Source organism: Misgurnus anguillicaudatus, chromosome 16, assembly GCF_027580225.2.
Source record: "Misgurnus anguillicaudatus chromosome 16, ASM2758022v2, whole genome shotgun sequence".
Classification (NCBI taxonomy): domain Eukaryota; kingdom Metazoa; phylum Chordata; class Actinopteri; order Cypriniformes; family Cobitidae; genus Misgurnus; species Misgurnus anguillicaudatus.
The window spans coordinates 9,442,124-9,514,212 of NC_073352.2; the positions used below are offsets into that span (position 1 = coordinate 9,442,124).

Genomic DNA, 72,089 nt, shown 5'->3' on the forward strand with positions numbered 1-72,089 from the left:
CGGGGTCAAGCCAAAAAGGGCACAGAAGAAAGCAAAGTTGAGTTTGGATGAACAGTTTAAAGAACCTAGGAGAACCTCTTGATTTCAGATGAAAGAATGTAAAATGTATCAGCAAAAAAGCTGTGTTCTTATTCAGTGAAATCTCTCCCTCTCTTCTACATTAAAAATGCAAAAATTTTAATATATATTTTTAATATAAAAGCAGTCGTCTTAGCACTAGGTGGCGCTGCGATGAAACCTCAGTTCCTGACTGGCTTCACAACTACCAAGTTTAGCATTTCCCGGGTCTCGTCACTTTTTCCCCGATCCCTTACTTGTGATTATTTCCAGGTGTATGTAATTTATTTTGTCCCTATTTATTGTCCCTGTGTTTGCTGTTCTGTGCACGTTCGTCTTGTCGCATCCTGTTGGTTCCTGTGAGTATTTGGTGTAGTCTTAGTTATTACATGTTTTATGTTTTGAAAAGTTTATTGTTAGTTTTGTAGTTTTAGTGTCAGTTTAGTGTCGAGTTTCCCTTGTCTTGTTTTGCCCCCTCGTGGGTTTTGTTTTCCCTGTTTACCCTGTTGTTTAATAAATTCCTTTGTTATTTACGTCTGCATTTGGGTTTGTGTTTTGAGTGTTCAAAAACCCTGACAGTATTGCCCTATGGCAAGCAGCTGCATGTCCGTGTCTGTTTTAAAGATCGCTCTGAAAGGGATCTCTATGAAAAGTCTGTCACAAAAATTGAATTATCTCTGCTTTTTGCTCAAAATGTGGTGTTTTTGCAGAAACCTACCCATATTCAAAAGCTGATTACAAAAGAACTGCTGAAGGTAGAATGAAACGTTTTTTTTTTTTTTTTTTTTTGAAAGCAGAGGGTCTGTTCTTTCATTTGATATATGATGTATGTTAATATATTTAAAGAAGAACATTATCTGGAAGCCCTTAAACTTTTGTGAAAATCATGAAAAACACTGGCGCTGGCTGGCAACTTTTTTTAAAAACGCTGGCAGTGAAAGAGTTAAGAAGTGGAGGTTTTTGCCAAAACAGCTTAGATGCACTTAGAGGGTTTTGCAGCTAAAGACAGTCATTACCATAATACCAATTAAATTACTAAAGTGTCATTTGTGAAATTAAGCCATTTAATTTACCGACTAATAACCTTTTCATTGCAATTAAAGTGAAATTACTTAACCTACACATAAGAGCCTGAAAAAAATGTTCATTTACAAGAAAACATGTCAGATAGTGTTGGGCGATATGCCCCATTTTGAGATCGTCCTATCGTCAGCCTGTGAGATCGGCGATTCGCGATAGTATCGGGGGGCGGGGCAGTAGTTTACTCATTTTTTGTTAATTTTTTACTCATTATAACAAGTCCCTTGATTGGTGGACAAAAAAAGAACAAGAGCAACGCCGTAATGACCGCAACCTTCTTAAAACTGATGCCATTAATGTGAGCGCGTCATTAAAACCCTAACCATGATTACTTAACTGTAAAAACATGCATCTTACACACACACACACACACACACACACACACACGTGCGCGCACATACAAACAATTCAATGCAGTTGTTTAGTGCTGATGCAGAACGCTACACGTGTCAAGCAGTGGTGCCTTTTTAAACACATCGGTCCAGCGGAACGCAATCATATTTTAAACACAATCATATATTAAACACGAGGGACGTGTTGCTACAACTCATTGAAATGCATATCATAAACAGGATTAATACCTAGTGATCTGACTTCGGACAGAGCGCAACTCTCTGCACGTACGCGAGAGTGAGAGGCGCCAATATGCAGCGGGTTATATTTTAAACATAAAGTAAAGTTTGCCTCAGCTCGCATGAAACGCATTAAACTGAACAAATACATAAGGATTACAACTTTAGTTTATGTTTAGACTTTGGACAGATGCGAGAGCGTGTGCACGTGAGACAGAGAGAAGCGCAGCTGGATTTAGTGCTAGAAGGAGTCCAATAAGCGCACATTTTGTGCAGGTATGTGCAAGAAGGAATTCTCTCTTTACAAGCTCTCCGCGTAAAGTGAAGCCCACAAACCCTCATGTGAGGAAAAGCACGCAATGTGGATGTTAATGTAAAACTATGATGATGATAATAACCATTCACCAACTATCGTCATGACTATCGCCATGAAAGCCTGCCATTGGCGATATGTCTGAAGATCGTCGATACACGATACTATCGTCTATCGGCACAACCCTAATGTCAGACTCACTAAGAACTCCTCAAATACAATCTTATTTTAAAGTCTTATGGGTTTAGTCATAAAAAAGAAAAAGCAATCAATTTAATGAGCAACTCATTTAACACTAAAACTCACTTTCTGTTGAACACTAAAATCAGGGGTGCCAAATTCGGCTCATTCCACCCTCCCGAAGAGTTTGGTTCTAACACTGTAAAAAAATCTGTAGAAATACAGTAGTACTGGCAGCTGGTTGCCAGTAACTTACTGTATATTTTACATTTATGCTATTTACTGGCAACCGTTTGTTCAAAGATAAATGAACATGAAACATTTATATTTTAATGTAGGTTACTGGCAACCAGCTGCATAATTACAGCAATTATTTTACAGGGAAGCACTAAATTTAAAACCTGCCTGTACTTTAAAGTGAACTCTTACTGTGTGGTTAGCAGGTTTCGCTGTGTTGAATCTGAGCTCTGCATGAAGGTAGATCTCCAAGAGCCGGAGTTTGCAACCTGGCGCCAAGTTCCTAGTAACATTTCATGAAACACACTTATGTGAAAATAGCTCCCTGTATGTTTCGTGCATTAAAGTGAAAGCTCTTGCATACTGGCATTTCTCCTGAATGAGGCACCCAGATTGCACCGTTCCATTATCGCACAGCTCCAATTATGGCGCGTTTCGGTCTCCTCAATTACCCATAAGTCCACTCCCTAGTGCAGGGTGAGCAAGCAGAGAGCGGGAGGATGAAATCTCATGCATTTGCACTGAAAGAGAGGGATGAACGGCAGGAGATGTTCCTGGCCTAAGTATTGAGCGATGTCTGTCGGGAGGCGCTCTTTTAGCACCGAACATTTCAGACCATTAGCGCCGCTGGGAGAGGAGGAAATTAGAGGGTTGACGTCTAATATGCCCCTCTGTCTTCCTCCCATTGTCGCTGCTGTCATAGGGATAAGGAGCGTGGACTATATCAGCTTCTGTGTAATAACATTAAATAGGTGAATTAGATATTCAAGTTGTGTAAATTACTATTATTATTAACAACAACAATAACTATTAATAAATATGTACAAATATAGGTGGGTGTTACGAGAAAAACATCTCTGTCAAAAACAAACAACAACTCTTTGGTCACAGCAAAGGCTGAAAACTATGTGGAAAATTGGCTTACTATATATAGATGAAACTGCTTTTCGTCCTATTGTTTGAGGCTTGACCTTGCTATTGTTAAAGATCTGCCATTACAGCATGGGGCTCTTGTTCCAAGCAGACTGTATTTGGGTCAGACTGAATTATTATGGATAACTAAAAAAAAAACTATAAATATACCATATAGCTGCATTGTGGTATGATTCTGAGGTGACAAAGGGGACGAAAGCTGGAGCTTATATATTTAAATACTGTCAGTGATTCTTCTTGTTACCATGACGGAATGAAGTTTGCTAAAAAGCTTGCCTTGTCATGAACTCTCAAAATTCACATAATAAATAAAGTGCTGGCTAGTGGAGGGATTTGTTTAACCCTTGTGGGTTGTTCAGGTTCACTACCCTTTCGGGTTGTTTGTGGATGTTAAGAGCCACTAAATTAAATGGCTGTAAAAATGTATCAAATTAATTTCTTTTAGTGGATGTTAACATCCAAAAACAACCTAAATGGGTAGTAAATCTGCCCTCTGTATATTGTTGAGTTTTTGAAAATTTAAAAGCATTTTCTCAAAATATGTGTTAATATAAGTTTTGTCACCAAAAAATATGGTAGGGCCGACCCAGCCTACCTGAGAAAAGTTTTGGAAAAGATGACTATGGACTGAACCAAATCTATCGGAGGACAGGGAGTAACTTACTCACATGGTACAACCCATGCAGAGGCTACATGATGCAGTGTCAAAATGCTTAATGTGTGTACTGTTATTTAAGAGAAGATAGACTTACTAATGTGACAAATGTAAAAAACAAAAACCTCGACCAGCCCAAAAATTAAGCGGCCCACCGGGAATTCTCCTGGTTTTCCCAATTACCCACCCCAGCCCTGACTGACACAGAGAGGACATGCAAACTCCAAACAGAAAGGCCACCTGACTCAGCCAGGACCTTCTTGCTGTAAGGCAACTACTGTGCCACCCCAAGTTAATTTCAGCTTACAAAGTTTGGTAACGCTTTAGATTACAGCCCGGAAAGTACTGCGTAAGTACAGCGAATTTACAGCGTATGTTTCTGTAATTATAGTATACTTATGAAGTAGGTATGTGTAATTATAAGGGAACAATTTATAATATTTGGGGAATAAAGGGGTAACAACCAGGATATATGCAGTGAAGTACTGCGTAAGTACAGCAAATTTACAGCGTATGTTTCTGTAATTATAGTATACTTATGAAGTGCATACGTGTAATTATAAGGGAACAATTTATAATATTTGGGGAATAAAGGGGTAACAACCAGGATATATGCAGTAAAGTACTGCGTAAGTACAGCGAATTTACAGCGTAAGTTTCTGTAATTATAGTGTACTTATGAAGTACGTATGTGTAATTATAAGGGAACAATTTATAATATTTGGGGAACAAAGGGGTAACAACCAGGAAAAAATACAAATAATATATGCAGTAAGTATGTTATAACTAAGGGCTAATTATTTTAATACTACATGGCATTATGTAATATTACATATTATGCTAAAGACGTGGGAAATTGCAAATTATTTATACAGTAAGTAACCTCTGGCTAACGATTCAAATATTAGGCCTACGTGATATGGCGTAAGCTACTTGCAAAACAATTTTATGTTTGAGAGTAATTTAGCGAGAAAACACATTCACTGAATTGGCTCGATCACACTCCTCTCCACATATAGCTGGTGCGTGGTGATCACACTGGCGTCATCTGCTTTCACATGGATTCCACAAACTGCGCTGATTCAGAAGAGACCTCTGAGATGGTTGTAACGTACGCTGGGTCTTCATTCAATCATAGTCATACACCACATATATTTTTGACCACGGGGTACCATATTTTATCATTTCATGATGCATGATGATGGAGATTACTGAACAAGAAAACTTGAAATTCAGTTAAAGTGTAATGCTATTTATTAGTACGATACAATTTATTATTTTCAATAAAGGTGTAAGGGTGGATTCACTACAGTGTTTCAGTCTGTAGGAACGCCGAAATGACTGAGAAATGTTAAAACAGCAAGATATTATAAAACTGTTTATTTCTGGTCAATTATCACCCTTCTGCAACCTACTAATGACGGAAATAAGTGCAGTTATAATAGCAAGATATGTGGGAGAGCATTGCTAGAATATAAATATATTGAATTGCAATATGTAGCATTTAAGTATTAACACTAAATCAAAACTAAACAACAGATTTGTAAATGAAAAGGTTTAGTAACAGTACTGACTTAAAGTAACAATTGAAATGATTACACTATAAATGCATGAAATGGTACTTAATACAAACAATTAACTGTTTCCAATGTATGTGAGATATTACCTGATAAGATAGAGAACAGAGAAAGAAAGTTTAGAAGAAAGAGAATCACCATTAAGAACCGAAATCTTGGCCTAATGGCCTAAACCCAAGAACTCAGGTAAAGAAGAAAAGCAGAGGGCAGCAAGCAAAAGCCCAGAGCTCATGAAAACCAAGACCTTTATTCTCTATCCCTTGACCATGTGACTAAACCTAACATGATACATTTAAACTGACCAATCAGAAGACCAAACCTTTAACCCCCACTGTATTGAATAAACAGCTGTGACAATAGTCTGTGATCACTATCAGTAATGCAGATGGTAGAGTATGGAAATGGGGATTGTGACGAAGTTATAAATTCCTATATTTTTAATATTACAAAGGTTACTTACCTTAAGAAAAAGAGTACAGAAATTTTTTGGGTCATCAAGCAAACTTAAAAATAGGCAAGGCAACTATAGTGAAAGCAAAGCAAGCAAAAATATAACTATTTTCTGTAGTTACTGTGTAAATATACAATATTTTGTGTTGTTACAGTCTAAGTCAAACTTGTTACCCCCTTGTTTCATGTAGTTACATAGTAAATACGGCATCTGCGGGCTGTAAATTAAAGTGGCACTTGTTACCCCTTTGTTTCACGTAGTTACAGAGTAAGTACAGCATCTGCGGGCTGTAAATTAAAGTGGCACTTGTTAGGCCTTTGTTTCTTGTAGTTACAGAGTAAGTACAGCATCTGCGGGCTGTAAATTAAAGTGGCACTTGTTACCCCTTTGTTTCAGGTAGTTACAGAGTAAATACGACATCTGCGGGCTGTAAATTAAAGTGGCACTTGTTAGGCCTTTGTTTCAGGTAGTTACAGAGTAAATACGACATCTGCGGGCTGTAAATTAAAGTGGCACTTGTTACGCTTTTGTTTCAGGTAGTTACAGAGTAAGTAAGACATCTGCGGGCTGTAAATTAAAGTGGCACTTGTTACCCCTTTGTTTCAGGTAGTTACAGAGTAAATACGACATCTGCGGGCTGTAAATTAAAGTGGCACTTGTTACGCCTTGGTTTCAGGTAGTTACAGAGTAAGTACGGCAACTGCGGGCTGTAAATTAAAGTGGCACTTGTTACGCCTTTGTTTCAGGTAGTTACAGAGTAAGTACAACAACTGCGGGCTGTAAATTAAAGTGGCACTTGTTACGCCTTTGTTTCACGTAGTTACAGAGTAAGTAAGACAACTGCGGGCTGTAAATTAAAGTGGCACTTGTTACGCCTTTGTTTCACATAGTTACAGAGTAAGTACGACATCTGCGGGGCTGTAAATTAAAGTGGCACTTGTTACCCCCTTGTTCTGTGTAGTTATAGGGTAAATTAAATATTAGAGTACTGGTGTAGATAAACCTAATTTCAGCCAAAGTTATCAACAAAGAACTAAATTACAAATTTAAAAGCATAGTAGAAACACCTTAATTGAACCCAAAACAAGTTTATTTAAAACAAAAATATTTATCCAAACTGTAACATATTAAATACTAACAATTTTAAAAGAATAACAAGAAACTGTAAAAACAACTAACGATGAATGAACAATTTAACAAAAGAACATCAATTTAATTATTTGAAAATAATTAACCCCTAAATTTGTTTTTTATAGGCAACAGCTTGTTTGCTGCCTTCATTTTTTCAATTTTTGACTTCAGCTGGGGGCAGGATGAAAGAAATTTCAGCAAATCTTTTGCATATGACTGCAAGGTTGTCCCTGCAGTATAGGGAGGCACTGTGAAGTCCTCTCCATCTGATGCAATTGCCACCTGTAATCACACAAATAGAGAAATATTTAGATATTTAGCAGAATGTCAAAAAAGAAAAAACTTGTTACACTAGTACAATAATAGGAAATGAATGGCAAAATATGGAAAAAAATGTTTTTGTGAGTGTACAATTCACAAATCAGCCACGATAAGTACACAGCATGAATGAATGGGTGAAACTCTAAAGCATCAAGAGTGCAAGACAGACAGACAGACAGACAGACAGACAGACAGACAGACAGACAGGCAGGCAGACAGGCAGGCAGACACACACACACACACACAGGTACGGATGTTACCATAATGCAGAAATGAGTCAAAAGACTGAAATAAAATGTTTAATACAGATGGATTAAGCTGTGATAAAGCTTTGCTTTTTATTTTTATTACATTTTTATTTAACTTTAATAGGGCTGGGTAAAAATATCGATTCATCAATGCATTGCAATTATTTGTTTCTCAATTCAATATCGATTCATCAAATCCTATGAATCGATTCAGCCCCCCCGGCAAGTGGCAACACTCTAGTGAGAGCATTCAGGGTTGTACAAGACGCGCTTTATCAAAACAGAAAGATCAAAGATGGCAAACAGCAGCACTTCTTTCAAGCCTTCACCATCAACGTGATCAAACATTAGTAATACTACACACATTATTTAAAAATATACTCAGGTACTTAATTGCTTGTGTATTTACTTATTATTGAATCAATATCGAAGCAAGCAAATCAATATTGAATTGAATCGAAGCCTCAAGAATCGAAATGGAATCGAATTGTGAAATTCCTAACAATACCCAGCCCTAAACTTTAATATGTTAAGTGTTACAAAATGCTTTCTCTGTATTCAGGTTAGGAATGTAAACTTCAAATAAACAAAAATAAATAATTAGATAGATAGATAGATATATACCTCAGGGGTGGGCAACTCAATCCCTTGAGGTCCACTGTCCTGCACGGTTTAGCTCCATTACTAAGCAATCATTTAATCTGATTTATGATAAAACACATAATTTTCAAAGTAATCCTGAAGACTTTCAGTTGTGTGTTACTAGGGTTGGAGCAAAACTCTGCAGGACTGTAGCCCTCCAGGAGCAGGATTGGACACCCATGTTCTATCATAAAATGAACTATGTGAAACGCTGCAAGAAAACATCTTGTTAAAAATGCAAAAATGTAATTAACTTAAAGGAATAGTCTACTCATTTTCAACACTAAAACATGTCACCACCTCAACCAAGAACTGCTGAATCATCCCTCCACCATCCGTGCGCGCGCACGCAAGCGCTGGAGCGCGCCGCGACACCTCGACAGCACCCAGCCCAGCCCCATCCACTCAACGGCACCACCCAGAGACAAAGCCAGAAGTGACCAAACACATCAACGTTTTCCTATTTAAGACGAGTAGTTATACGAGCAAGTTTGGTGGTACAAAATAAAACGTAGCACTTTTCTAAGCGGATTTAAAAGAGGAACTACATTTTATGGCGTAATAGCACTTTTGGGAGTACTTCGACTTGGCGCAGTAACACCCTCCCTCTCCCATTATGAGAGTGAGAAGTGGAGCGGACTTTTCAGGCGAGTCAAAGTACTCCCAAAAGTGCTATTACGCCATAAAATATAGTTCCTCTTTTAAATCCGCTTTGAAAAGCGCTACGTTTTATTTTGTACCACCAAACTTGCTCGTCTTAAATAGGAAAACCGTTGATGTGTTTGGTCACTTCTAACATTATCTCTAAATGGTACCATTGAATGAATGGGGCTAAGCTAAATGTTATCGAAGTGTAGCAGCGCGCTCCAGCGCTTACGTGCACGCACACAGATGATAGAGGGATTGATCAACTCTTCTTAATTAAGGTAATAACATATTTTAATATTGAAAATGAGTAGACTATTCCTTTAACTTAATATATTTTTACATTTAAATATTGGAACAGCTTTTTAAACTCAAAATACTTAGATTGAGAAGGGGAAGTGTGTACAGGGGGCCCTGAGACCAGGAGGGCCTATTTGGCGCTTTTCCATTGCATAGTACCCCACGGTTTGGGTTGGTCAGCTTACTTTTGGGAGCTTTTCCACTGGTTGCAGTACGTAGTACCCAATACTTTTTTTAGTACCACCTCGGTTGGGGTTCCAAGAGAGCTGTGCTGATACCAAAACATGACGCGAAAACACTGTAGATCACTGATTTGTCTGAGAGAATCGTCACTGCCAGCGTCATCGCTATAATGTAAAAGATTAGCTTTACCTATGTGTTAGCTAGCTTACGCGGTCCTGAGCAAGCATGTTGTCATCTGTGCGTTGCTGTAAGTTTCCAAACTCCCTTTTAGCGATGAAAAACATCCACAGATTGAGAATCAGGAACCCCATACCAGTTTTTTTCCAGACTTGCAGTTCGTGGCGGCACATTCGAGTTGTACGTTCGCAAATGCAACTTAAATGAGGCTCAGTGGAGTGCCTCAACTGTCATGTGAGACAGAGGTAGTGATAAATGCAATGTGCAAACATGTATTTGTGGTGGCCAATTTTTATTTTGTGGCGAACTGAGAAATAAATTAATGTATGGGAATGTACAACGACACTCTCACTTGTATGATGTCACAGCAGTAGGCAGCGCAAATAAAACGACACACCTATAATCCCTCCCACTCTGAAATGTTACTAAACTCAATGGAAAAGCTAACCAAGCCAGAGTGAGGTGAGCTGACCCAAACCGTGGGGTACTATGCAATAGAAAAGCACCATAAAGGGCCCCAGGACCTGAAACGAGATTTCTACTGCCCCTAAAAACAATAGGGAAGCCTTTAACATAACACTGTAATTCAACACCAATACTATGTAGGCCTACAATTTACGAATATGATTATGCAGTTTAAATCAAGATATATCAAAAATGATCTGAAAAAAAAAACTAAAAATTAACACCTTCATTAAGGAGGATTTATTACAGGACTACAATAGTTAAAATTATTAAAAATAATTTAGTTTAGACCGCATTAGTTTTTACTAAGTGTAACTAATATTAACATTGTAATAGTAGTAAGTGGTCGCAGTTATACATGACAGCAAGCTGTGTAACAGTAACAGTACAATTACGATTACATATTTACTGATACATACCTCTGCAATGATATTTGTTAAGGCCAAGGTAGTTTTGTCAACCTTGTGCTTTTTTAAGGATTCAGGGATGCTCTTTGTTTTTCTGAATGTTGTCAGAATTTGCAGGTACCGGTGTGTAACCTGCTCCGGGGTTGTCACTAGACAGAGAGACATTTTCAGTCATTATTACAACTGTTATCAGCTCTTCGGCACAGTGTTGTTGTTTGATAACTGTATAACATTATGGAGTCCATACACATTGATATCACAGTGTTATCAATTAGTGTTTTATTTCCTACTAGGCATTTTTGCACTGACTCAGTGGATCCATACATGGACCTTTATAATCCTTTAGTAATTGGGTTAAGACCACAATTTGATTGAAAACCATGTAAATGCCATTAATAATCCCAATGACATCAATATGAACGCAATTTTATTCGGATTGTAAGTGGTGGTATAAACCTTGTGGGTCCCACTTTATATTGAGTGGCTTTGAGTTATATGTACTTACATTGAAATTAATAATTTTAAACAATGGACTTAGTGTACATACATGTTTTTACATTGTACATATATTAAAAATACCAGCATGTTTAATTAAATTATGTAATTACATTTGCAATTACACAGTTGACCCTTACATGCCTAGGGAATCCGTGACATGAGCCTGTTAGGTAATTGGAAAAGTATGCGGGTTTGTGTCAGCTGCGCACACCGGCCTTCCAAAATGTGTCCTGCCCAAGGGGCCGCCTCTGGGCAGACCTTCGGGTCCGGTGGGGCCTTATTGAGGCGTCCCCAGGCTCCCCCCCCCCCCAACGACACAAAGCCGTTATTTGTAAATTTGCCCATTATTGCATGGGGGGCCTTAACAACCCCCAAATGACACGGAGCCGTTATTCGTACATTTGCCCATTATTTGCATGGGGGGCCTTAACAACCCCCAAATGACACGGAGCCGTTATTCGTACATTTGCCCATTATTTGCATGGGGGGCCTTACCGACCCCCCCCCAAACGTACACAACCCTGTTTTTTCCTACATTTGCCCGTTATTTTCAAACTTTGTCGCACAATCTCGAAAGTTACCTCGTTGCGATCGAGGCAATGACCCCGACGCGGCAAAGCATCTGAAATCACAGAGAGTCCAGAGAAAAAAGTACACTTGAGTAGAGACTCGGGGCTGGTGTCTTTCGAAAGCTCTCTCTGGCCCGTTCAAAAAACGCCCCCACCCCCAAGTCTCTAGGACCTACCCTTATAACTTTCCACCACACCTGTCCCTAACCTTACCCGTATCACATCTCACTAGCAGCAAAAGTGTTTTACAATACATCAACAACACAATAAGTACATTGTACTTATTTTTCGATGTAGTACATAGTACTTAAAGCCACTTTTAATATAAAGTGGGACCACCTTTTGCTATCCATTTGTTAAAGGCGGAGTCCACAATGTTTGAAAAACGCTTTGGAAAAGGAGACGGGCCGACTACCAAAACACACTTATAGCCAATCAGCAGTAAGGAGCGTGTCTACTAACTGACATCCTTGCCGGGTTGCGTATGTGTGGGGCGGGTCTATCAACAGAAGGTCCAGATTCTATTGGGGTAGGGGCGTGTTTGTTTAGGTGATTTCAAATATCAACATTGGCTTTCAAATATCGTGGACTCCGCCTTTAAGAAAACATTAGCCATGTATACACTTGATCGTATTGCTTCCAAAAACGAGGATGTTCTGTGCATGTTCATTAATGACACAGTCATTAAGAGTCATGACAAGCAGGAAGCAGAAATGGCCTGTCTGAGATGTAACGGTGTTGCTAAACATGTTTAAAGATAAATAAAATAGTTTAAAGACTACTTTGTACCATCAGTGCAAGCTTCACACTCTAATTCAGAGACCTACTGCTGGATAAATTTAAGCAGTACGGCACAAAGAATTTGTTTTCACTTTCACCTATTTAGAGCCTGAAGTTATATTAATTTGAAGTTGATATTTCAAATTGAGAAAAAGTAGTAAAGTTAAGAGGATGTTTGTGCAGTGTATGCAAGTGCAAATATATATACAGATTTGATGCTTTTAAAGAATTAGTTCGATTAAAAAAAATAAATTGCTGATTATTTACTCATCCCGATGTCAAAAGATATCCATGTATTACTTTCTTAATTCAAAAAGAAATTAAGGTTTTTGAGGAAAACACTCTAAGGCTGCAGTCACACCAAAAGCGTTTATGGCAGTTGCAGGCGCCTTTTTTGAATGATATTCTATGGGCAGGGCGCGTTTGCGCGCTGTTTATGCACGCCGAGCGCCTTGCGTTTTTTTGCCGCCTGCCGCACACGCGTTTTTGAAGGAGCGCTGAAAGCGGAGAAGCGCCTGTCGTCATTCGCGTCTTCCATTGTCCAATCGAATCAGGGGAGAGGCGGGCCTTACGTTGTGGTGAGGGAAGTTTACAGTTGCTTTGAAGAACCGGAGTCCACTCGCTGACTCTCTCCTGCGTGTTTGTGCACCTCTCACCCTCAAACAAGGTCAGAGCAAGCGCCCTCTTTTTAAAGTTTCTGCTAATATGACAGTTAACAGCAAAAGAGCGTTCACGCTTCAATATTTGATTGACAAGACAGCTGACTCGGTGGTTGCTTAGCAATACGAAAAGCCGCGTCGCACTGCTCTTTTTAAAAAAAGGCAGTGCGTTGGGCCTTGCGTTTGCAAGCGTTTAAAGCGCTTTTGGTGTGACTGGCCCCTAACTCTCTACACGATCACAGTCGAGAAATAAGGGTCATATCCAGCGAAGCGATGTGTCATTTTCTAAAAAAAAAAAAAAAACAAAGGACCCAAGCAATCCAACTGGTTCAAAGCACGTTTAAAGGGTAATCGCTTTAGTGCCCGTTTACAAATCAGACAAATCACATAATCAAATATGTCATTTGACCTACTTTATAACGAGTCATTAATGTATTTTAACTTATATGTTTCATATAATAGTATATAACTGAAGTTATATATTGTGAATTTAAAAGTATAACAGTATAAGTAGCTTAAAAGGTAAATGATTCAGTACCAGCGGCAAACATCAGGAGGACTACCCTAGGTAAGGTGGTATCTTTATAAATAAACCACAGATTTGCGCTTCAGACAACTACATTCTCGACTGAAAAACTCCTTAAACTACATTTCATGACACAATATCAGTAGTATTTTTAAATTTTGCGGACTTTCTCATCTGCTATTGATGCAGGCAAACCTACTATGAAAAGCACTATAAAATAATGTATTACTTGATGGCAACAAACTGATTTTTCTTTTAGTTTTACATAATCTTGCACACAGCATCAGGATTTAACTGTAGGCCTTCATAGCAGCGGGATATAGCATTATAATATACATAAAGCTACCATGTAACCCTAAAACAGCTCACGTTAGCTACACGTTATCATGATAACAGATTTAGATCAGACATACTACTAGGGTCCTTATGTGGGACGCAATAACTGGGGGGGGGGGGGGGGCTCAATACTTCACCACACCACAGTACACAATAACTTAGATAGACAAATAACTTAAGACAGATGACGTGACGCGTGACCTTTCCAACATGATGACGCGTGCATGGCGCATCTCAGAGATGGTACACCATGGGCATTTGTGGTTAAAAAGTATATAATTGAATTTTTGGGTGAAAATAACCTATTGTTTCACTGGATAAGACCCTTATTTCTCGACTGGGATCATGTAGAGACTTTGAAGCTGCATTGAGACAGGCATTTGAACCTTCTTTGAACATTGGAATATTTGGTTGCCATTGAAGGATTGTGTTCCTCAAAAATGTCCTTAATTTCTTACTGAGAAAGAAAGACATGTACATCTTGGATGACATCGGGATGAGTAAATTATCAGCAAAGTGAACTAACCCTTTAAAACATTGTGGTACCCCGAGTATAGCATAAATGTGGAAACCCTAACACAATAAATCTATTTTTCCAAACCGCTTATTAGGGTGTTGCTGAAAAATACAAAGTGAGAAATTATGTCCAAAATTTGCAGAGTGCAGGTGAAGAAGTTGACAGGGTGTTAGCTAAGTAGCATTTTATAATTTCAACTTACTCCTTCTCCCAAATGTTCTTTCGTTGGGTTTTTTTTGTCTTCTTCTTCTTCTTCTTCTTCTTCTTCTTCTTCTTCTTCTTTTCTGCCTCAGAAGAAGATGTTGAAGAAGATGTGGAAGAGGAGGAAGTGGACAACGAAGATGATGAGGAGCTAATCCTTTTCTTTGTTGGTTTCTCTAAAAGAAAATAAATGTACTCTGCTTTAACCTCTTTTAAACTAATTCTTTACATGTATTTTTAAAAAAAATCAACTACCAATACAAAAGCATGTATGGGGAAACTTGAAATATAAATATTTTTAAAGCACATCATGTTTAAAAACAACAATCTAACTTACTGTAGCTGTGAGTAGGGGCAGGTGCAGTTGATGGAGCAGGGGCAGATGCAGCAGCAGCAGAATCCATCAACTGATTCAGCTCTGTTCTCAACTTATCTCTCTGGTCCATCAACACACTCTTCTCTTCCATCAGTTTTTTTAAGAGAACAGAGCCAGTAGGAGCAAGAGTACTTCCCTCATCAGATGCAACTGCTGGGGGGAGGAGGAATCAACTGGTTATAACAGCTCCTGTTAATGACCAGCTTTGACTAGCCTCCATCTTAATCTGTTTTTTTGTCACTTGGAAAATGTTTTTTTTTAAACTTTTGACCACAATTAGATATTGGCAGCAAATGTTTACCAAAGCTGACTTACATAGTGTACACGCACGCACGCACGCGCTCACACACACACACACACACACACACACGAAAAACAACAGCTGTGTCTGAAACCGTTCCCTTGTTCAATCATTCACTATTCCCTATATGGGGAATAACAATTGAGTCCACTATATGGGGAAGAAGCAAATGAAAATGAGTGAGCAATTTCGGACACTGACGTAAATATCATGTGTCAGAGAACTGTCACAGAGATTCATGTGGCTTTATTGATTGCGCCGTGAAATGGTAAAGTTTACTTTCTTACTGTTTTTCACATTTGTCATGTTTATTCTATTAGTTTATAATAAAGAGAGCAAAACAACTGCTTATAATATTTATTTACTGCTGTTTATTTAAAATATTTGTTTAATAAAAATGTGTATCAGATTTTAAATAAAAGATAACGCAATTATTTTACATCTGTTTATTTTCAATTTAGAAAATAACTGACAAAAAGAAGTAACAAGTGTATAGACCATTTCAAATGATGTAAACAACACTGGTCCAGAAACACTTCATGTTACAGTTTGTGACAGTTATTTTTTATTTCACATACCTTTAAGATGTTTGTTTAACTTCAGTTAATTCAGGTTTATATGTTCCGTTGGTTTATTTTATCCAATGTTTATCTAGTGTTAAAAAACTGAAACAGGAAGTGCTTGTTTACATCTTTTGAAATGGTCCATAAACCTAAATGTTTGGTGTTTACTGTCAGTATCCTTCAGCTGATTCAAGTTAGGCGTTCGTCTCCCGTTGCATCATGGGAAATATGAGTGAACGAAAGTACATCGAATGAGAGTACATTGTGGGTAAAAAGTAGTGAATGAATGTGGGGAATAAAGTTGTTCACTGGGGTTTCGGACACCACTACAAAATGGCCGACACCCGATATAGTGCATTATATAGTGGATAGGGAGCCGTTTCAGACACAGCTAACAACAATAATAATAATAATAACAATAAGTAGTGGCATTGCGTACTGTTCTTGGAAATACATGTAAATTAGCATCTTGTTTACCTTCTGTGGAGTATTCTGGATTGTCTTGTGCACTGTCCCCCATCGTAAATCTACTGAAAAGACTGAAACTGTTAAGTTAATCACTAACCAGTTGGCCTTATCTTACTGGAGTAAGCAACTTTACAGTTGCTGTCATGATAACTCAACCTAATTTAGGTAACGTTAATTGCATGTAACGTAGACAACATACAACGGCTAATTAGTAATTAAAATAATGTGGTACAACAAAAAATATAATATCATAAACACTACTGTATTATCTGCTGTTGCTAATGTAACCTCTTAACAACATTCGATATAGAAATGCTAAGGCTAACAAAATTTTACTCACCGATTGTCGTCAACCGGAATGGCCTCACGAACTGTTTCTGCTGCAATGACATGCCACAACTTGTCTATCTCACTTTTAAAAATGTATTATTTCAAAGTAAATTTTATAAAAAAAATTTTTTGCATCCAGCTAAATTAGAGCACATAAAAAATGAAAAGCGCAAGCAACGCACGTGTTACTCCGTGTAGAAAACGTCTTACCTGCTTTCAAAGCTTCGATGTCTGTGGGCCGGAGTACGGGGATCACGGACTCACCACGGTCTCCTGGAATCCTCACTTTGAGAAAATGCGTAATATCGCTTCCCTCATCATTGTTTTCCCAGACTGTTTCGCGCAAAATATGCAGACCTACCCCTCGAATCTGTGACTCACGCAGCAACGCAATTATATTTTTTGGCGTTTCCATGATCTCGTTCCAACTACTAATCATGTAATCAAATAATGTCCAGCAGGGGGCAACGATTTTACCTAAATGTTTAAATACCTTTAAACTATGTTTAAAAAGTTTTAAACTAGGTTGAAAAAGTTAAAAAAAAGTTTAAACCAAAAAATTAAATAATTGTAATGTATTGGAATAATACAGTTTCAATTGAAAAAAACTGTCTCTAGGTTAAAGCAGAAAGTGTTAACATCCAGTTAAATCTGAGTTTATTATTTGACCTTAAGTATTCAAAAGTAACTGCACTTTGACTAAAATCTATAAAACAGACCAAAGCAAATTATATTAACATGCCTTGTGCCTGTTTATTATTTCTATAAATTTACTAGTGTAACACTGTACTTTACTCATTTTGTATATGAATGCAATATTCACATACTTATAAACAACAAGTGTAGACATCACAATTCAAATGCCAGGATTCAAATGTCATGTTAAAGGTTTGTATGGTGTATGAAATTACACTCATAATTTCTGGTTTTTACACAACTTTACTGTAATTTGGCATTTTAAGTAAAAAACAACGTTATAAAAAATTAGTACAAGAAATAACACTAACCAAACATTTTAACTGGGGTGAGTACAGTTTTGTACAGTACATGTATAATGATTACAACCGAGAACACAGGGTGGCCATTACCATAACACCAAAAAGGAGGACACTTTGCGGTACTTACTGAGGCAAGAATAATTGCATAATACTCAGGTGTACTCGCAACTACAATACAATTTTTTCCATTCCTAGAAATATCTCACTTTGCAGGTAATGAGTCTATATATAAGTTTCACCTTTTAAATTGAATTACTGAAATAAATGAACAATATTCAAGTTTTGCAAAAATGTGTTTGCTCACAATATTTGTATTTATTCAAGACATTGTGATGTATGTTTAAAAAACTGACAACTGAGATGAACCTTGCAAAGTACACAGTGCCCTAAAACATAACATTTCTGGACTTCTATAATAAAAGAAATACATAAATAAACAAATAATGAATGCGAAAAGTAAATAAAATCAAATTTTTAATTCTTAACGCAGAAGTTCACCTTCTGCAGCAGCACAAGCGACAACAGCACTTTATATAAAATCCTGTTCTTTTGTCCATGCAGAATTAAATGATTCAAGATTAAATTAAGTGGCTTAAAGTCCAAACGAAAGGCCACCCTACAAAAACATCACACAAGGACGAACAACTGTCTTCTGGTTATGACCAGTCTTGTTTTGTCTCATTTCAATTTATAAACCTTTTTAATGTCATGAAGTAAGCGGCCAATGGGTCCATGTCTGTGATTCTTCCCAAGCCAATAGTTCCACTCAATCAGACAAAGATTTTTTTGTAATGAATGTTCAGTGAGGTTTCCCCTGTAGCGATATATATTTTCTTTATATGAGCGCCATGCACGCTCCATGTGCTGTGTGTGTGCGCCCGATTGTGGATGGACGAAGAAGCGTCTGTGATTCACCTGATAGTGAATGTAACCCTGCTGTTGCAAGGTATTGTATGCTCTCCAGCTATCACTGAGAATTTGACTCCCAGTTCTTACATACTTTTGTATAATGGGTAGCAGATGCCTTCTGGAACGGCTTTTGACCAACTTCAAAACTGGTCTTCGACGTGCAGCCCTCACCTCCAGCAATCCAAAGACCCATGTACGTTGTCGTCTCCAGGCTCTCCCAAATCGTCCACGGTTGTACTACAAATAGTCAAATAAAAATGAAACAGCCATGTTATTATTAATTAATGGAAGAAAATTATTTTTTAAATATTTTTATCCCGCTTGTCAACATCATCTGACATTCAGTGTTGTACCTTTCTTTTGTGGCAGAATTTACTTTCATCAATGACAACAAAAGAGTGTCTACCACCAATTCTCATCTTTTTTCTCTTCTTAAGTCGTTGAATGGCAGTAACGCAGCAGTGGCGAAGTGTATCATACACTTTAGTGATTGATGCACTGCTTCCAATAACCCCTTCCTCAATCATGTCCACATGTCTTTTTCTGAGACCTTGAGCAAAACTGACAATTCAAAATGAATACTGTTAATACATACGCATATAATGTATCTAGTGATTGTTGAATTAAAAATAATATTTAATGAATGTGCTGTGTCAGAGGGTTGTGAGACAAATTGAGCTAAAGTATACAATTCTCTAAAGGTAAAAATATAACTATTGTTTCACATAAAAATGCTAAAAATGCATTGAAGTCCATTCATAAAAATAAAATAAAAAAACGCTTACTTGTGCATAATCTTGAGCCAGGTTGACAGATCCATGTGTGAACCTTCAAAAACTGAACCCTTCTTTATGGTTCTTGAAATGTCCCCGTGGCAGCTTCTTCGACACCTCCTGTGGAAATCATTAAACAAAAATGTGAAAATAATATTAATAATAAAAACATACCATTTGATATTGCATACAACTTAGATAAACCTTAACAAGGATTCAAAGAGTTTATATTGTTTTATGTTTATATCATATTACACAAATAAGCTATCCTTGTATGAGCTGCATCTCTTTCGACAATAAGGTATGTATTCATGAAAAATCAACTCTATGGTGGTGAAAATCCACAATTTAAATTAAAAAGAATATTTAAATAAGTCCAAAATCATGATCTATACAGACAGTGCCACACAATGTTAAGACACATATGACAAATCTGAGCAATATTTGCCTGTGCACTAAGGAACTAAGTTTCCACTGACAGATACAAAATTTCCAACTCTCTGTTCCTAACACTGTTCTGTCTGACACGCGTGCATAAATAATATTTCTGTAAGCAATAAGGTACAAGAGGCTGTGCTGTATCGTGAAATAAGTAACGGCCGAAGGGGTTGCCGGCACAACGCGAAACACCCTTCAGCCGTTACGTATTCACGATACAGCACTTGGCTCAAGTACCTTATTGCTTTTATTAAACGGTTACCACACAATCTTAAAGTTAAAAAAATATTAGTGCAACTTTCATGAAGTTAAATCAATAAAAAACATTCCTTCCACTAGAAAAAATAGTCCCTGACTGTTAACAACAAAGTTCCAATGTGTAATATGCATGAAAGCTCAAATAAAAACAACAAACCGATACGTGTGGTTGCTAAGGGTGTTGCTAAGGGCGCAGTGATAAACAGAACTGTTGGGTGAAGCGTGTTTTATCGCGAATAAAGCACACCTATTGACCAATCAGAATCAAGGATTGGAACTAACCGTTTTATTATTATTTTTATAAAACGGCTAGTTCCAATCCTTGATTCTGATTGGTCAACAGGTGTGCTTTATTCACAATAAAACACTGCTATGACCGCTTTACCCAACGGTTCTATTTAATATCACTGCGCCCTTAGCAACACCCTTAGCAACAGATAAACATATAATGAGACAAAGTCTGAGAACAGTTTGTTGTTTTTATTTGAGCTTTCATGTTGTTGTTCGCGACAGGCACTATTTTTTCTAGCGGAAGGAATGCTTTTATTGATATAACTTCATGAAAGTTGCACTAATATTTTTTTTACTTTAATATTGTGTGGTAACCGTTTTATAAAAGCAATAAGGTACTCGAGGCAAGTGCTGTATCGTGAATAAGTAACGGCTGAAGGGGTTGCAGGCACTCCGCTTCGCGTTGTGCCTAACAACGCCCTTCAGCCGTTACTTATTCACGATACAGCACAGCCTCTCGTACCTTATTGCTTACTTATAGCCTAGCTGCTTATATATTGCCAGGGTTAGAGGAAAAATATACTCAGTGATATACTGCATACAAACATAACCGTTACTACAATGTTGTAAATACATATTTATTATTTGTGTGTATGTGTGTATGTTTCTCTCTCTAAATGGAATGAACAGGTTTGGTTATTCCAGTATGGACAGATCTTAATCCTGGGGGTTGATTTCTTGGTTTTGTGCAATCCAATCAAAATCTTCCACAGCATAATATTTTTACTATAGACACCTTGCTTCTAAACACTCATCTAATTAATAATTTTGGCTTTATCTGTAACCTTATGAAGGACAGATCATGATACGTCACCATACAATGACATTGTGTCAGAATTAGAAAAACTGATGTAGCATGCACACTGTTTATCTAAACTGTGGGCACTAATACATGAAAAGGGAAATCAATATTCCACAACTAAGCAAATCATGTACACATTTACTTATATACTTACCACCTATAACCAAGTCTTGTAGAGCCTGATTTTGCCATTTTCATGTGGTGCTTACAAGCAGGGCACTTCATCTTTGGTGCAAGTAGCCTTTTTTTCTGCAACCACTTAATCAGCTTTCTTCCTCCTTTCTCCATTTTGTGGACCAATTCTGCCATTAACCTGCCCATGGCTATAGAAGACAAAAATAATGCCTACATTTATTATTGTAATCATCAAATGTCATGTAGATCATTGCATAACTTTAAAATTGGCCATTTTCAAAATTGCACTAGGCCATCTCATTATGAATCACATTTTTGATGGGGAGTGTGACCAACAAAATAAAATTGTGCATGTTTGTTTACTTAAATTGATAATCATAATTTTTGCATGTTGAAACAACAAATTTAGGTTGTAGATAATAGCTATATATGTATAATATTATCGTCAAACAATATCAGATAATGTTACATTCGAATCAACTTTAAGGAAACTGGCTTACCTGGAAATGTGTTAACAACAAAAAGTAAATGCAGTCCTGGAACTAAAAACCCGAAAACAGAAGAAACACAAGCCTGTAACAAAAATCAACAAGATTAGATAGATTAGTGAACACAAGACTCATCATAATGGATGTTTAGGGTATGTAACGTTAATTTTGAAAAAGCTAACGGTAGCCGACTAGCAATGAAATAACGACCCCACCCTCCGTTCAAATCGCCATCCAAAGTCTTTTATGTTGTTCAAAACACATTAACACGCACAGATCAGATGTCAACATGTCATGTCTTATTCACCAGTAACAAAAACTTACAGTACAAAGTAAATAACATTCCCAAAATAACCAACATAAACAACTGGTTTACATCAGAATTAGTTAAAGCACACTTTCGGTAGTGTAGACGTAGTAACTAAGTTATATCGTTACACTAATCCGTAAACGAACACAAATTTCATAAACAAAACAATGTTTTATCAAAAAAGAATCTGAATCCATCTTAATACAAACTTATCGCGTTAAGTTACCTACCTTAGCAAAACAAACAATGCAACAAACCGCCTGACTCCACAAACTGGGCTGGCAATATTTGAAAAAAGCAAGAAAAGTGGGCAGATCCCAAGGATACAGGGGACGAACTGTGAGTGGTGAGATCGTAACAAGGGCGTGGTGATCTTGAACCTGCTTACGTCACGAGTCATTTTTTTGGACCCACAATCCAACAGAAAAATTCAACTGCAGTAGCCACCGTTCAACCTGAAGAGGGCAGCACTCAAACGTTACCCCATATATATGTAGTATTGAAACACTTTATATCCAAATGTAAAAAACTTAATAAAATCATTGAACAGCACTAATAAAGCATCATTCTTACAGAACATTAACTAAAATAAATTGGTTAGGGTTTAGTTACGCTTTAATATAGTGATTGCTAATAGGGTGTGTGAGGAGACTTTTAACCAGCATAAATAAAATGTTTCTGGATCAAATACCCTGCATTTAATGAAGAATCACGGACAAAACTTTGCAATTACACATCAGGGTACTCATTTAAATGTATTTCATGTACTTTTTATATGATTTTTTTATCCCAAAATTTTACATCCCTGACATATGCCAAGTTACTGCTACTGATTCACTTCTCCTATGAGTGGCAAATTCAACAAATGGCTGTCTGTTCTAGCAGTGGTCGCGAAAATGTCAGTATAACTGAAAATTAGCAGCAAAAATTAAATTTTGTTGGACTTGATAGTGAACCTAGCAACAATCTAACAACAGCCTTTTCCAATTTAGACGCGTTTTCCCGTGTTTTTTTGCTGATTTCACATTGTACACAAATGCTGCCGCTTTGTCTTTTACCACTCAGTGGGCGTAACCGCGATTCCCAGCTTAGTGAGTCTTCGCGATTCATAGCGACTCTGAAACAGTGAATCTTTTTTTAATCGATTCCCAGCATACTTCACACATGTGCGCGCAGCAGGAGGACAGGATACGTTAAGACAGTAGGTATTTCGATTACATTTATGATCACCTAACGTTAACTGTTTAATTTGTTTTTGGCTTTTATCAATATTTGATTGTTTTTGTGAAAGATGAAACGCACCAAAAGAAATATATTAAAACCAGCCAAATACAGGGCGGTGGAGGAAAAGGCCGAGGTCGCATGTGGGAGCAGCGAGACAAGCACCGCCACCTTATCGAAGAAAAATTCGACTGGACTTCAATGTAAGAGGAGAACCTTTCCCTCTATATAAGTTTTGATAGTAATTAGCTACTTTTAACACCTGAGCTTTGTGAACAGCTAACACATATAACCTGTTACCTGGTGTTATTACACCATTACGACTCCTGTTTTTTAGTGTCACCTAAACGTGGACTGTTTTTATTTTCACAAGTGGAAATTCGATACAATGCAAGCTTAATTTATATACAATTATTATTGTGCCATTCATTTGTAAGGCAAATGTATTTTTGACAAACTACGTACAAGAACATTGCTGCAATGTAAGTGGCTCAATTATGTTTGGACATATTAACAATTTATGTGTATGAATGAAAATTTACATTACCAGAGATGATTTGATGTTATGAAGAATGAGAAAGAAGTCAAATTATGGGTTTTCGAAAAGACATTGAAAAAGCAATAAAACCTCTAACTTTTCTCTAATTTTTCTCTAATAGGTAAGATTTCTACTTTAAAAGCCGAGATCTCCTTGCTTAAAGATGAGTGCAATTTTTTAAATCAGGGGATTGAAAAGATGAAGTCTGTTGTTCCAACTGCCAGGTCTCAAGTCCATACTGATCCGACAGTGCCAGATTCTTCAGGTTTGTGTTTCATGCTTTATTGTTATTGGTTTCTGTCAGAAAAACTATGTTTGCTTTGGAGTAAACATATTAATGAGGAGTACGTAATTATTGTCATAATTTTACAACAGGACTGAAGTTGAAAAGCTGTTACAGGGCTCCAGACTAACTTTTTTACTAGGAGAACAGTGGCCCCCAACTGAAAATTTTAGGGGCACAACCAGACAATTTAGGATCACACACCATAAATCAACATGCTGACCAAACATTCACATTTCTACCAATTTCCACAGTATTACTAATAAATACTTTAATGATAGATGCAGAAAGTACAATATGCTGTTTTCAAATTCAGTATCACATCACAAAAAAAGGTCACCTTTACTGGTTGCACATGTGCGGCTGAATGTAAAATTCAGTGGCACACTCTCAAATTTTGGTGACAAAATGCCACCATTTGGTGGCAGTCTGGAGCCCTGTGTTATCTACGTCTTCCTTGAGAAATAGACATGTTATCTAATTATTTAGTCTCTACACTCTAGCTGATCCCAGTGAACAGGATTTGTGAATGAATCAATCCTCTTCCACAAACATTGAAAGTGATTAATAAATTAGTAAACATGGTACCTGCACTTAAAGTGACACCATGTAATTTTTCAACCTTCATAATAAATTTTCAAGACCCTTGTGATAGTACATCGACTTTAAATAGGTTGAATGACATGTCTACCATAGCCTGACGGGGTCTGTATCACTTTTACTCGTATTTTAAAACTTAGGGTTTCAGCACAAAAAAAACTACAAAATTCGACTGCTTTACGGCATACGTCACTTCCTCCACACAATTTGTTTTTAACGTGAATTTTGCTGGAAGCTACTTAAGGAGTGTAGAGAGCAGTTTCTATTATGTGACTCTGTGGTTCAGTCTTTAGAGCCACAGACCTATGACACGGGCGACCCGGGTTCGATTCCCCTTTAAGGCAATTTTTTATATAAACTGTTGATTCATACATAAATGCGATGTTCTTTATAAATTACGGCGATTATATTGCATATAGTTCCCTGTATTCAGATGCTGTGTTCACGTATTTACCTTTCTTTTACTGTGTCTATGATATATTTACATTACAATCCAGGATGCTATAGCACTCAAACTTGCTCACAGTGTAAAACCAAACCCTATTCATTCACCAATCAGATCCGAGCGTTTCTCTCTTCTCTCTTCCTCATTTGCTGCGTTCCGCTGTCACTCGCGTGACGTATTACAAAGCGGCAGACCTAAACGCATCGGTTTACTTGGATTTGGAGCGATTTTCACACAAAAAAGAGGAATAACGGGCCTTTTGCTTTTATAAAATGGTTACATCATATGCATAGCAGGATTTCATAAAATAAAACGCAGCAAATAAGTAGTAATTATATTAGTACACATATTACCCTTCCACCAAACAAATTAGTTCCTCAAAATCAAGTGTGTCTGCAACAAAGCGGTTCCCAATCAACTAGGGATGTGCATTTATGTCATTTTTTCATTTCGATTAATCCATAGGTCTGAAGAACGAGTACTCGATTAAATGGGGGCGGGGCAATCAAAGGGGTGGGGCGTACACGTCATGGTGAAAATTAAAATATTTTTATTAAAAACACTCAAATAAAACTTAATTTTGAATAAACTATGAGAGAACAATGAACACATACTAGATTATTAATGAATTAAATGTTTTTAACAGAAACCTCTTACTTACAGGAATAGCTGCGTGATGAAGTGAAACTAAAGGGTTAATAAACACAAACCGAAGCGCTTTCTACATGACGCACTCTACATAATATTAAGCCTTTATACAACATAAATGTACAACGTGCATCTGTCTGCATAAAATTCAAGACTTCATCTAAGTTTTCAACTAAGTTATGTACAGAAAGTTTAACTCCCGTTGTTGCTGTGCGTCATAAACAGCGCGCTTTTAAACATGTCCAGTCAAAACACAAGCTTCATAACATTAAGCAGCTTTAAGTCTTTGCTATCATTTTAGCGATTAGCTGTGTCATCCCTTACCTGTTCAAGATGCTCGTATGGCTCTCTGGTATCTCTTGATATTTGATGATAACCCATTGAACTTTCGACGGCGCTGTACATTTTGCATCTGACTGACTGTATTTCCGAAAATCACGGCATCCTTTTAAACCATAGTGCCTCAGTGATGTGAGGTTAGGTGTGGCCGGCTTCACGGGATCGGCGGGCTGCCGTGCATTGCGCGCATCGGCCGGTTGCTTCACGGGATCAGCGGGTTGCCGCCGCGCCGTTTGTTTTTGAATCACGCATGGTAACGTAACTGATGTCATACGCCGGTCTGCGTAGCTCGACACGACGTCAAACACGCATCTCCAGACCCAGTTTTCACTATCAGATGCGCTTGTAATGCTAACCAGCTAGCCAAATGCCGCCATATCCATAATACATAAATAAATAAACCCACATGATCATCGTTTTCATGATCGATCATCGATGCTACGTTCGAGTACTCGAGCAATCGAGTACTCATGCCCATCCATACAATCAACACAGACGGAGCAAAGCCACAATGAAAATATGATTAAATTATCATCTAATTTATACATTATCATTTGTGTCTATATTGTGGAACTGTTGAAGTGTGGATCAGATATGTTTTCAAGTTGAAAAATTTGAACTTTGGCAGAAAAACGCGCCGTGTTAATCAATCAGGAGCTTGCTCTAGTAGTGACATGATTATAGGAAGTGAGTGGAGCATAGACTGTAAAAAAGATGGACGACGCCTGTTCGCTCTCTTCCAATGGTGAAAAGTGAAGCCGCCAGTTGCCCGATATGGCGCTGACATCTTGGGTCTTGAGTCTGCGCAATAGCGATTTCGGGACCAGTCATGCGCAGTAGTGAGCAGGAAGGGAAGGCGCGAAGTCAAAACCCCGCCCTCGCTCTCGTAGAATGCGCATATCACACGATATCACAGCTGTCAATCATGACGTGACACCACCGTTTTTATATCATTAAATAACTAACTAAACACATACCTATTTTAAAAACAAACATTTTAATTTACATGAGCGTGATAAAAACTACAGTAAATGACAGAAACCACCTTCTGATAAAAGATAATTGAATTGTAATTAATTTTTTTAGTTGGTCTCAAGTCCCATTGAATAACATGGGGAGGCGGGCTTTATGACCTATACTGGGACCGGTCACTGGGGGGCGATCGAGACGTTTTGGCTTCACTTTTCAGGGCTTGTGCGGCACGCTTGGAGTGGAGTCGAAAAAGCCCCTGACGCGAATTTCCAAGTGAATTTCCACAACACCGGTCTCGATGACCAGAATTTCACGCGTGGCTTTCACCAGTGAATGAAGCGAGGAAACGCATAATATTCATGTAGCAAACTAGACAGGACAGACGCTTTGACGCTTCAAACGTGCCTGGTGTGAACCCATGGTCAAAGCAATACTCAAAACATAACGTTACACAGAGACAAGTTTGAACTGAGTGAATGCTTCAGTGTTTAACTTGTGAAAAAAGCACCACCTAGTGGATAATAGGGGATTGGGTTAATACTCCTCAGGGTAGCATTTTTTTCTTAAAGCGTAACTAAACCCCTGGTCAGAGCCTGACTCCACCCACTGGCAATATTTGAAAAATGCAAGAAAAGTGGGCAGATCCAGTGTGTGGTGAGATCGTAACAAGGGCGTTGTGAGCTTGAACCTGCTTACGTCACGAGTTATTTTTTGGACCCAACATCCAATAGGAAAATTAAACTGCATAAGCCACCGTTCAACCTGAAGAGGGCAGCACTCAGAAGTTTTTACACCATATATTGTAGTATTGAAACACTTTATACCCAAATGTCAAAAAACTTACTAAAATCAATGAACAGGACTAATAAACCATCATTCTTACAGATCATCAACTAAAAAAAGTTGGTTTAGGGTTTAGTTACTCTTTAAAGAAACAGTATGTAGGATTGTGGTCAAAACTGGTACTGCAATCACAAAACTTGTGGCTAAAACTGGTACTGCAATCTCACAACTGGTGGCCAATACACAACATGACAACATGAACATCAGTTGAGGGCTGCAACTCCACTTTTTAAATAACAATATCCTGGCCAGACCACTGTTGTCAGTGATATAAGTATTTGAAATGAAAATGATTTCTTAATGTTTAGTGACATATCAGGGCCATGTTATGATTAATTGATATAAATTTCTTACATACTGTTCCTTTAATTGACGAAATAACTAAACAATGTTTATTGATGTATTATTTCTATGGATATCACCATTAATTGAGGAATTGTTGAAAAGTTAAAATATGATTAAAGACTGTGGTGTAAGCAATAGGGCTGGGTATCGATTAAGATGTTCCAGATCGATTCTATTTCGATTCACAAGCTATCAAATCGATTTGATTTCGATTCTCTGTTCAATTTTCGATTCCGGTTCTCGGGACAGTTTTTACACTCGATTCTCGGTTCAACTCAATGAATATAGATTTAATACAAATACTATATTAATTTAAAATAACAGTGAACAAGTTTACAAGTGGGTAATTAATAAAAATAAATTAAAAGCCACAACACTAACCTGGTCGTCTGGCTTGCAAAATCTAAAATGCTTCCATACATCTGACTTTTTATCTGAAGGTGGCATCAACGACAATGAAGCACATAAAACCACCATTTTAAGCACTAAATGAAAGAATGACAGGCTCCTTGGTAAAATTGCGCAAGGCAAAAAAGAGGGTGACATCTAGTGAAGAAGACTAGTAATTTGATTAACGTTAATCTTACATTCAATGTTTGCATTAAAAAAAAAATCGATTCTGCTCTTTGAGAATCGATTCTGAATCGACCATGTAAAAAAAACCCCGATTAATCGAATAATCGATTTCTTTGCCCAGCCCTAGTAATCAACATAGCAACAGTGGCGAAGTGATACTATGTAATGTGGTCTGAACCTTGGGGTTACCGGGGTATTTTATCACAGCTCAGAACGTGTTTCAACCAATCAGAATAAAGAACTAGAACTGCCTGTTTTATAATATCCTTTTTCATTTATAACCTTTAATGTAGTGTGTATTATAGCTGTTTATAAATGTAATGCAATGTACAATTTGTACTTTGACCGGCCCTTAAACAATGTTAAAACCAATGCCATTGCTTAGCTGAAACTCAAATATGGTAATAGATTTTTCTGTAAGCAGTAGACTTACCACAACATAATAAACCAGAATAGGGGCACTTTAAAAAAAATTCAGCTGCACTACAAAGATTGTGGCTATATCACAATCTCCAATTTGACATGATGTGATAGGATTGTTCCATCATAATTACTTATAACAACATGATTATTAATTTATAGATCAATAGTCCCTTTCACACATACAGTCTTTACTGGTAATTTACTGGTAAATTGCAGTTAACAGGTCATGTGTGAACAGAACCTTTCCGGTAAATCAGTGCTCCCAATTTACCAGTAAGACAGGTTAAAGGATGACCAGTAATTTACCGGTAAGTGCTATGTGTGAAACGAAAAATGTAGAATTACCGGCATTTAGAACGGACGATGTCAGACCACGCTGACAGCTTCAGGCCAGTCAGAAAGTTTTTATAAAGATGATGACACGTTTACTCCCGCACTGTCCACTGACGTTTCCACACACATGCTGCTTAAAAGTTGAGCACACCCGAAGCTAACATCCGCATTTCTTTACCAAAGTTGTTTATTAAAACAGATTATCATCTATTTGCCAAATTACTGATGTCCTTAGCACATTCTCCGTGAAGCCTAATGTGGAAAAGCAGGTTCCGTTTGACGCCGCCTAACGCATTGTTGTTTGGTTACAAGCAACTTTGCGACCGTCAGCGTTTGCCACAGATGTGAAAACAACAAAATACGGACCATGGATATTAAGTCATAACCCGCCATTGTTTACAATTACAACACTGAGCTCGCCGGCCGCACGCCACAGTTAACTTACGCTTTCTCAATGAATTTACTGGTATTTTGATACTGATGAGTGAATGATGTCTTGCTGGTAAAAAGACGGAACGTCACTGCATGTGTGAACACTGAACAGCACATTTTTGTATTTACTGTTAAATTCATTCTGATAAATTCATGGTAATTTACCAGAATTACTGTGTGAAAGATGCTAGTGTCTCAAGCTTCACCCAAAAAAAAAAAAAAATCAATTTACAGTGATTACAATGGCCTAAACATTTCAGTGCAGATCAGTGTCAATGTATAAACAACCCGACCAACGTTTTCAACTAACCCGCTCGCAACTCAAACCGCAAAACAATAAAAAATTAATATTGTACCCGACCTGCTCCCCTGCCCGCATTTTTTAAAAGTAGTAATTGTTTAAAATAGTTAATTGGCATCTTTATTTCAAACAACCTGACCAACTGCGATCCTAATATCATAAAAAATATTTTTGGATAACTCGTTACCGCTGGTGCAGATGGACTGATTGACAACATCACCATTGCCCTTGGGTAACAAAGTAATTTGAAATTATCAAACCACAATTTGTATCTTTTTCTCCAGTAGTTAAATGTGATTGCATATGCACTTTAACATGGACTGAGAGTCAGCTTCACTCTGGTTCTGTGAAATCACGCTAAAGAAATGTATTTTCTACTAAGGGTGTCACAAAATTAAGTCACAACCTCGAACTTTGAATTAAAAAATTGGATCGTCGATGCTGCCACGCCCCCATGTCACGTCCGGTCGGCTTGCCAAGTGGGGGAAAATAAACTCTCAGAAGTGCCTTTTAAAAACATCCATCCAGCGGAATGCGATTTATATTTTAAACAGAGGGATGTATGGCTACAACTCCTTGAAATGCATATCATAAACAGGATTACTACCTAGTGATCTGCCTTCGGACAGAGCGCAGCTCTCTGCACGTGGACGAGAGAGCCGCCAAGATGCAGCGGGTTATATTTCAAACAAAAGGTATAGTTTGCCTCAGCTCGCATGAAACGCATAAAACTGAACAAATACATAAGGATTATTACTTTAGTTTATGTTTAGACTTTGGACAGATGCGAGATGCGCATGCACGTGAGACAGAGAGAAACGCAGCTGCTTATGACGCACCGGTTTTAGTTCAGATAATAAGAGTCCAAGACGTGCGCATTAAGTCTATCTGCGTGCAAGAAGGAATTCTCTCTCTACAAGCTCTCTCGCGTAAAGTAAAGCCCACAAACCCCATGCGAGGAAAAGCACGCAATGTGCATGTTAATGTGAAACTATAATAATAATAATAAAGGCATATAATTTTTTGTCTTAAAAAAAATCATAAAAAAATCGAGAATCGAATTGAATCGTGACATCAGAATCGAAAATGTAATCGAATCGAGGATTTGGAGAATCGTGACACCCCTATTTTCTACTAATGCACTTAAAGTAATAATTTGCTAAAGAGTTTCTCTCTCTCTCTCTCTCTCTCTCTCTCTCTCTCTAAAATGCAGAACAGGAAGACTCCTGGGATTCCACCAGCTCCTCTTCATCAGATTCCTCGGTGAAAGGGAAGAAAAAGAAGAGAAACAAAATGAAAAGGAAGAGCAAAAAAAAGGGGGGGAAAAAATGATGTTATAGTTTATTATCATGTCTATATCGTTTAAAATGAAAAGTTCACAATCTGTTTTGAATTTGTTTGACAAATAAAAGTTTATGACATAAGGATATTATATTTTGTGTGCAGATGTCGTACTTACTCTGTAACTACGTGAAACAAAGGGGTAACAAGTGCCACTTTAATTTACAGCCCGCAGATGTCTTACTTACTCTGTAACTACAGGAAACAAAGGTGTAACAAGTGCCACTTTAATTTACAGAACGCAGATGTCTTACTTACTCTGTAACTACCTGAAACAAAGGCGTAACAAGTGCCACTTTAATTTACAGCCCGCAGATGTTGTATTTACTCTGTAACTACGTGAAACAAAGGCGTAACAAGTGCCACTTTAATTTACAGCCCGCAGATGTCTTACTTACTCTGTAACTACCTGAAACAAAGGCGTAACAAGTGCCACTTTAATTTACAGCCCGCAGATGTTGTATTTACTCTGTAACTACGTGAAACAAAGGGGTAACAAGTGCCACTTTAATTTACAGCCCGCAGATGTCTTACTTACTCTGTAACTACAGGAAACAAAGGCGTAACAAGTGCCACTTTAATTTACAGCCCGCAGATGTCTTACTTACTCTGTAACTACAGGAAACAAAGGTGTAACAAGTGCCACTTTAATTTACAGCCCGCAGATGCTGTACTTACTCTGTAACTACGTGAAACAAAGGCGTAACAAGTGCCACTTTAATTTACAGCCCGCAGATGTTGTATTTACTCTGTAACTATGTGAAACAAAGGGGTAACAAGTGCCACTTTAATTTACAGCCCGCAGACGTCTTACTTACTCTGTAACTACAGGAAACAAAGGCGTAACAAGTGCCACTTTAATTTACAGCCTACCTATGTTGTATTTACTCAGTAACTACGTGAAACAAAGGGGGTAACAAGTTTAACTTAGACTGTAACAACAGAAAGCAATGGTATATTTACAGAGTAACTACAGATAAAAGTTCTAGTTTTGCTTGCTTTGTTTTCACCATAGTTGCATTGCCTATTTTAAATTTTGCTTGATGACCAAAAAAAAATCCTGTACTCTTTTTCTTAAGGTAAGTAACCTTTATTGAAAATTCTAAATAAATTGTACTAATAAATAGCATAAACACTTTAACTGAATTTCAAGTTTTCTTGTTCACTAATCTCCATCATCATGCATCATGAAATGATAAAATATGGTACCCCGTGGTTAAAATATGTGGTGTATGACTATGATTGAATGAAGACCCAGCGTACGTTACAACCATCTCAGAGGTCTCTTCTGAATCAGCGCAGTTTGTGGAATCCATGTGAAAGCAGATGACGCCAGTGTGATCACCACGCACCAGCTATATGTGGAGAGGAGTGTGATCGAGCCAATTCATTGAATGTGTTTTCTCGCTAAATTACTCTCAAACATAAAATTGTTTTGCAAGTAGCTTACGCCATATCACGTAGGCCTAATATTTGAATCGTTAGCCAGAGGTTACTTACTGTATAAATAATTTGCAATTTCCCACGTCTTTAGCATAATATGTAATATTACATAATGCCATGTAATATTAAAATAATTAGCTCTTAGTTATAACATACTTACTGCATATATTATTTGTATTTTTACTGGTTGGTACCCCTTTGTTCCCCAAATATTATAACTTGTTCCCTTAAAATTACACATATGTACTTTATAAGTATACTATAATTACAGAAATGTATGCTGTAAATTCGCTGTACTTACGCAGTACTTTACTGCATGTATCCTGGTTGTTACTCCTTTATTCCATAAATATTATAAATTATTCCCTTATAATTACACATACCTACTTCATAAGTACACTATAATTACAGAAACATACGCTGTAAATTTGCTGTACTTACGCAGTACTTCACTGCATATATCCTGGTTGTTACCCCTTTATTCCCCAAATATTATAAATTGTTCCCTTATAATTGCACATACCTACTTCATAAGTATACTATAATTACAGAAACATACGCTGTAAATTTGCTGTACTTACGCAGTACTTCACTGCATATATCCTGGTTGTTACCCCTTTATTCCCCAAATATTATAAATTGTTCCCTTATAATTACACATACCTACCTCATAAGTACACTATAATTACAGAAACATACGCTGTAAATTCGCTGTACTTACGCAGTACTTTACTGCATATATCCTGGTTGTTACCCCTTTATTCCCCAAATATTATAAATTGTTCCCTTATAATTACACATACCTACTTCATAAGTATACTATAATTACAGAAACATACGCTGTAAATTTGCTGTACTTACGCAGTACTTCACTGCATATATCCTGGTTGTTACCCCTTTATTCCCCAAATATTATAAATTGTTCCCTTATAATTGCACATACCTACTTCATAAGTATACTATAATTACAGAAACATACGCTGTAAATTCGCTGTACTTACGCAGTACTTTCCGGGCTGTAATCTAAAGCGTTACCCAAAGTTTCAACTTTTCACTGTAAAAGTAAAATATTTTTTTGTAAAAGTGAAGTTTATTTTTAAAGCTGTAGTCTACGATGTTGAAAATCGGCAGAGAAAGCCTGAGACGGTTGGGAAGTTTTAAAAAACTCATCACGTCCCTCCACACACACACCCCTCCCACCGGGAAATGACCTGAACAACGTCACTCAGTCAAGCTGTGATCACCGGTAGTAAACATCAGAACAGAGATTTACAGAGATTTAGCTAAAAGCAGTGAACACATAAAGCCTTGAAGGAATAAACACTTGCAGTACAGTTATGACTGATTGACGTTATTTACTTTCACAACAACGTGTGGCATACGATTCCCCACCTGAGCCTCGTTTCCCCTGGTCAAAAGTGCTAACTTTACCTAGCGCACATTAACTGCACAATAATTATTAGTTAGTATTGCTAAGGTTTTGAGTAATTGTTATAGCACACAGCACATCTTGTTCAAATTCCGATCGGCTCGAACAGAAACCCACTTGGCCTATTTAAATATATACAAGCACTTCAAGAAATATAATTACTTTGAGCCGCAATGCTAAACGGCTAACATTCCAATGCCGACCGGCAGCATGAGCATGTTGTCAGACTGATATAAAGATATTTACATAACACCTCACACCATAAAAGTATAAATAAATGCTAACCTGCTCAACAAAAAGTCAGCCATGTCAATGTCGGTTTTTAGTCCCAAATCTCCCTGAAGCTTCCTCCAACGGTCAATGGCGCGGCGGGCCCTATATTAATTTGACTTCTCTGCTCTTTCCTCTACAGACTTTCTCTTTCTTCCAACCTTAACTGTAGGGACAAGCAGGGGCCGCTTGCTGCTGTCGATTATTTTTTTCTCCATTTGTTAGCTGTTGCTACTTCGGGGTGCGATGGGGTGGAGACACGAGCGCAAGGTGGAGTTTCAAGTGGAGCGGGGATTGGATGAGAGCAGTTGACCAATGTAAGCTGTCTCTGCCGCCGTACACCCAATAGAGTGAATGGATTTTTTTTTCTTTTTTTTCTCTTCATATTGTTAGGATTTTACTGTAGAACCATAACCAGCATCTAAACGAGGTTATTAATAATGAACAATCTTTGAAATCGTAGACCATAGCTTTAAGGCAGCGTATCTGACATGTTCCTGTCAAGGATTCACAAAAAAGTCAATTTTATTGGTTAATTTACAAACATAGTTATATTTTATCATTGGTGTTTGTTTTTATTGGCTACATTGGTTCCTTTGGAGAAGATTTATGTTATGCGTCACATTGGGGTTAGCTGTGTTTTAAGACAAATGTTTTAATACAGTATAACCACTACAATTTTTGGGCTTAGGCTATATGTCAGAGTAAGGACAGGAATACTTAAAACTATCTGTGGTATTAAAAAAATGGATGGTAGTCACCTTAGGTTTACTCAATGCACATAAAATAACAGAGCCATACATTATTCATATGAGCTTAATCTAAGATCTATACACAGCACCAACACTTAGGACGCACTTACACTACACAAACCAAACCACACCCAGGCACGTTTGACCCTCGAAGCCTGGTTCACTTGACTAGTGTGATCGCTCTGTACCGCGCCAAGGTGCGGTTTGGTTAATCGGGTCCTGGCCAGCTTGCAGAGGTAGGCTCAGGCGCGGTTCACTTGGGCTCAAGTGCGGAAGGCTATAGTGTGAGCACAATCACAGGGTTACGTGAATATCTGGGCTGCACACACGACAGATCAACTAAGCAATATGATATGCATGTGAGAGGGCTGTTTGTCATCACGCAACAAATGACTTCGAATAAAAAACACAGACTATACATAACGATGGGTTCCAGTGTTAAGAGAATGCTTTGTTCAAAACAATCACATCCTAATGACGAAAGTGCGACTGGGCTCAGATAGATAAAGTCTATGCAAAAGTCACCATTCCTATAAAGTGCAGTTCAATAGTAATAGTATTGTAAGTCCACCAGACCACAAGTCCACATAAGGTGTGCCATTTGGGAGAGAGCCATTGATGCCACAACTTCCCCAATCCAAACACTTGCTCACATTTTCCTGACTACCTGGCTAAATAGTCATCTAAAAGGATGATTAGCACCATCAACTAGTGTGGAGAGATATATGCTCTAGCAAAACAGTTATATGTTTTCTCTAGCACAGGTTTTGTGTGTTGGTTTTACCATAGACTGTAAAAAATATGGACGTAGTGTCCGTGACGTCACCCATTGGTTTGTGAAGATCGTTTTTGAAGCTTAAAGTAGGCGTTGCCTGCCGTCAACATCTTGGCCGTGTGTCACTGCGAATCACTCGTGGAAAACTGGTAAATGGGTAAAGAGGCGGGACATGGGTGAAGCTGAGGTGGCTGGTTGCTGAAACCACGCCCGCCTAGCTTGATTCTAGTGACAGCAATGGCGTTTACCCCTCACTCAAGTGGCCACGCCCTTAATTATGCAGAACTTTAAGGCTTAATATAATTAAAACGGATGAGTTACATAAAAATCCCCCCCCCCTTACAGTTGTCATGAAGGGCAAAATTAGCTATATAGACCAAAAACACTTTTTGTACCAGGCTGTAAACATATTATTTTCTACTGTAAAGTTGGGCATTTTAAACACGGTGGTTATGGAAATTGATTCCCTTTTGGAGCCAGCCTCAAGTGGCCAGTCGATGAATTGCAGTTTAAATCACTTTCGGATTGGCTTCACCAGAGAGATCGGAAGGTTGCCCCTCGGTTTTTACACTTTGCTGAAGACTCTCAAAAATTATTATTATTATACATTTTTTATTCCAAAGTCAAAGAAGATTCTTGTTAATGTTAGTTAATGTCAGTACAGTTATTCATGTTAAAGTAGTTCATTGTGCATTAATTAATGTTAGAAGTTATAACGCTTGATTTTATAAATGTACACTCTGAGAAAAAAGGTACAAAAGTTTTTACACATTTTCACATTTTCACACCTTATACACAGATAAGGATTGTGAGGTCACTTCCTTGTCATTACAAAGCACCGGATTGCCAATTACCACACTAATGAACAAATTGTATAATCACATCCACCAGGTGTGGAAGCACACATGTGCTAATTTGAAAACACAGCACTCGGGTGTCTTATAAAAGGCAGCAGGTGAGTTCACCTGTCTTCAACAAAAATGGAAGGAGTTAGAAGAAGAAGAAGAAGAAGAAGAGTGAGAATAAGAGATGACGGTGGTAGAGGAAGAGGAGAAGAAGGAGATAGAGGAAAAGGCCTAGGTAAAGGAGAAGGAGATAGAGGAAGAGGCCTTGGTAGAAGAAGAGGTAGAGAAGAACTTGAAGAGTTGATAGAACCTGAACAAAGAAGACGAGGACCAAATTTGACTCGAGAAATCCGTGCAACACTTATTGACCATGTTATCAACCATGGACTGACACTGACCGCGTTTACATGCACCCTAATAATGCGATTATAATGGGATTTTGTCAATACTGCGATTATACTTTACCTCATGTAAACGCAATAATTCAATAAAAATAATGTGATTAAGCTCATAATCACAGTAAGTATAATCGCATTAAAAGAGGTGGCGTACGCCGTTTAAAATCGCAGTATGCGTCCATGTAAACGTTTTAATTGCATTTATACCGCACTAATTAAGTGCGCGTGTGTTTTAGTCACGCACCTTAAGCACAAATTCATTTTAAACTTGACATTAGGAAGTTTTACGTGAACTCTGCCAACACGACTCGCTGTCAGCAGTCTGCCTTCATTCAGAAACAGCTCAAATAACACGACAGCAGTGTATAAAAGCTTAAGGGACATTATAACGATAATTATAATGATAAATATATTAGTGACCACATCATAATGATAACTTCATGCTAATTCGCTCAACGAGCGCGGCAGCGCGGCATTACCTAATATTGGATATTTCTTGTAATAAAAACTTTTTTGAAATTGTTTACATGTCACTGAATGTATGCTGATGCATTTACACAGCGGGAAACCAGCAGATGTCCTCAACTCGCTGCGTTTCGCGTAACTAAACAATGAATGTAGTAGGTTAATATCTTACCTTTTGGCGTAGTCAGTGTGGTAGAAAAATTTCACAGCAGCAACTGCATCAGCTCTGGATACCTGAGGTAATTTTATGTTATAACCTCAGCAATGAATGAGCTTTCTACTGCATTTTAAGTGCGCGTGCACTTCAAGTTCAAATAGATTTGATTGGCTGTCAATGGTTTATCGTTCATCATGTGCCAAAATCGCTATCGTTATAGTTGTTGTGTGAGCTCTGCTATTATAAAACGATTTTTAAAACTATATTTTTATATCATGTGAACGCCCTTTACAGGCACTGTCATATTTATATCTTAATCACGGCACCGGATAATGAAATACATCTAAAACAACGTGTTTGTCATTTAAGGTAAGTAAAACAGTGGACCATGTATGTGAGTTCATCATGTGTGCTCTGCATTGGGCTATGTGTGAATAATCCGAAAATAAAAACTGCATGTAAACCGGAGTGAAGAGGTTAGCTCCAGTCATGTAAACATCTTACTGCGATTAAGACCTTACTCGCATTATTGGAAATAATCACATTATTGGTGTGCATGTAAACGTGGTCACTGATGGAAGCTGGACAAAGAGTTCAACCAAATCTCAGCAGAAATACTGTTGCGTCAGTAATTCGGACATTTCGTCGAGAAAACAGGTAAGCTACCCACACAGTACATTGAAACTGAAGCTTGCTGTAGGGAAGACCGGGGTTGGTTGTCACAATTTTTACACATGCATGAATTCCTCATCTTCAAAAAATCTTTCAGCAGTAATTCCTACATGAAATTAAAACTTGGGGTCTTGGCTTTAAATGTGTATACTTTTTACTTTTAGAATGTATTGTAACAGGAAGTAATTAACCATCAAAGACACTCTGACACAATGTGACAACCAACCCGATCACGGGGTTGGTCGTCCTTATAGAGTTTCAATAGGATTTCAGTGATAAATTGGGATCTGAAAAGATAATGTGTAACTTTTTAGTTTTTTAAGCTAGAAACTGCAAATAAGTTTTAATATGAATATCACCCATATGATAGTTGTCATCAATGCCCCTTATGTTTAAACAATGGGATTAAAGTGGGTGATCAGTTACTTGAATTGTCTACTGTGTTGAGAAATAAAATAATTTTTAGTGTTAAAACCTCTTTATTTAATGCTTTATTTATTTTATTTTAACAGCAAACAAAAACAAACAAACAGTCTACATGTCCAATACTCACATGTGACAACCAACCCCGCAAGCTAGGAGACAACCATCCCCAACTGACTTCTTGACAAACATGCTAAGCTAGCTGCCACACGGTTTTAACTTGATAGCTAAAAGATGACTCAAAATAAAGCTACTACTTTTGGCTTTTTAATGAGTGTTTTGTTTTTGAATGACTAATATCCTACAAGATCTCAACACAAAAACAACATCAACATGAAAATTTACTCTGACCCCTAAAAATAAAAAATTGTCTCCTAACCTCAATGTTTTGGGTCTGCTTAGCAAAATTACAAGTGCAAATGAGTAAGCTATTAAAGGCTAACAAATTGATATCAAAATTGTATCACAGCGCCATGTAGTATGTCTGGAATAAGCAGTGTGACAACCAACCCGTGAGACAACCAGCCCCGGTCTCCCCTACTTATCATCAATAATGTTTACTGTGACATTTGACAGAAGGCTGCAGATATATATATCATATTTTTTTTACATAGGATTGGGGGTCGAGGACACCAAGGTGGAAGGGGCCCTATGTTCACTCGTGCACAAGAGGCCGCCATTGTGAACATGGTTTTGGCCAATAATTGTATTAGGCTGCGAGAAATCCAAGCCAATATCATCAATGATGACAATATTTTCAATAACATCCAACGAGTCTCTCTGTCAACATTAGGTCAAATCCTAAAGAAAAATCAAATATACATGAAGCAACTGTATCGGGTACCATTTGACAGAAATTCAGAGAGAGTCAAACATCTGCGCAATGAGTATGTGGAGGTATGTATTGTTCATCTTACTATGGTGTGGTATTGTGCACTTCTCATAATTTTCTGCCACAAAAAATACTGTGCAATAGATATTGAACAGCATTCTATTGTCTTTAAAGTGTTTCAGAGAGTCTTGCAAATGGATGCTGCAGAAATTCAACATGAATTTATATATGTGGATGAGGCTGGATTTAACCTTGCGAAAACAAGACGAAGAGGGAGAAATGTAATTGGACACAGGGCAAACACCAATGTGCCAGGGCAGCCAGGGGGTAACATCACCCTTTGTGCTGCGATCACACAAAATGGGGTCCTCCACCACCATGCAAATCTGGGACCCTATAATGCAAATATAATACTTGCATTTCTTGACCGACTGCATGACATTGTCACAGCATTACACCAACTGGACCAGATGCTGTACATTGTCGTTGGGCTGCTCTGGTCCAGAACTGGTTCCATGATCACGCTAATTTTGAAGTCTTATACCTTCCCCCATACTCCCCCTTCCTGAATCCTATAGAAGAGTTTTTTTTAGCGTGGCGGTGGAAGGTATATGACCTGCGGCCCTATGACCGTGTGCCCCTCATTCAGGCCATGGAGCAGGCCTGTGATCTTATTGAAGCAGCTTCAGTGCAGGGGTGGATTCGTCACAAGGCGATTCTTCCAACGGTGCCTTGCCAATGAAGACATAGCCTGTGATGTCGATGAAATCTTGTGGCCTGATCCAGCCAGACGGAGAGATGAATAGTTACTTTATTCTTGTTGCTTTACTGTAACAGTAGTGTTCTGTAATTTCTGTTTACTTTACTTTTCTCAAAAGTGTAAGTTCTGTAATTCATGCAGTAATTTTTATTTGTCTACAGATTTTGTTTCATTGATTTCATTGTTTGTTGATTACTGTAAATGATTGTGGTAAGAAATATTGTTAGTATTGAAATAAATACTTGAAATAATCAGTCTGCAGCATCAGTGTTCTGCAGTGCTTTGAAAAGTTTATAGTAGGCCAATTTGTGTACATTCACCCTATATCTCAAACTAATCATGAGGAATGTTGTGGGTTTTCACAATTTTTTTCCCCATTTAAATTATCCCTTACATAACAATGTATGGCCAAAAATCTAGCACATGCTATTTCCTAAAATAAGTTTTTTTACAAATGTGTTTTCTTATTTATCACAGCAGTGTAAAACTGGCTGCAATAGTGTCTGATCATTGAGGACTGTGTTGGTTAAATGAAAACTAATAGCATTTTCACAAATATGTGTATATGTTTTGACTGAAGTGTGTATGTTTTGACTGAAGTGTGTCATTTTGCAAACAATCTAGGAATTATGCAAATTGTGTGTGGTGTTTGGATAATTGTGCTTATATTTTGAAAAAAAGAACCCGGTTTTCAAAATTGTGTGTAAACAATTGAAAAAAAAACTGTAAACAGCAACAATGTTGACGTTGTCATTCAAAAAGGAAATAAACTGTTTATGCAAGCAACTGTAATGTAATTTTTGTATTATAAATCACCTACATACACCTGTAGGCTAATCTAAAGGTCTGATTCAAATAAAAACATTTGACAATTTTTTAAATCAATTGTATTGATTAACAGATCAGGAAATATTGTGACAGGAAATATCGCAAAGCTCAGATATTGTGATATAATGAACAAGATGTGTCGACGCATTTGTCATGAAGCGCCACCGTGTGTCCGTACATTCACTGTCCTTCGTCTGACTGGAGTGCGCGTGACAGAGGAGAAGCGCATACGAGCATCGGTAGCTGTCACCGGTGCTGTTAATAATCTTTTTGAGCCGCCAAACTCACTTTGTTGAGACTTTATAATAAACGCATCTTTGAATAGCGCCACCACGCTCGCGGTATGTGTTTCTAATCATTTAGCCAGACATTTAATTGTAAAAAACATATTTAAACCTCCTCATATGCAAGTTTAAAGTTAATCCCTCACTGAGATTTAAAACAGAGTTTAAAGTAAAGTTTGGTGCAAAATAATTATTAAATAAGCTTAGATTTACACCAGATTTAGGCCTAATCCTTGTTGGTGCAACCCACCCTAAGATGAATAAATTCTTTAAAAGAATTTAAAATTCATTGTCAGTTCATGTTAGCTAATGCATTAAATACGACCTAATTGTAAAGTCTTACCTGTATTTTAAACAAACAAAAAAATCTAATAAATAAGACCTAATGTCACAAACAATCTGTTAAGTTTTTTCCAAGTCTGCTGTGATTTTTTTTTTTTTTTTTTTTAGAAAAAAAGCCTGCTGGCAATGACTAAACACAGGTCCTTTGAAGAATTAACCTGAAATTCCACCAATCTCCTCTTTCCGCCACAGACCAGCCGCTACCCCCTTTTCCGTGATAAATGGATTGCTTCATTCTCCCAGGTGTGATTGCATAATGTTACTGCAGATCACCTATCTGCATCCTCAACACAGAATGAGGTCATACAGGGAGGAATACAGTATGATGAGACTGGGAAAACTTCTCTGTTTTCAGCGTCTACTAACCACATAAGCTGTTGATATCTGATAGTCTGCAAAGTCTGCAATTTGACAAAATAATGCACCACAGACTATATTGATTTAGGATCTGGTTGTGGGCAAATAGGATAAACGCATTAATGCATTAAATCTCAATGAAATCATCTGGGGAAGATATATGACTGTTATTGCAGCAAAATATCAAAAACTAATGCTACTTACAAACTGTAGTAAGCTAAAATACAGACATTATTATTTATAATGGCAAATTAATAAATTCAATATTCAGATGTCATGTATTGTGCCTGGTCAAATGTTTAATTAGTTAACAAACTCTTGAATTTGATTAATATTTTGTTATTTGCAATACTAATTTGAGTTTTTTTTATTTGTTGCAAGTCCAGTCTTACAGGTCACAAATTCTGCTTTCCATAAAACTTCATGTGGACATTGTGTTAGGTTTGGGCATTGTTTTATGTTTGGGTATTTTAGCTGAAGGTATATTGACTGACATACAGTTAGACCAATGGTTATTAATACATAATCAACCAAGATTAATATTTTTTGTCACTAGTTTAACCAAACCCATTTTCTACAAGTCAAATTGTAATAGTTGTTTCAAAAGTAAAAACAGCCTCCGTCCTATTACCCTGAAGGTATTTATTTGGGATAATAAATGGCTGGCTGTGTTATCCTACTTATTATTGCTTGCCACAAAGGTAAACTGTATATGGAAACCAATTACGTGTGTGAGTAGAGGAGAGCAGAAAGTCAAATTTTTCAGATAAACGTAATTTTAAAAGCTAATGTTTTATATTTTTGCTGTGGTCAATAACTCACACGTGTGGTCTATCAATACCAGCTGGAAAGTCGAACAAATGTAAAACAACTTCATTATATTTTCACTTTGAACATAAGTAGCGCATTGATTCTTTTGACCCTGACAGCAGGGACGAAAGTAACACACAGGTGGATCAAAAGTAACACAACAGAACAGGGGCGTTGCTAGACATAAAGCTCTACTGGGGCACGGGTCCCCCATTTTTTTTTTTTTTTTGTACTTTTTCTTGAAAGCCTGCGGTGTGCAAGATACAATTTCCTTTGCTTAACCCACTATTCCAACATTGCAACAAGTACTGGGAAAGACAAACATTTATTTAAAAATATTTAAGTATCATCATATACATATATACAACATTATTAACATGTTTAAAGGCATAAAATGTTTGGAAATAATGGCAGGAGAGAAAATATTTTTATGCACATTTGCATTTTACATAACAATGATTAATAACTTATTTTTTTATTTTTAAGAATATTTTCATTTTATGACTGCTACTAAAACAATCTATCTTAGTTACTGCTAACTGTTTATGTAATGACTTAGAGCTAGTGAACTAAATATTAATTTCATATCTGAAAATACAGAACAGTATAACACAGTGAACAATGCAATTTTATAGACTATTGACAGAGGTTTTTCTGAGATTTTTCCTCTAATGTTTGAGTCCTGACAAGATGTTATGTGTCTTCACTCCCTTAAACTCATCGTCTGAATCCCAAACCGCCTACTTCCATACTATATAGTATGTAAAAAGCGCTACTTTGCGTACTATATAGTATGGAAGTAGGCGGTTTGGGATTCAGTCTTATCTCTCATTTTTGCTTCCCTTTTCCTGCTTTGCACAAAACATTTCTGATGTCCATCACATGCGTCAATGATCGGGTGAAAATAAGATTTTCATTATTATTTAGAAACTTACTTTAGTCTCGTCATGTTTTCATAAACCAACTCAATCGCGTGTACTTTGTATGCGGCTGCGCACGGCAAAACAGTCGCGCACGGACATGAATGGGTGCGTGGACGCGGACATGAATTGGGGCGTGCACGCTTCAGTGCGACTGCTGCGTAGCTTTTTCAAATGTGAATTTTATCCCTGATGCTATTTTGCAGTTTCAAAAAACAATTGCGCCACTGACCAAAAAAAACTAGTCTAAAGTCAGTGGCGTGTTGCGCATTATGCTATTTTAAGGGCGCATGCTTGACCATAATGTATAGCGTGCACAACGCGCACACACTTTGCTTATCTAATCTACACAGATGCAACAGTTATTTTTGCAAATCAAAAATTGTTACAATAAAAAAGATTAACACATGAGATAAGGGAAATCATAGTGGTGAGCATTGTTGTGATAGTTTTTATTTATTGTGTGGCTGCGTTAAAAAATTCTCATGCAAATAACGATTAAAACATTTTCATAAGTTTGTTGTGTGGCTGTATTACGTTTTTTTATGTAAATAATAATTAAAATGTTTTCATAAGAAACCTTAATTTATATGAACTTGATTTGTAAGTGTACTTTGGGGTTGGACCTTCTTGGGTCCGATTTCAAAGCCCCCAAACCCTTTCAGCGGTGAGGGTGGACGCAGCGATGTCCTCTGTTGGCGTCAGGTCCTGTGTAGAGGCAGATCCACCTCCCGTTACACTGCGTGTCCGATTTATGCTGGCAAGCTTGGGATTCCCCCGTCTCCTGTAGCGCTTGGCGCAACGATGGGGGTGCCAGCTGATGAGATAATTGTGGCTATTTCCTCTCACGCCTGTTAAACCGACGCTGATTTGGGCGGGTTTCTCCCATCCCCATACAAAAGAACTTCTCTGTCTTTGACTGCTCTTACAAGAACGTGGGTCTCCTCGGCTGTGAACCGCTCCTGGCGTGCGCCTGGTAAATCCGTCATAATAATAGCAACCCACTATGGAACTTGCGCCCTTGCGTTTAAAGGGAATGTTGGATAGCGTTCTGATTGGTTTATTTGACATAACGCCCAAACCACACCTATGAATAATGAACCCACTTCAGACCAACCCCTTATTGATTTGCGCCTGGCGCAAGAGTTATTTCTCCCACCGGGAAAATAGCAACAGCGCCCAAGATCCGCCCACAAAGTCACTTGCGCTTTGCGCTTCGCACTTGCGTTTCAGATCGTTAAAATAGGGCCCTAAGTGATCTAATTGGTAAGAGGCTAAACCACCGTGTATCACCGGCAACACCAACTATCGCAGCTATTAGTAGCTTTGCATTGGAAGGTCACCAATGACCAATCAGAATCAAGCATACGGCACTTGGGTTTATAACCAAGAGGATAATTATGAGATCAAATGATTCAGTTAATAGAGCACTATTTATGTGACACACACAGAATCAGGGAGAATTTTACAAATTATTTAGTCGACCAAAAAATGTGCAATGGGCAGTATGTGCAATACCATGCAGAACATTTCACAACTGAGTGATGATGAATACATTTGGAATTGATTATTTTTAAAGAGACGCCAGAATGACCTGATTCACAATAAATCAGACGTCTATTTTCCAACAGCAAAACACATTTTTATTTGATTATTGCCTCGGTTCATGCAGTTAGAAAGCTGTGTAATCAACATTGTGATGTTCTGTCACATAACAACATATTTTTAAATAATCAAGAGTACTGAAAATCAAAATAAACTTGTATTTTCACATCCTCGGTTCTATAGAAAACCTCAATGCATAATTCAATGACGGGCTGCGAAACATTCTCCATTCGTTCGCCTCATTTCACAGCACCACGCCTCTCCCGGCAAAACTTTAGCAGGCGCCTGCCGCATCCTTAATTCCATTTGTCCCTGCCTTAATTCAGATGAGGTCTGCGTCTTTGTAAATCAGTTAACTGAAAGCGACAAGAGATACTCAAGCCTTCCACCCAGCCACCACGGGCCGCTTCAAACTGGTTGTTACAGGAAGTGACATGAAATGCAGTTGGAAGCCTCTCACGTTCAGAGCTGAAGAGGCTTAGGGATTCAGAAGTGCTCCAGCGACGGAAAAGAGCTGCTGAATATATTCAAGGCAATGTGGTCCTAAAAGCCACGTGAACTGAGAGTTTCCCCCGAGATTTTCATACACCCGCAATAAAAGATGACCATCAAGTATGTCGGCTGGAGGTTGAAGGGGGCGCTCGAGGCTCAGAAACACAGCGGTGAGTCAGAGCTCGATGGTATGTTATAAAGGTGTAATACGTATGCCAGAGGGAAACCGGTGTTGTGAGTCATTTTAAATGGTACAATCCAGAAGTATTAATGTCAGAATAGCTACTAAGTGGGTTGACTGGATTGTTTTTTACAAGTCAACACTATGAAATGTTTGCTGTATCAGTTCGAGAGGCATTACATGCTTTGTGACAGTCTGGACATTCTCTGTTATGAAAAATAAATGAAAATCTTCTGTCACAAGTGTTATTTCTGGATCCAGGCCACTTTTCTCAACCTGAGGAGGTTTGGGAAATTATCACAGCAGACAGCTATTCAACGAGAGCCCGTGCTGTGCTGGCACCTATGAAATCTCTTTTTCAGTATTCGGCAACCGCGCTTGACTGTGACCAACATTCAGTTCATGCCTACCAGAATTGCTGTTTATATAAACAGAAATAAATAGAGATGGGACTACCAAATATATTTGTAATTATATTTATAAATATGAATGTATAGTTCTGTATACGACAATATATTAAAATATATTATAAAACGGCCAGTTCTGGTTCTTCATTCTGATTGGTTGAAACGCGTTCTCAGCTGTGATAAAACTCACCGGTAAACCCACGGCTCAAACCGTATTACATAGCTTGTATCACTGCGCCACTGTTGTTGTGTACTGTAGAAAATAACTGTCAAAATGTCGGATTTTGTTGTCAATTTTGATTTATTGGGTGGGCTAATTATATTATATTGTATTAATTATAATCCTCAACAATTGAACAATTAATGGCGATATCCAGATAAGTGTCAATAAATATTGTTGAGTTTTCTTGTTGATTAATGCTTCCGTGAGGAGTAGTTGTACCGTATATTATCCACTGGGTGGCGATCTTACACAACAAACACTGATGCTTTCACTCAACACTTTAAAACTGAAGTGTATTTTTTGATCAGCGATCTGAATCGGATCTCTAACAAAAGTCATTCACAGAAATGGAATTATCCCAACATTTTGCTCAAAATTTGAGAGGATAAAAGAACAATTGAAGGTAGGGTGAAACGTTTTTATTTTGTTGTTTGAAAGCAGAGGGTCTGTTCTTTCATTTGATATATTGTATGTTTATATATCTAAAGAAGAACATTTTTCTGGAAGGCATTAATGTTTAACTAAAGCTGGGTGGCAACTCTTTTAAAAAACGCTGGCAGGGAAAGTGTTAAGCATGCTTCCAAGCATATTTGATCCACACGTCAACAGTTGCACGGTATAAATGTTAATGTATAAATTAGATGAATGTTAATTTATGAAAATAAAAACAACAGTCTTAATGAATCATATTTTCATTGTGTCTTTGCTCCGTCTGTTTTGCTTGGGAACCGCTCTGTTGCAGACACACTTGAGTCTGAGGAACTACTTTGTTTGGCGGAAGACTAATATATGTACTAATATAATTACAACTTCTTTGCTGTGTTTTATTATATGAAATCCTGCTATACATAATTTGAAGCAACCGTTTTATAAACGCAATAAGCCCCGCGAAGCAGTGGGTTACCAGTGCATTTTATAACGGCTAAGGGGGTTTTAGGCACTCCGCTTCGCGTCGTGCCTAACAACGCCCCTTAGCCGTTATAAAATGCACTGGTAACCCACTGCTTCTTGGGGCTTATTGCTTTAATACACATTTTTGGGGTATGACATTTATACAGATATATAATGCTACATGCTACAGACATTCATGCTACATGCTGCCATTTTAAGTGATCTGCTGTTTTCTACATAAAACCATTGTACATGTGAAAATGTATAGAGCATTCAGTGACAAGATAACCTTAAAATCTTTACTATTGACTGAGTATGATCATGTCATCGACTGGAAATAAAGTTAAATTATACTTTCATACTCATCATCTCATCGTTGGATTATGAAACTTTAGCCTGGATTTCACAGACAGAGTCACATATCAAGAAATAAATAAATAATACGTATAAACACTGATATACAGTTTAGAGGTAAAGTGGGTCAAGGAAGACACCATTTCAGTGAGACATAAGACACGCTTTCATCTGACAGCTCTCAATCTGACAACCATAAAATGTCAAGGAATCATGGACAGAGTTCAGCACAAGTTCATCATCTGACAGATTTCAAAGGGATGATATGACATTTATAATTTATAATGGTTTAATGTACAAGTGTAAAACCATACTTTCAGATTGTTTTAGTCAAATGGACACTCCACTTTTTTGAAATGTGCTCATTTTCCAGCTCCCCTAGAGTTAAACATTTAATTTTTACCATTTTGGAATCCATTCAGCTGATCTTCGGGTCTGGCGCTAGCAGTTTTAGACCATTAGCATTAGCATTGCACTCAAAAATGTTGTTTTGATATTTTTCCTTACAAAACTTCTCTTCTGTAGCTACATCGTGTACTTAGACCGACAGAAAATTAAAAGTTGCGATTTTCTAGGCAGGTATGTCTAGGAACTATACTCTAATCAAGGACTTTGCTGCCATACCCTGGCTGCAGCAGGCGCAGTGATATTGCGCCGTGCCCAAAAATAGTCCCCAGCTATTGAAAGTTATCAAGGGGACTATTTTCAAGTGCTGCATAATATCATTGCGCCTGCTGCAGCCATGGCAGAGCAGCAAAGTCCTTAATTATTAGGCCAGAATGAAAGTATATGGTTCTTAAACTCAATATTATTGTTAGGGATGCACCGAATCAAGGATTCGGATTAGGATTCTGCCGAATACTGGGCTTTTTGACGGGGTTCGGGTTCGGCCGAGCTTGCTGGTCAACGTCACACGGCCGTTGATTACACACATCGGGTGCTGACGTGGAGATGAGCTTTTTCTTTCAATGAGCCTTAGGAGCGGTTCACATTTCGTGTCGCAACGCGTCACTTTCATTATGCATAGGCTTATGGTAATCGTCAAAATAGTTTTTCCAACTTGTCATCCTGGCATAATGTTGCCTATCCTTTTTTTACAGTTAAAATTTAATAAAAATGAAAAATACACTGCTGTGGACGTTGTTTACTTCATTAATGTGTTTTACTGTGTTAATTGAAAAAGGATGCGAGTGGGATTCGGTATTCGGTTTCGGCCGAATCTTAAACTGTGGATTTGGTATTCTTCTGAACCCAAAAAATCTGGATTCGGTGCATCCTTTATTGTTGTGCAATTCAAAAGGAAAACCTTAGGCAATGTTGGGGCACGGGGGCCCCAGGGCCTTGGACTTTGCTAAGGGCCCCCAAAATGGTAAATGTACCACTTCATATGGGCATGGAAATGTAAAAACAGAAATGCATTGACATATTACATATTGCATTGCCATATCGCATTGCATTAAATTAATATTGCTACCAATATTCTTTCACACCTGGATAGTCTTGAGTTTTGTATCAACTGTTTTGGTGCTGTCTCTTTCCTGCCCTTGATCACAGCAATATAAACACAGACAATAAATGCAGGAAGATACCTTACACACTTAAAGTTAAGGCTATATACAATCCTAATGTAGTTTGGTTTAATGAAAGTAGACGAGATTGAGATGTGGATATTCGTGGTCCTGGTGAATTAACTGCCCAGAGGAAAATTGTATTGTATGGAGGCTAATAAAATAAGATGTAATGTTCTCAGTCATGTTACATTTAAAAATAAACTTCTGCCCAAATGTTTCAGTTCCCTCTGAAAACTATAAATTGACACAATAGAGTAAAGTATGGATCATTTGGTCCTAAACTTATTCAAATGTGAAACACTTAAGTTAAAGGGGACATTCCACAAGACGTTTTTAAGATATTAAATAAATCTTTGATGTCCCCAGAGTATATTATGTGAAGTTTTAGCTCAAAATACCATATAGGTAATTTATTGTGGCATGTTAAAAAGGCACTTTATGGGTCTGAGCAGAAATGCACCGTTTTTGTGTGTATCCCTTTAAATCCAAACGAGCTGCTCAGGTGGGCGGAGTCTCAAGCGCTCACGCTGTAGCATCGAGGAAGATTCTCTCACGAAAGAAGTTAGTGAGCGATGTTAAGCATTATATATTTGAACAAGTTTAAAAAGTCAATCATCTGTTTTATGCATACTAAATACATGTTTATCAGCAGATGGAGAACATTGTGGAATAAAAATAAAGACTTTTAGGTCTCATATGCTGCCAGTGTTTTAAACAGGCACAATGATTTTCAGCATGTTACAATAAATTACACTTCCACAAACACTCAGAAGTAAACTTTTTGACCAAACCACACGAGCACATTTAAATGATTTGTAATAAAACGACACGTTTAATGCTTAAACTTTAGAGAAACAGATCACATGACATGTTTAAGTTTATTGTGATTGAACACATTCGCGTTTCTGTCAGTCTCTCATCTATCTTGTTACTCCTCGTATTCATTTGAAACTTCAGAGAAACATTAAACAACATATTTACTTATTGTGTATGATAGTGAATACGCGTTGTTCTCTCACTCTGTCTCGTGCAGTGCATTAATCCTCGTGTTCATTCATATAAACTTCAGAGAAACACATTAAACATAACTTACTTGAAAGCGAACCGTCGCGTTGCTCTCTCTCTCTCTCTCTCTCTCGTTCGTTTACTCGCTCTCTCTTACTCACTCGCTCTCTCTCTCTTGCAGGTTAATCCTTTAGAACGTTAATTCAATCTTTAGAAATATTAAAACTACAAGTTATAAGATTGTAGGCTCCTGTTTGTGTTTGAGGGAATACAAACGCGTCATGCTGTCAGTCATACTTTCTCTCGGTCACTCTCACTCGAGGTAGCTTCATGGTTGGATAGCGCAGTTGAAGGGGCGGTATCATTATAATAGGAGCCCTTACCTACGTCATGGGGGGAGCGAAATCCGCATGACCTATTTATTCACATGCTTGCAGAGAGAGCCTTACCAAAACAAAGTTACAGGGTTGCTATTTTTCATGTTTTCTGGGTTGGTAGAAGCACTGGGGACCCGATTATAGCACTTAAACATGAAAAAAGTCTGATTTTCATGGAATGTCCCCTTTAATATAAAAAATCTCTAACTTTTGAATGTAGACTTTGTATTTCAATGTGAAACACTGCTGAACCATGAAATAATCGAAATAATAAATAGATGTTCTTTTTTCCTTGTGTGAACTACACTAGATACCATTCAAATGTTTTAGGGTTATTTACTAATAAATAAATTATCCTACCTTTTAATCTGAAGGTGAATACTTAAATGTTTTAGATTTACATTTATGAAGACAAAATAAACTAATTGTGCCAACGTATTAAGTCCTTTCAAAGTCACTTTAGGGACATCGTGCCACTAGGCAGCCATGTCTGCAACACCTCCAGGTAGTTATTTCAGTCATGGAAGACTAAAGTCCTATCTACTTAAATAGGTAGAGACATGTTAAAGAGAAAATTGCATGCTAACATCTCAAATAAACAGCATATTTCCAGACAACAATTGAACCTGACATCAACCGTACTATACGTTTTAGCTCAACTTAAGCTCAAATTGCTTAAAAAAAAAACAAAGGCACAGGTTGAAAAGCACACTCTGTACAGAGCCCCTCCCTCAGAGAACCTTGGGTGTTTCTCAAACATGAGGATGCGTCCTAGAAAGGCTGCATACTGTATCTCGGATGCCACGTCATCACGCATCGTCAAAGGACCAATATGACTTTGCCATGGGCATTTATTATATCATCTTATTTTAGTGTTTAAAGTTGTGGAGGACTCTGTCAGAAGGACTGTACTAGAAAGAAAACAACCTTTCTAGAGCATGTCCTCATGTTTGAGAAACACCCTTAATCAATTGATGATTCGTTCTTTTAACTGAAAGATGGGACTTCCGTCGCCAGAGTGGCCATTATGAGCGTTGATTTGTCCCGTATTTATATGAATAGCAGTGCTTAAATCTTTATTTATTCAATATCAAATGCAGCCATTATGAGTCAAGAATAGATGTTAACTGCAAGTTTTATTTTAAAAGTATCTCAGTGTGAGACCTTAATAAGTTGTTTGATAAAGTGACAATATTTTGCAAATTCTAGGCAAAGTCTACACCATGCTAATTAGTTTTGATTTATTAATTTATTAATTTCTTTAGTCACAATTTCCAGAGTTCAGGGCAGTTCACATTATAACGACAACAGTAAAGATATAGTTGTAAAAATAATTTTATATTAAAGAGAATAGCAGAGTTCACACCACAACAATAACGAAAATATACAAGGAACGATATCGTTGGAATCACTTTCTGGGCGTTTTCCCCCCAACTGATGAACAATAAACCATTGACAACCAATCAAATCTATTTGAATTTTAAGTGCACGCAAATTTGAAATGACAGACACTGTGAAGAAGCTCATTGCTGAAGTGCATAACATAAAATGATCTCAGGTCTCCAGCGCTGATGCACTTGTTGTGAAATTGCCTATGTAATGCTTTTTATTCAACTACATTGATTACGGCAAAAGGTAAGATTAGATTACACAAACTACTAGATTCACTGTTTAGAGTTACGTGAAACGCAGTGTGTCAACTCTTTCCCCGCCATTGACAAGTTAACTCGTCAATTAAGAGAAAACGCGTCCCTGACAATGACGAGTTTTTCCGGCAATCCGCATAACCGCTATTATACACAGTTATACCAACTAGTTTAAACACAATGGGCCCTATTTTAACGGGAAAATGGTTTATGCCCCAAGCGCACAGCCTAAAAGGATTGTTCCTAAACTCCTAATGAGTAATGGGTGTTTTTTTGGGCGTAACGTGCAATAAACCAACGAGAGTCTCAGCTCTCATCCCCTTTAAAAGCCAGTTTAAGAATAATTTTAAAAAATTGGGTGGTTTTATTATTTTTTTTAATTGTTATTTTTTGGATTAAAATCTTTAAAAGCAGTCTTCTTTCAGTCATGGACGTAAAAATAGCAGAATTTTAATTGCTGTAAATGTATTGATATCCTAAATAATCATTAAATAATTTGCAAATATGCAAGAAAAGGTTTGTACTATAAAAATACTTATAGATAAAGAATGAACAAACGTGCGGAGAGCTGTTTCAGCACTCGGACAGCGCCATGGGTTGTTTAAAAAGCATTTACTTAAAAAAAATTATCTCACCACAGGCACAGAGTCATCATATACAATAAATCTGTGGGGTAGCATTTAAAAAACATTTAAATATATATGCATTTGTTTAAAGCAAAGCATTTATTTACTTACCAGGCTGCAGGTGAAGCAGCTCTTCACGTCTTCTAACGTCTCATAATCGCTCCTCATTTATGTCCAAAAGACTCAATAATAATCTTTTACATTTCGATCCTTTAATCTTTCATATTTAAAAGCCTTTTTGTGCTGCTGCGCCAGGTTTTTGTTGGTCAATGGCGTAGTCTATTTTAGTTGCCTCAAAATAGCAACGCGCCAACAATGCGCCTGAACACACCTCGTTTTCAGACCAGAACACCCATGGGTGCAAAATTGGGCACAAATGCATTTGCTATTTAAACAACGTGGCGATAAACTAGAAAATTATCATTGCGCCTGGTTGAAACTAGCAAAAGACACTTACGTCGCACATTGCGCTGGGTGTATGATCGAGCCCAATATCTGGATCAGGAGTCTCCAAACTTTTTGTGAGCAAGGGCTACCACAATGAATAAAAAAAAATCTGTGTGGCAACTTTATTTATATCGACTAATTTTTGTGTTTACTTGTAAAATAAAATAAAACCAACTTGTTGATATGTTTTATCATCGTTAAGAAAGTTAACATACATTAAAAGACGGCAAGCTAAAGTAAAAAATAAATACATAAATAAATGTTAAAATTGAGGCTATTAGTAAAATGTGCTTTGGCAGGGAACTCACAGCCGCAGGCACCATGTTTGAGACCACTGATCTAGATATTCCTTCGTATGTGACCATTATGGGCAAAGTAAATTAAGCTCTAATGGATGTCACGTTAATCTATAATCACGGTTATATGAAATATCACTGACAGGTGTCTGTTCAGTGTACATCTGAATATACTCAAGGGTCTAAACCAGCTTTATGTCATTAACTCTCATTTCATGTGCCGTGGTTTTTCATGAGTTGACCAAAAGTTTCTAGATAATCGCTTCCTGGAAGATACTGATACTGATGTAAAAAGCTAGATTTGTAAAAAGCAATAAAAGTCACATTAAGATGCATTTTAGTCATCTTGTCCACTTTCGGCCACTTCTGTCCTGATTAATGAGGTGGTGGTGTGTGGGCGAGTCTCTTTGCTGTCGTTTAAACACGAGCGGGGAAATGACGAGTATAAAACGGCACAAACTAAAATTAGGTCAGAGTCCACTGCTTGTGTTGTTAGTAACCATGCTGTATAAAGTTTTGTACGTGTATATGTAAGATCTTTCTCTGAGATTTCAGAGCAATTGATGAAATAAGCCTCAAAGTGTTTTGTTAATGTCTCCAAAAAGCTTTGCTTTTGAGTGTGTGGTCGACATTCATCACTGAGGTCATGCAGGCAGAAAATTATGCCTTCTAAACAATTCATCATTATAGTTTGTCCTTTTAAAGGAGGTAAACATTGGCCAATGGTCATGTTTGGTTTTGGACACCTCATCCGCCCTGCAGAGCAAGCAGAAACTCTCCGGCTGACTCCACTGGTCTGTTGACCTTGCCGTGAGGCATCCATGGTGCTACAGTGATAAGCCTGGCAAATTTAATGTGCTATTCAATGCATTCTGGTTCAAATTGCTTTTTTAGTTACTTAAAGAATTGTTTAGTTAATCTTCAAACACAGTGACGTAGATATGTTGAGGTTTTGTTTGAATGAGGCATTTTGGGAGGAGTGCATAAGCCTTTACTTTTAGAAACATCATCTCTTTTAACACTTCCTTTAAACACAAAGGGAAACATGAAATGGCATCTTGCTAGTTGGATCATTGTGAATTAGACTTTATAGCTATTTTTTGGAGTGGTGCCACTATTGGGCTTTGTCTCAGCTTCCTGACTATGTTTTTGTGTTCCCCTACAGGTGTGTTGTGGCTTTGACGGGTGGATGGATATTTTCATTGTCAAGCTGAACTTTTAGATAATTGGACAATCTAGATGAAGATGTCTTTTTCAGTGTGTACTATGTGATACATTTTGATTGAATAGTTGCTTTACGTGGTCAAATGTTTTAGAAGTAGGCTAACAAATGCAAATTCACTGATTTGTTCAAACCTATATAACAGCATTATGACCTACAGTAGTAGGATATACAGTTAAAGACTGCAGAGATGCAGAGCTACAGTTATATACAGAATAATATCAGGATTACATTTTTACATTTAAAACCAAATAAATGAATAATCTTCACAATTTAGTTTTGTGCAGACGAGGGCATTTTTTAATTTTTTGCAGCGCTGAACATTATGACCAATCACAGACATGAATGTAATGGCCAATTTATTATGAAGTTTATTATAAAGAACAGTGTGCAGATACAATGCAACTACTGTAAGAGATTCATTATGGAGTGTAGTCTAACTCATTATAATGGGATCTTTCGCTAGATTAAACTTTCATTGTTTGTTTTAGTGCTGTTTTTTCAGTGTTCTTTCTGTACACAATTCACTCCCCAGTTTAAATAACCGTTTTGTTTTTATAACACTGAGAGAATCAATGTGAAGTAATGATTTACTACTAAGTAAAACAGCAATAAAATCATTCATATAGGCTTTTAGCTTGTTTGTCGTTGTATATGAAATGCAAAGATGTTTAAATGTTTTCTTTTAACTCGTTCCCCGCCATTGATCAAGAGAAAACATTTCCATGCCAATGATGCTGTCCCGACGAGTTTTTACGTAATCTGTAATTCTGCTATTATCTACTAGATGGCGTTCTTACCCAATTTATATAAAACAGAAGCAAAACAAATTTTACAACCGTTAAAACTCTGTGTATGTTTTGATAATCGTTCTGAATCTGATCTCTAACAAAATTCCTTTATAAAAATGCAAATATTTCAGCTTTTTACTCTAAATGTTGTAATTTTGAAGAAACCTACCCATTTTTAAGAGGTTATGAACAGAGAACAAATGAAGATAGGATGAAACTTTTTTCCGTTTTGTTTGCTTGTTTGTTTGTTTGTTTGAAAGCAGAGGGTCTGTTTCATATATATATGACACAGAAGCTTTGGCGGCAGCGTCACATGTTGTAGTGCCGCGCAGGTAGTAGCAGCAAACACACTGTGCGGTGATCATGCCGAATTTCTGACACTGTCAGAAAACTATCGTAGGCTATCTTTGGACGCAAGACCGGGAAAACGGCCATCTTTGAACCTCTCTCATTGTACGACATAGGACCACCGATGAAGAGCCACGATCACAGAAATCGCGACGATAGTTTCACGATGGCAATCTTTCGTCTGGGACAGCCAATAATCGTGCAGTGTATCCCGGGCTTTACAGAGATGGCCCCTGAAGACTTACATAACATTATGATTCACCCAACGTAATTTCAGCGTAAAGTACACCCATTTCATTGCTAAAACAAAGTTATTTTGTGTATTTGGCATAATACAATATGTTTGCGTTGTTTATGGTTAAAAACACATTATTTTCCACATACTGTACATTTTTGTAGCTCCAGATTTCACTCTCTTCCTGAACTGCACCTAAAAACGTATTGTGTACAAAACTCGTCAATTTGAAACGTGCTGTGTCCCTTATTGGCCAGCTAATCTGTACGTTGTTATTGGCCTGCATACCTCTGACATCAGCTGGAAATGTGACGCTCCTTACCATGTTTGAAAGATTCACAATGCAATGCTAACAGGAGTTAACTTACAGGCTGACTCTGAAGCGGGAGGAATTATGATAATGTCGGTTTTTACTACATCACCAATCCCAGGAAGTAAACTGTTGCCTACAATCCGTGTGTTTGTTGTAGTAAAAGAAAAGAGATTTACGTTGGAGATGATAACTCGCGTCATCGTTTACTTTGGGGTTTGTACCTTTTGAATATCATTAACATGTATAGACACTTACACACGAAAGGAAATGTAAAAATGTGAATCGGACCATAGGTGCCCTTTAATATCTTCTTTACTGGTTTACTAAAGTAAAATATCACCTCCTGGATTGACAAATGGTGAATAAATTAACAGCAAACTTTAATTTAACTTTTACTTGAATATAAAAACCATATATTATTTGCATATTAAGCAAACACTGACTCAATATACATATACATTATATAATAATGTGCATGGGTACATTAATTTGCATATTTTAGTTATGCAGCTACAGACAATTGTGGAAAATGTTATATATAATAAAAGCCTCAAGAATACATTTCTTTTTATAATTGTGTTTCAATTCTGCTTGTTTATTGATCCCACCACCAATTGGCCTCTAAATAAAAGATCAAGGGAGAAAAACAGCAGTAACCATAAAACACTGTATCCTTTCTCACCTTATCTATAGAGGCACTTGGTCGTCATAACCGATTATCGCCACCATACACATCACGCAGAGACACGTTTGTTTATGCATCGTCGTGCATTAGACGAACCCCTTTATTTATTTATTTACTTTGAATCGCAATCTAGTAAGTGAAACAGTCTGTGATGAATGCACCGGACTCAGGACGGTGGGAGTAATTTGTAAATTGTGCTAATCAAACAGATTGCAGCCTGTGGGTCCCTCGCAGTGCCCTCGTGTTCCCTCGAGTTCATTACAGTAATGAGAGGTGGGGCAACATGGATATACCGAGGACACTGCCTGTGATGTACTGTCCACCGTATCCCCCCCACACGCCCCGATCCATCATCAGATTCTCATTTACCTCCGCACTACCAGCTGAGACCTGTAATGGACCCGGCTGCATGTGGAGGTTGGCCTTTTTGCGCTGATCTGGGACCAGGTATGGTAAGCAGAGTAATTAGAGAGGTAGGAGGCGAGCAGGTCTGGTATCAGGACAGCTGATGGGAGTGGTGGAGGTGAGCCGGGGGTGTTCCTGTGCCTGCCAGGGCCATATGGAGACTCGCGTTGCCCGTCTGTCACCTCCCACTTTTAACAGCCAGACTCATCCGCTTTAACGTGCCGCCAGGTGAGCTTTAATTCGACTACATCTTCATTATCCGGAAATGGGAATTTACTGGCAAACATTCCCACTTTGGGTGGATGCAGAAGGAGGGGGGCAATATAAAGAGGTGGGTCTATGTGGGATACGTTAGACATTCGTTATGCAATCCAGTGAATCTGTGGATTTTATTTAGCATCCAAGTCAGAAATGGCATAGTGTCATAGAGGAGAAGTGGAGGAGGGAGTCAGCTGAGAGAACTGATGTATTGACACAGGGCTTTCTCCACACACACACGCACACATACACACACACGCACACACACACGCACACACACACACACACACACACACACACACACACACACACACACACACACACACACACACACACACACACACACACACACAAACACACACACACACACACACACAAACACACACACAAACACACAAACACACACACACACAAACAAACACACAATGACACTAAAGCTTTAACGTTTAACTGCGGTGTGGAGGGAAGGAGCTATGCGGTCTGGATGAAAGCGAGTAACAGATTATTGTCAGCATTCCAGTGTAAGTGTTCATAATTCATCTCTTTATTTATTTATTTATTTCCCCAAGACAAATATAGCGAAGCAGTAAATTCGCATGATGCAGTGAATTGAAGCTTTGAATAGAAGCCAAATTAATCTCAAGGGTATTTTTGAGAGTGTAGTGTCACCTGGTGGCCAATAAAAGTAATATCTGAACATCAACAGAACATGATCATTATTGAGACTATGTTTAGTTCACACCAAAATAAAAATTCTGTCATCATCTACTATCCCTTATGTTATTCTGTATGAGTTTCTTTATTCTGTTAAACACAAAAAATACTTTGATAAGTGATGGTAAGCAGTTTTCGGATTGAGGGGGGCTGGGGTGGTCACTGACCTCCTATAAGCTTTGAGGGACCTTCTATAAAGCACAAAAATATAAATTAGGGGGGTCCCCTGTTTTTTATTCAAATTAAAATACTACATGAATTCAGCGATACTGTCCATTATTCGTCCCAATTTCGCAATAAACGCATCCAAAATATTTCTTTCTAAACTCTTAACCACATTTTTTGATTGAAGAGCTATGACACCTTTTTATCATGCATTTTTGAATGTTGGTGTTTTTTCATTTTGCTACAGTAAGAGGTCAAATTTGTAATTTTTACAGTTTATCACCATGTGGCACTATTAACCCTTTAGTAGCCCTGTGCAAAAACAAAGCTTAATTTCTAACTTGTACATTGAGCTATATGGAGCGTAACTCCATAATAAAAGAACATTATTGTGTGTGTGTGTGTGTGTGTGTGTGTGTACCTGATAATTATCACGTTGTGGGGACCAATTGTCCCCACAAAGATAGGAATACCAGTATTTGTGTGACCTTGTGGGGACATTTTGACGTCCCCATGAGGAAACAAGCTTATAAATCAAACAAAATGATGTTTCTTGAAAATGTGAAGTAGTAGAAGGGTTTCAGTGATGGTTGGGGTTAGGAATGGGGTAGGTAAGGGGAATAGAATATATAGTTTGTATGGTATAAAATGCATTACGTATATGGAACGTCCCCACAAAACATGGAAACCAGAATGTGTGTGCGTGTGCGTGTGTGTGTGTGTGTCTGTGCATGAAAAAAATATATTCTGTAAAAATCTTCTCTGCATTAGACATTAGATTTATGAACATCATTATTATGAACACATAAGTGTTTAGTCATTCCAACAGGACTTGCAGAATATCACTTGGTGCTCTCTGCAAGTTTGTCTGGAGGGTAGGGTGGCCATTCGTGCCAGTTCCGCCGGACACGTCCCGAACATGTTTTTGGGTTCGTTCTCCGGAAGTCGCGTTGCTCGACTCCATACGTCATCGAGGTTCTCACATTTCAGTTAAAATACATTAGAAAATTAAGATTTATTTCTTTTAAGACATACAATCATTGTAGTTTCATTCTGACCTTGAAATGTAACGATTGTTTTTCTGAAATTAAACCCGAAATATTAAACCTCGACGACGCATGCGGTCGACCAACGCGACCTCCGGAGAACGAACCCGAAAACACGCCCGGGACGCGCCCGCCGGAACCGGCACGAACGGCCACCCTACTGGAGGGACAGCAACTCATCCATGAGGGAGGTGAAAAGCTGTTTAGGAAAAGGCTTTCCTAGAAGACCTGGGAAAATCTCTGCAGCAATATTGAGGAGAGAGCATCACCCTTGCACACCAGTTGCTGCACTGGTGAGAGAGATTCAGTCTCCTGCAGCTGTCTCTCCAGACACAAATCCACAGACACCAGCAGGCACCAGCAGCTCAGGAGTGAAGAGGGAAACATGCAATTGGTGCAAAGAACAAACATGTCAGCACTTTCATCTGTTGTGGTGGACACACTTTCAGAGAGCACCAAGTGATATGCTGCAAATCCTGTAGGAAATACTGAACACACACACCGGCACACATACACACTAAAAGTTAGTTTGATTGTTTAGTTCTCCATCCATCCTCTACTCTTGCTTCATTGTTTAATTTATTTGAAGTTGTTTTTGTGTTCATAAATCCGATGCAGGGAAGATTTTTACAGAAAATCTTTTTTGCACACACACACACACACACACACACACACACACGCGCGCACGCACACACATACACACACACACACAAATATGCTTTTATTATGGAGTTATACTCCATAAAACACAATGTACAAGCCAGAAATTAAGCTTTGTTTTTGCACAGGGCTACTAAAGGGTTAATAGGGTCACACGGTGATCAACACCAAAAATGACTAATTTGACATCTTAGCAAAAGAAAAAAACACCAACATTCAAAAATGCACGACAAAAAGGTGTCACAGCTCCCCAATCAAAAAATGTGGCTATAATGGAAGTCAATGGGGCAAAAACAGCCACTAACAATACATGAGGGAGAAAAAAATTAAAACTGATGCTACACAAAAACTAAAAATGCTTCAAAGCCAATGTTTTAACCAATCTTTGGCATGCCCAAGTCTGTGAAAAAGGTTTTAAATCCAGTTTACAATCACTTTTTATATTGAAAATCGGTCATGTTGTGTGTGTTTTTTTTTCCCCAAATCAGTGACACACCTTATATACTTGGCAATTAAAGGGTTAAAATCATGGATTTTTTTGTGAAGATTTGGTAGTTTTGATCAGTACTGAGGATGATTAACAGATTTATGCAAAAAAATTTGGAAAAAATACTCATCTGATACATCCCTACAGCCGTTGAATTCAGTGGATACCCTCATCCACCAACAACACGAAAGGCAGTAAATTTGAACAAGGCACAAGGGTTAAGGGCAATTTGGGGTTCTTTATTTAAAACTTTAAAGGAACAGTATGTAAGAAATGTATATCAATTAATCATAAAATGGCCCTGATATGTCACCAGTGTTGGTCAAGTTACTTGGAAAAAGTAATTAGTTACTGATTACTGATTACTTCCCTATGAAAGTAATCCCGTTACTTTACTGATTACTTATTTTCAAAAGTAATTAGTTACTTTACTAGTTACTTTACTAATTACTTTTCAAAAACATGATGCACGACCTGAATATGCTACACAGTATAAAGCAACAGGGCCCGGTTGCATAAAGTACCTTAAGTGTAATGTTCCCTTAAATTCACCATTATGTTTCATTTAAACTTAAGGGTGTTGCAAAAAACCTTAAGCTTTTTCTGTTGCATCTCCATGGCAACAATAGTATTTTATAAACCTGGGTCACTGTCGTGAAACATTTAACGATTACCCTTACCTAAGAGAACCATTTCAGGGATTATACTGTATGCAACACCTTTAAATTATTCTCTTACTGTGGGTTAGTGTCATACTTAAGGGAAAAACTTAAGGTGCTTTATGCAACCGGACCAAGACCTTTATGCCTAAGTTAATTCTATTCTTTCTGCATCCATCATCTGAAATTGAATCAAATGAAACATTCTCTGTTTTAACCTCTCGACGCGCACTAATTCGTTTTTTTAAGCCTGCTAACATTAATAATATTAATATCAACATTACTATACATCGTTTAAAAGGTCTACGGGTTTAGCATCAGAGTATTGTCTCTGTTTTGAGATACATATCATAGGCTAACGTTATATGCTATAGCATCATAAATGTAGTAAGTTATTTTGTTACAGAAGTCCAGATGACAACATGCAAAATATAAACGGGACTTCTTACCTTATAACGACCGCGAGTCGAATCCGGTCTGTTTCAGATGAATAACACATGAAATATAAAATTAATCAAATGACAATTTTTGTCCACAAATGCGTATAATCCATGAAATATAGTAGTCTGTTGTTGACATCAGATTTCGCGTGAACGTGTATGAGATGGAGCCGCAGCGGTCACGTCAGCTTGTCCACAAATGCGTATAATCCATGAAATACAGATATATAGTCTGTTGTTTTAAGTTACATCAGATTTCGCGTGAACGTGTATGAGATGGACCCGCATTGGTCATGTCAGCTGGGGGTTCAGGGATATTTTCAGTAAGTTTCACTTTCTTGTGCCGGCTTGCTAGGTGTATGCTTAGATTTGAGTTGGAATCTTTAGCTGTAGATAAAAGTTTTATTCACAAGCAGAGATTAAAGCGGACGCTGATCTTTTTGTCACCGTTAACTGGGTTAAACTCAAAGTAATGTCGGTACTTCCAAGCATTGAACGCTGCATAGTCTTGTTCTCTTCCGCGCTCCATGTTGTCTTCTCACGTTCAACAATACACTGACTGAAGGCGCGGCGCTCATACGTAATTGTCACTCGACTCGCGTCACGACACGAGAGACTCTCACGAAACAAAATCAAGATTAAAAAATAACGCAGTAACGCAGCCTGCTAATGGAAAAGTAACAGTAATCTAATTACTGGTTTTGCAATTGAAATCCCTTACTTTACTCGTTACTTGAAAAAAGTAATCGGATTACAGTAACGCGTTACTTCTAACGCGTTACTGCCCATCACTGTATGTCACTAGACATTAAGAAATCATTTTCATTTCAAATACTTATATCACTGACAACAGTGGTCTGGCCAGGATATTGTCATTTAAAAAGTGGAGTTTCAGCCCTCAACTGATGTTTATGTTGTCTTTTTGTGTATTGGCCACCAGTTGTGTGATTGCAGTACCAGTTTTAGCCACAAGTTTTGTGATTGCAGTACCAGTTTTGGCCACAATCCTACATACTGTTCCTTTAATCAAGAACCAACAAAAAAAATTGATCCAGGATCACATCTTACTTTGTGAAATCACAGCGACCCTATAATGATGGTGGGGCTTGGCCATAAAGGATTAGCAAGGGGACCCTCATAATCTTTGACATAATTCGAAGACAGATAGTAAGTACACAGCTAACGGTACCCATTGACCTCAGAAGTGGGAAAAGCAAATACTATGGAAGTCAATGGGTACCATCAACGAGCAATTACCATCACTCATCAAAGTATCTTATTTTGTTGAAACATCACATTTTTAAAGGTGCAGTGTGTAAATTTTAGCGACATCTAGCAGTGAGATTGTGAATTGCAACCAACGGCTCAGTCCAACATTCACCGAAATGCATAGAGAAGCTAAAGTAGCCGCCAAAGGACAAACATGTTGTTGTACAGTAGTGATAAAACGCGCTCTGTACAGCAGTTTGTCCGTTTAGGGCTACTGTAGAAACAGGGCGGCACAAAATGGCGACTTCCATGTACAGTAAGGGGACCTGCAGTGTATAATGTAGATAAAAATGGCTCATTCTAAGGTAATAAACACATAACAGTTCATTATGTAAGGTCTTTATACACCACTGATAATGTAGTTATTAGAGATGAGCCGGATACTCGGCTGAAACGAGTATCCGGTACGGATAAAGCACTTCTGCCGAGTACGAGTATTATACGAGTAATACGAGTCAATATCTGTGCTCGGATTAAATGAAAATCATCATTGGGTAGCTGATTGTGTCAGCGTTCTGTGATAGGCTAGTAGTAAAAGCGCCGACCCTCCCCTACACAAATACAGATGTATTGTGTTGCTGTGAGTCCCGCAGCTCCGCTCTGTTCATTCACAGAAAAGCTCTCTGTCTCTCTCCCTCAGTCACTCGGGTTCGCGGTTCTTTTCTGTTATAGTTTAGGGTTTCTTTAGCTTTTTACTTCGGGTTGTAACGTTCAAATACGTACTAACCAGCAGAGTTCTGGTAAACGTGGGTTCGTTCAGACGTGAATGAAACGCGCATCGCGTCTCTGCCTGTCGGAGATTTTTTTTTCTTTTTTTAAACCTTCAGCTGGGAGCTGTCTGTGTCCCGCTCTGCACACTCACACACAGAACAGCTTTCTGTCTCTCTCTCCCTCAGTCTCTCGGGTTCACGGTTCTTTTCCATTAATGTTTAGGGTTTCTTCAGCTTTTTACTTCGGGTTGTAACGTTAATACATACTAACCAGCAGAGTTCTGGTAAACGTGGGTTCGTTCAGACGTGAATGCAACTCGCATCGCGTCTCTGCCTGAATTTTTTTCTTTTTTAAACCTTCAGCTTTCTCTAACCAGTAACCAGACACTGAGTGTCTGGCACGTATTTGCTGTATTTCATACAAAAATAAAGGTATTAAGCTAATATAAATATTACAAATTAATTTAAGCTACTCTCTCTCTCTCTCTCTCTCTCTCTCTCTCTCTCTCTCTCTCTCTCTCTCTTGTCAGTTTTTTCTCTCTGACACTTTTTTGCTGTATTTCATAAAAAATAAAGGTAGTAAGTTAAAGTTAGTGTTATAAATATTACAAATTAATTAAGCTACACACTCTCTTCCTCTCTCTGCCAGTCATCTAAGTTTTTTCGTTTTAACCATCAGCTAGCTTTAACCAGTTTTTTTTTACTCTGACACTTTTTGCTGTATTTCATAAAATATAAAGGAAGTAGTGGTATAAATAATAAATAATATTACAAATTAAGCTACACACACAAACAAACACTCTCTCTCTCCCTCTTATGATCAGTGATACAGAAATATAACAATTTCTGATCAACCCATATATTAATTGCATGCTTAAAATAACATACCGGTTAAAGCCCCGCCCATTTCAAGACAAACCCCGCCTACTTCCGGGTTAGGCCACACCCACTCCGAGTACAGATACAGATAATTCATATGGTTTACAGATACAGATACAGATACAGATAATGCTGTACTCGCCCATCCCTAGTAGTTATGTATATTATATTGCATTTTTGTCTTTAGATCCTTCTAAAAGTTACACACTGCACCTTTAAGTAAATAATACAAATGCAAATAAATGTAAAAGGTGCATGCGACTCAGTGGATTGTGGTTTAGGATGACATCTTTTGTTAGTTCTGGAACAACTTAAATTTAAAGCTCTTCCTATACAATACCACTTTGGTCCAAATAATTACATTTGTATACAGAAAAATAAATATAAATCAACATCAATGCAGTTATTGATTTAATTGTGAATTATTCTGAATGTGCACATATAGTGTCAGGAACAATTCACAACTTTTGTTATCTTCAAAACCCTCAGAGTAGCATTCATAAATCTGTTTCTTCTCGCCCCCCCTCCCCCCTCTTTCTCTTTCTCTCGCTCTCTCTTGACTGAATCTTGGCTTCCCATCATTCCCTGTATCAACATTCTAGTCTTGTTCGCTACCAGAGGCTATGAAAGAAGGATCCCATCATTGATATTACACGTGTTACTGTTTCAGATGTATTCAGTGAGTGAGGTCAGTAATAACAGTAATGCAGCATTGTAAGTTAATGAAATGAAGAACAGAAAACTACTGTATGCACGGTAAAAAAGAAACGATCAATGAACAAACCCATTAAACCCTTACGGCAAACCTCAGATTAATAACTTATGTGAAATGCGTTCAACTGGACTGAAAAAGTTATAGTCCCATAAATCCAGATTTGATAAATAGTAACATTGATTTGAGTCTCCATGTCCATTAATCTTAACGTACAAGTTTGTAGCTTTTCATTTAAGGAAATTGTTATTGCCAACAAAATGAAGGAACCTCTTTCCAGATTATTATTATTTTAGTTTTCACGTGTTTGTCCTTTGTTTTAACCTCATCTTGCATTTATGTGGTAAGTGAATTACTGTGTTTTTGAACAAAACTGTGTTTTTAATGAGCGCTGAGAGTAAATCACGCTGTACTGTTTGTCCTCTACCTTTTCATTTCTCTCATTTTGTGGGATGTTGTGCTTAAATAGCAGCCAGGAAAACTGATTTGGCCCCTCATCATTCTGGCTGACAGTTTCACCAAACCGCAAAGAAAACAGAAAAGGCATTATGTTGTCGGTACATCAAGAGATTGCGGAGGGACACGTCTTCGTGTTTCAGTCGCCCGTGGTGCTTCCTGAACAAGCAAAACAATCTGCCCGCTAAATTTTCGTGCTTACATCAATTAACCGAGCATGCTTTGAAGGCACAAGGACAGATCCGGATTAGCCTCAGTGCAATTTAGATGAACAGATGAATTTGGCACAAAGTGTTTCCTATAAACCTGAGGACAAATTATATCAAGAACAGAAGACAAGCGATTTAATGTCTTTGACTAATGACGACTCGTCAATGCATTGCTCATAAGACAATGGTTTTCTTGGAAACATCCACATAGATGCATGAAGTCTGTATTTCTCATATTGGGGCGGTTTCTCAGACAGGGTTTAGATTAATCCAGGACTAGGCCTTAAGTAGTTTTTTACAAACTTATATTGAGACAAAACAATCTTAAAATATGGCAGTGCAAGATGTTGCATGTATTTTAGTCTGGGACTATGATAAAACCTGCCTGGGAACAGGGGCGTGTCTAGAGGGGGGGGGCATGGGGTGGCACCGCCCCCCCTGGAATATGATTGGCCCCCCTGGTGCCCCCCTCCAATCTCATTGGGCCAGCTAGATTTACTGTCAACCTGAAAATGCCCACCGCACCATTGGACCAGAGAGCTGTCAATCACTGTTTGAGACGAAGCAAGCACAGTATTTGCGCGTTTTTAAAACAGGAGGAAAGAGACACCACGACCCACCGCACCATTGGACCAGTTGTCAATCACTGTTTGATTTGAAAGTCCTGGGTTCCTCCATTGTCTTTTCACGTAACAGTTAACAGTCAACAGATGTTACTGACAGAGAAGACGGTTGATCGAGTATCACGACTTAACGAAAGGTTAGTAGTGTTTTCCCACACACACACCAGTTCTCTGTGCACAAGCTCTCTCCCTCCCTATGGTGCGGTATGCGCGCGCACACGTAACAGTATTCTCTGATATTTTTGAATTTGCGCTGAATTGTCTGCGCTATATGCGATCTACAATTAAACTATCACAAGCATTTAAAATTAAAAGCGATCATAAACACAATCAGATGAGAAGAGGAACCCTGCATGAGACACACAAGTAATCAGAAATCACCTCGTATCAGCTCTTCAATGTAAATTGTATCAGACAATGTCGCATTTAAATTAGGATTAATCCAGGTGTGCCTGATTATTGTTTTTGTGACTACTGAGGTCAGGCACACCTGGATTATAATTATAATTATATTATAAATTTACTAGCAGTGCAGCTTGTAATTGCCAAACTGAATGCTGTGCACAGAAGAAGAAATGCTGAATTTTTGATGCAGGCACTAGCAGCAAGGGCATTGCATCAACATCGAGCCCCATATAAGACAACGTCAGCTGATACAGGTAGACGATCAGTCATGTGGGTTTATTGCTCGCTATGTCAGAATTTATTCTGCAAATGCGTTTCCATCTCCCACTGTTTGCATTTACTCTTTTTTTAATTCTAAATTTGGCGTTTCCATCAATCGTTTCTGATACGATACTCCTAAACACACATAAAATCAGGGTGATGGAAACCCAGCTACTGTTACTCTATCTTGGTGACAGAGTTTGACAGTAACAGAGTTGACACTGACTAATTCAGACAACAGGAATTCATGATTTTCAGCTATTTAAGACACTTTTCACCAATAAATATGTTGTTGTAGTCTTTTTGTGATCCATGACAATAATTACCAAATTATTTCAATAATTAAAAATGTAACCATTTGGGAAAAAAAGCAGTAAAAACAATAGATGCCCTTCCATAAAAGATTTTTTAAATGTCGAGAAAAGCCTGGCGAAATGACAGCGTTTCCGTTAACCGATGCTAAAACGTAATTTAGTTGTCTCTGGGTGTGTTTGACTTCATATGGCGCCACGCAGACTGTCATGTGGATGACATCAAAATACCGTGAGAGTGACTCAAAAGCATACAGAGCATAAAACAAAAACATAATTTTGTTATCTCACGTCATTCCAAAAAACGATGGATTGGACGATAAATGCAGATATACACTAATAATACCTGGTAATATCGCACAGTCGATATTATGCACAGCTATTTGTATGTACTACGGCTTTTGATCAGTAGAAAGTCCTTATCAATCTGAAATCATTGTTAGTTTGAGTCGTTTATAACATGCATTTGAAAAAGCAACACTCGTCAAACATAATCATTATACATATTCTTTATTATCATCAAAATACCTAAAAAGGTTTAATGAACAGCGATATAATATATGTTTAGGCCATTTCCTGGAGCTGCGTGTGTAAAATTCTTCTTTTGCGGTGCATATTGAGTTTCTGCATAAGAGCGCCCTCTGGCTTTTGTATTTAGTGGCATTTCATCGTAATTCATTGAGAAGCATAGCAAGATAATTGCACGATTTATCGGTGCACCCCAAACAAAAACCATGGCAACAGGTGTATTCAACATTATACGGCACCACGCAGACTGATGACATCAAAATACTGTGAGAACGAACAGAGCTCTCAAAAAGCTCTTACTGTATTTTTATATCATGCTCTTGTCAGTTTTTGTGACGGCACATAAAGTCGAATTCCGCTCTTCTGTCTTGTCCTCCAACCAAACATAGCATCTTATCTAATGACTTTGGGCACCGAATGTGCCTACAATATAATCACCCATAAACTATAGGTTAGAAACTTTCTAAAAATACACACCTAACAATTATTCATGTAACAGTAGACTCGTGCTACAATAGAGTCCATTAATTGTGTGAGATTCATTATCTGTTAATGCAGGTGCACGCAGAATGACTCATTCCTCCAGTGTTCCTAATGAACATCCAGGTCTGCGCATCTTGGGTCACTGAGTTCATAGTGTGTGATTGCATTGCCTAGATATAAATGCTCACTGGGCACAAACAGATTAAGAGATAAACAATCTATATTTTCATCACGGTTGAACGGGTCAACAGACCACTGTGAGATGAACATGCCAAAGGCTGTTAAGTGTTTAGAAAGAAAGCAGGGATGGGCTTTGAGAAAGAGAGAGTTACATTAGCATCACCATAAGAGTTGAATTATTTAAAGATCCTATCACATTGTGCACTAAGTAATAAGGATGTCTGCTTTTTAGAGCCATGCGTTGCTATTACATAGCCATGCTTGGCTTTTATAGTAAAACTAATATTCCCCCTGTATACCCAATAAGTCAGAGTTTCATTACATTCATTCCTGTAGGAGGTCAACTGGATGGACAGACTGACTGACAGACAGAAAGTATTCTGGAAATAGATCTTGTGCTCTTTCCTCCCCCTCTATTCGTCATTTACGTAGATTACAGTAGCGTGATATTGAAATGTTCAAAATGCAAATAGTTTACTCTGGAAAAACCTGATTCATTTTGGTATGAGGTTATTGTGTCTCACAGTGTGTAATGGGTTTTCAGTCTGTGTATGCGATGGTATTTGAATGCTATCTGAAGGCAATACTTGAATTAAATTGCATAGAGGTCTGAAGAGAGTAACTGATTTTGTCTTAAAGTTTGAAGTTTGCTTAGATGAGAGTTTGTGGTTTGCAGTCTATAGTAAATGTGTCTTAGCTGTTAGGTAAACTGACAGGAAAAATCTGCCTTTAGATATTACTGTGAAATGTTGTGGCATTTTGAGTCTACAAAACAGGTCCTGTTATTCTGAGGAAAAGAGTAGATATGATTCAAATGCATTGTCATATGAAATAACGTCTCTACAGTGTGTCACCCCAGGTTTATTCACAAAAAAAGACAATTTCCTAGAGTAGTGTTCACATGGGTTAGTAGATAAGAAGTTGATTTACCTAATAATGGTTGTTTAGCCAGGTATGATGTATTGATGGATGGATGGATGGATGGATGGATGGATGGATGGAAAAACAGATACGATATATAGATAAATAAATAGATAGACAGATATGAAAATGTAGATGGCTAAGTGGATGGATGGGTAGATGGACAGATATGAAAGACAGATACGACAATGATAGACAGATACGACAGGGATGGATGGATGGATGGACGGATGGAAAGACAGATACAATAGATAGACAGATACGACAGACAGACAGACAGACAGACAGACAGATAGATAGATAGAAAATGTAGATGGCTATGTAGATGGATGGGTAGATGGACAGATACGAAAGACAGATACGACAACGATAGACAGATACAACAGAGATAGATGCATGGATGGATGGATGGATGGATGGATGGATGGATGGATGGATGGATGGACGGATGGAAAGACAGATACGATAGATACGATAGATAGATAGATAGATAGATAGATAGATAGATAGATAGATAGATAGATAGATAGATAGATAGATAGATAGATAGATAGACAGATAGACAGATACAATTGATATATATGACAGATACGACAGACAGACAGATAGACAGACAGACAGACAGATAAACAGACAGATACGACAGACATGATAGATAGATAGATAGATAGATAGATAGATAGATAGATAGATAGATAGATAGATAGATAGATAGATAGACAGACAGACAGACAGACAGACAGACAGACAGACAGACAGACAGACAGACAGACAGACAGATACGACAGACATGATAGATAGATAGATAGATAGATAGATAGATAGATAGATAGATAGATAGATAGATAGATAGATAGATAGATAGACAGACAGACAGACAGACAGACAGACACGACAGATAGATAGATAGATAGATAGATAGATAGATAGATAGATAGATAGATAGATAGATAGATAGATAGATAGATAGATAGATAGATAGATAGATAGATAGATAGATAGATAGATAGACAAAAGGACAAACAGACAGAAAGACAGACAGACAGACAAGACAAACACGACAGACAGACCGACCGACCGACCGACAGACA

General features: G+C 37.8%; 1 protein-coding gene and 1 long non-coding RNA gene across 3 annotated transcripts; one reads left to right on the forward strand and one right to left on the reverse strand.

The window, feature by feature from the left end:
- Positions 1-16,383: 16,383 nt before the first annotated feature.
- LOC141350028 (uncharacterized) lies at positions 16,384-22,229 on the reverse strand. The gene is made up of 6 exons (XM_073854089.1): positions 21,803-22,229; positions 21,322-21,490; positions 19,391-19,498; positions 18,959-19,166; positions 16,909-18,842; positions 16,384-16,748 (listed from the first exon to the last, which is right to left on the reverse strand). The coding sequence occupies exons 2-5, from the start codon at positions 21,486-21,488 to the stop codon at positions 18,375-18,377; spliced, it is 951 nt and encodes a 316-aa protein (XP_073710190.1). The 5' UTR covers positions 21,489-21,490; positions 21,803-22,229; the 3' UTR covers positions 16,384-16,748; positions 16,909-18,374.
- Positions 22,230-23,011: 782 nt separating this feature from the next.
- LOC141350029 (uncharacterized) lies at positions 23,012-31,816 on the forward strand. 2 transcript variants are annotated; one of them, XR_012357921.1, is made up of 4 exons: positions 23,012-23,305; positions 23,392-23,524; positions 23,981-24,124; positions 31,613-31,816. It is a non-coding gene; the product is annotated as an uncharacterized lncRNA (long non-coding RNA). The 2 variants fall into 2 exon arrangements; XR_012357920.1 differs by having other exon boundaries at positions 23,020-23,301; positions 31,613-31,813.
- The last annotated feature ends 40,273 nt before the right edge of the window (positions 31,817-72,089 follow it).

Bases quoted from the DNA above. Each gene is read 5' to 3' on its own strand.
- LOC141350028 (XM_073854089.1), bottom strand. From the start codon at position 21,488: ATGGGCAGGTTAATGGCAGAATTGGTCCACAAAATGGAGAAAGGAGGA. The intron at 19,499-21,321 runs GTAAGTATATAA...TGATTTCCACAG, and splicing joins ACAAGACTTGGTTATAGGTG to GAGGTGTCGAAGAAGCTGCC. The intron at 19,167-19,390 runs GTAAGCGTTTTT...TTGAATTGTCAG, and splicing joins TGGCTCAAGATTATGCACAA to TTTTGCTCAAGGTCTCAGAA.